The sequence below is a fragment of the Panthera uncia genome, chromosome D2 (genome assembly GCF_023721935.1).
Source record: "Panthera uncia isolate 11264 chromosome D2, Puncia_PCG_1.0, whole genome shotgun sequence".
Classification (NCBI taxonomy): domain Eukaryota; kingdom Metazoa; phylum Chordata; class Mammalia; order Carnivora; family Felidae; genus Panthera; species Panthera uncia.
In genome coordinates this window covers 83,682,882-83,753,268 of record NC_064818.1, presented here as the reverse complement: position 1 = coordinate 83,753,268, position 70,387 = coordinate 83,682,882, and the positions used below count along the sequence as shown (strand labels likewise).

Genomic DNA, 70,387 nt, shown 5'->3' with positions numbered 1-70,387 from the left:
CAGCGGGTGGCGGGAGGACGGTGTGCCAGGGGACCCTGCGCCCCGGGCTCCTCAAGGCCCACCCTCAAGCTCACCCGGGAGGGCCTGACTCTGCAGTCACAGGGCCGCTCGGCTGCCAGTCTTGGAACTGGGGACCGGGCCAAATGTAACAAGACCCCCGAGGGAATGGGGCCCCTGGCTGACATTAGGGCTGCTTGACCACCGCACTGTGTCACCAGGCCCTGTTCTGAGCTGTGTCGGAGCCTCGCCCAGAGGTCTGTCTTCCTCAGAGACCTCGGACCCGAGCACCTTGGGATTTGGACTGCTGGTGGAAACTGGCCCCGTCACAGAGGTGCTGTGGGAGGCCAGGGGCCCCTCCCAAGGGCTCACACCAAGTCCTTGGCTTCCGACCGGTCGCAGGCTGCCCGTGACACAGAGCATCAGGCACACAGTCCCTGTGACCAAACTGGGGCCGGTGGTCACTGTGAAGGGCACTCCAGTCCCGGCGGCCCCACCCAGGCCCTAAGCTCTACTGGGGGCCGATTGGTGTCCCCGTGAGGGTTGACAGCGGAGCACAGATGTTTCTGGTGGTTCCCTAGGATGTCCCTGTCCCTCTTTCTGCCATATCGTGCTCCGTGACACAGATCTCTGCGAGCAGCCGGCTCATTTCTCCTTCCCAGCTGCACCGAGCCAGCCCGGGCTGCTTACACTCGCCCCTTTTGCTGTCAGGCTGACACCTTTGGACCTGAATATAGTGAGCAACAGTGCTACAGACAGGGGAGGCGGGGGCAGGTCAGGGTCTCTGCGAAGCCAAGGCCAAGGTCCTGAGTTGGGGCTGAAGTGCAGGAGATTCTTGAGAGGTGGCCCTTGGGAAGAGACGATGGGAATAGGGTGGGTGTGTCTGCCGGGCCCTAGGAAGCAATCCTGGGGGGGATCTGAGCAGCTCATCTCTAGTCCTAGGTACCCGACCCACCAACCTCCCTGTGAGGCCGTGCGATGGGTCACTGACTCTCACGGCCACGGTGCATCCTGCGACATTCCACCGAGCAGAGGCAGGGGACAGGGTCAGACAGGCTCCTGGGCAGGATCAGCCTGGGCTCTGCCACCCAGCACGTCCTCCTGGGCTCCGGGGACTCACTTCTGCTCCCGCAGCCACCTCACCTCATTTCTGATGCGGGAGAGGGAGGAGGTGAGCGGGGAGCGTGGTCCCCCCCCACCCGGTGCTACCCACAGGTCCCGTGTGGCCCCTCCATGCCTCCATCCAGGCTCAGAGGTGGCAGAGGGACTTCCCACCACTCGGACTTCTGTGCCCTTTGCGTTCTTGCGGCAACAGAGTGACAGCGCGGGCCTCCAGGTGACCAGACCCCACATCTCTGTGCCGGTGCCTGGAGGAAACCCACACATGCCCTTGGGGAAGATCTTTCCTTTCTAAATCAACATTCACCCACACCTATGTATTTCTTGGTTTTTTGGATCATTTGAAGTTTCTTTCTCTCTTTTCTTTTTTTTTTTTCCTTTAAAGTAGCCTCCACGTGGAGACCCAACGTGGGTCTCAAACTCATGACCCTGAGATCAAGACCTGAGCTGAGATCAAGAGTCAGGTGCCCAACTGACTGAGCCACCCAGGTGCCTCTAAATCAGGTGTTCAAAATATTTTTTAAAGTGCTTATTTATTTTTTGAGAGAGAGAGCAAGCAGGGGAGGGGCAGAGAGAGAGGGAGACACAGAATCCAGAGCAGGGTCCAGGCTCCCAGCTGTCAGTACAGAGCCAAACGTGGGGCTTGAACTCATGGACCGCGAGATCATGACCTGAGCCAAAGTCGGAGACTTAACCCACTGAGCCACCCAGTCGCCCCCTAAATCAGGTATTTAAAAGTGGGAAAATACTTGCCCGATTTAAGTTGTTTTTTTTTTTAAGAAATAATTCACAGATGGGTATAACTGTATTTCAAAAATAAAAACGTTCATCTCATGATATTCCACAATATGTTTTTTTTTTCTCTAAATTATAAAAATTAAGGCAGCTCCAAAGCAGTTTAGCACTCTCACGTCAGCGAAAGGATCAGAACTGAAGGCACATTGTTCAGAATATCTTGTAATTTTCCTTTACTGGGAGCCGATTTGAATTTAAATTATGCGCAATAAATGTCAAATCTTCCCCCATTTATCTTAGTAACTTAGGGATTCTGTACATTGAAAAAAGATCTTTGTGCTTCAAAGCCTCCTTGACAGTGTGAGTCTCTTACCTCCTGTGGGAGGAGGTGTCAGCTTGATTGATCCGATGACTTTTAGATGCTGCGGTGACAGGAAGGAAGGGCCCCCCACCCCAGCCTCACTCAGAACGTGCGCCTTTGTCTTTTGTCCTTCTGTCGTCGTCAGCTCATGTCTGTTCTGACGAGCCCTTTGTTGTGAGCACCCTGGGCCTACGGAGGGTCAGTGGCAGACAAGCCACCGGACCGTGCCAAACGGAGCGGATCATAGCAGGGGCGTGTTATGGGTCTCACGTCGAAAAAGTCAAACACATGGAGTGTTCCAGAGTCAACGCAAACGCAAAATGCAAGAAGGTGCCCGTCCCCCCGACCCAAGACTGACCCCTGCTAGTTCACGGGAGGGGGTTCAGGTCCGAGCTGTAAAAACACGTCCCAGTGTGTGGTCGTGCACGTGGGTGGGGGGGCAGACGTGTTACGGCAGCTCCTGGGGTCACACAGTTGGGGTGAACGCGTGCCCCAGGCGGTCCCTGTTTTGGGAGCTTGGTGGCCAGAGGGCTCTGTGCAAGCAGGTGCACTCAGACCCCCGTCACAAGGTTCCAAATCCCCCCTCTGCTCCCCCAGCCTCAGGACTGCACCCGGTTCCCAGCCTGAGTTTGTCTCTTCATCCCTGAGATAGGAGCCACCATCCCAGCTCTGCCTGCCACCAGGGGTTAGGAGGACACTAGAGGGACGAAAGCTCTGTGTTGTCACATGTGTCTACATGTATGTGACCTGTTTTTATCACTGAGCTTTGGAGAGCTGGGAAATCACGTTCTGGGCCAGCCCTCCCCGTCAGGGTGGGAGTCTGAATGGAAGACCAAGGAGGATGGGCTAGGGTGTCACGGGGGCCAGCTGTCCTGGCGGTAGCTGTCACCGGCGAGCCGGGGCGGGCCGGCGTTCCCTCGCAGCTGCTGCCCTCTGCTGGCAAAGCTGGGACAAGCAGGAGGGCGCTGCGGGAACCAGCCAGGGGGGCTCCAGGGAGGTGGTTGTCACTCTGGAAATGGGAAGCCCTTCGCAGTTCATGCCCCGAGCTCCCAGCACCGGGCAGACGTGTGTGTTTATGGGGACCCCCGGGACCCTTGGGGCGGTGAGCACCTGGGTGGGGCACCATCCAACGCAGAGCCCTTTGTCTCCGCCTCGGAGCTGGAGGAGAGACGACCAGCAGATGAGTGCAAACCAGAGTTGTTCTAGAATCCTTGGACCTTGGCCCTGGTGGAGGTGAGGACAGGTCACCTGTGCATCTCTGAGAGCTTCTCTGTGCCCCCACCATCAGCTCCTCCTTCGTCATGGGTCTCTGTGGACAGGGCTTGTGGCTGGCCTTTTGGGAGACATAGCTCGTCCTCTGGCCACTGGTTTCAAGGGTGTGGCTCTTGAAATACAGCCTCTGCTCAGAGACCTCTGGCTGGCCCCGTGGCCAATGTCTGGTAAAGTGTTTGTCATTTGATGTTTTGATAAATGTGATCCACATTCTCAAAGGAAAGGCCTTTCAAGAGGAAAGACACCCTTTATTCTTACTTGAATTTTAAAAATCAAGCCTAGACTCCAAGAGGAGAAGGCACGAGCTGTCTTGCCCGGTCTGAAGCCTGGGGCTGAGGCTGAGAAGGTGGGAACTGAACCGGGCCCTGTTCCGAGACAGGCGGCATTGTCTGCCCGGACACCCGGTCTGGCCCAGGCCACCAGGGCAAACCACGGGCAGGGAATGTCTTCCTCGAGGGCCAGTGGGGATGGTCTGCCCCAACCCCCCAGAAGCCAGTAGTGCTGGCTGGCCCCTTCCCATGTGGCTGGGACACCAGCCCTGCTCCTGACCCCCCTGCAGGGAGAACAGCGGGAACTCAGCCCCTCCCCACGGGACAAAGCAAATGAGCCATTTGGGGGTGATGATAACAATGGAGGTTTTCGATATGAGAGATATAAATATAAACCAAAGAAGTTAAATGGAATCCTGTAAGTCAAACTATATCATTAAGCCTGTGGTCTTACACACACACACACACACACACACACACACACATTCCCTGGCTCTGTCCACAGAATGACCCGGAAGCAAAGACTCCTGAATGGCATCTCTGTGCCTGAATTTTGGTTTCTAAATAATAGTCCCCAGTAAAAGGGAGAAGGACTCCTCTAAATCTGGGGTGGAGAAAATATGAGGGGAGGCCATAAAACAATGAAGACAGAGGCCAAGTGTCCGAGGACCCCAGATCCCCTGCCAGAGACATAGGCTGGTGCCAACCTGCCATCTGCATGAATGCCAGCCACACCGGAAGGAAGCAGGTCAGGGGAATCTGGGATGGGGGTGTTCTGGGGACCCCAAAGAGCTACGGGGGCTGCCAGGAGGCCCACCGTCCATTGCCTCCCGAGACCCCTGGTGGGCGTGGGGCTCCCTTAGGGCAGAGCTGGCCCTGAGTCCTGGCCGGACACAGGTCCTTAGCTGTAGTTGAAGGGGCCCCCAAAATAGCATAAGCCTAGTGAAGTATTACAATGCCTAGCAGATAGTACAGAACTTATTTAAAAAAATCTACTTTTAAAAGGCAGTGTTTCCTTTAAATAAAAGATGGTTTGAGTAAATCCAAATTGTTTCCTCAATGGCCTGGTGACTTTTCCAGATGAAAGGAAAGGCTCAAGCGGCAGAGGGGACTGGAGTCGGGGCACTGGGGGTGCACGGGTGCGGGGGTGAGGGGGGATGGGGGGTGGAGGAGCACCGAGGTTTGGGGGCAGTGATCACGGCATTGGCGAGGGACCTGGGTGGATGGAGTGGCCTAGGAGGGTCCTCTAAGGCCAGAGCTGTGGGGCCTGCCTGGAGTGAGGCAAGTCTGGAGCAGATTGATAGGAAAGGGGGCATCTTCAGGGCACGAGCTGGGGAGCGATGCTTGCTGAAGATTGTTCCACCACTAACTCTGGAAAATAACTTTTAAATCAGTTTAAAAGACAAGGACTTTTAGTATAACAGTAAATGTGTAATAAGTGGAACTTCCCAGCTTGATAAAGGACATCTGCGTGACAACAATTGTGAGAAACTTGATGCTTTCCCCAGGTCAGGAAGAAGCAAGGACGTCCCCCCTCACCACCCCCTTTTGACATGATACTGGGAGTCTTTGAGGTTGCAGTAAGCCAAGAAAAGGAGACAAAGGCATACAGTTTGGGAAGGAAGAAACACAATTGTCTTTGTTCACAGATGGCAAGATTGTCTATGTAGAGAATCCAAAATAATTGACACAAAACTCATGGAACTAATAAGACATTTTGGGAACGTTGCAGGATACAAGGTTAAGTACAAAAGTCCATTGTTGTCCATTCAGTGAGCAAGTAGTATTTGAGATTAAAGACGTACACTATTTACATTAGCACAAAAAAAGGAAGGAAGAAAGAAAGAAAGAAAGAAAGAAAAGAAAAAAGAAAAGAAGCACTTAGGTACGAATCTAACAAAATATGTACAAGATCTATATGAGGAAAATAACAAAACTGATGAGTCAACTCAAACAAGAACTAAAGGGATGGAGAGGAATCCCATGTTCATGGATGGGAAGGCTCAATGTCATCAAGATGGCGGTTCTTCCCAAGTTGGTGAAGACATTCAGCAGAATCCCAATCAAAATCCCAGCAAGTGATTTTGTGGATATCGACAACCTGCTGCTAACGTTTACATGGAGAGGAGACAAAGGCCGAGAATCGCCCACACAACACTGAAGGAGAACAAGGTTGCAGGACTGATACTACCCGACCTGAAGACTCACGGTAAAGTTACAGTAATCAAGATGGCGAGGGGTTGGCGGAACGGTAGACGGATGGGTCGGTGGATCAGAGGGAGACCCACATAAGTGCAGTCGACTGACATCTGACAAAGGAGCGAAGGTAACACAGCGGAGCAGAGATGGTGTTGGAACCGCTGGGCGTCCACGTGCAAAATAGCGAATCTAGACCCAGACCTTACGCCTCCCCGAAAGTGAACCGAAAGTGGGTCACAGAACTAAATGTAAAATGCAAAACTGTAAAACTTGTAGAAAATGACATAGAAAATGTGGGTGACCTTGGGTTGGCGGGGAGTTTTTTATTTTTATACTCAATGTGGGGCTTGAACTCACAACCCCACCAAGAGTCACATGCGCCACTGACTGGGCCAGCCAGGTACCCCCACGGGTGAGGTTTTAGATGCAGCACCAAAGGCACAATCTGGGAAGGAAAAATGTGTACGTTGGATTTCATAACAATTAAAAAACCAGTGCTCTGTGAAAAACGCCTTGGGAGAAGAAAAAGATAAGTCACAGACTGCTAGAAAATACGTGCAAAAGAAACATTTGAGAAGGGACTTGCATCCAAAAACATACAAAGAAGCAGAAAAAGCAGATGGGTTTGTGCATTGCTGTCCTGTGGCTCCTCTAATAATTAATTACGCAAACTTGGAGGCTTAAAGCAACAGAAATGGAATCGCCCAGAGTTCTGGAGGCCAGAAGTGTACAGACAGTGTCACGGGGCGAGCGCCAGCCCTGTGGCTGGCCTGCAGGTGTGCCCTGGCCAGCACCGTCCGTGCGCAAGGCTCCCTGCCAGCGGGCCGGGAAAGGAGTTGCTGACGGTCTCACGGGGCCAAAGCACGGAAGCAGGGCTGGCTGGGCCCGGGGTGCCGACTCCCGTGCTGAGCTGGTCTCCAGGGACGATGGGGGGGCACCCCTGCGTGGTGTCCACTTGTGACATTTCACACCCTCCATCTGGCCTCAGCAGGGGGCATTGGGATGGTGGGAGGGTGTGGAGGACCGGGGAGGGGCATCGCCACCCTCCGAGGCGGCTGGGAGTGGAGGGCCTCCAGCTTCCTGGACAGTTTTCCCAGCGGAGTGCTAGCCCCACTTGCGGCCACCCCTCTGTCCCTCAGGGCTGCTCACATCCATGTCCTCGTGGGCTGTCCTTCCAGCCGAGGCTTCTCCTCGCCCCAGAGGGGTCCACTGGGCAGAACAGACATGGGGCCGTCCCTGGGGGCTCTGTGACTCCCTTGTGAGCGAGCGATGGTGGGATTCGGAGCTCAAACACCAGCTCTGTGCCTGTGTGCTTGGAGCCCAGCTCTGCCCTGGAGACCCCTCCCCTGGGAAGAGTCCTCTGCCCTCCAGGAGTCCCCGGAGCAGTGGGGAAGGTGGGGAGGGACACGCTGCAGGGACGCCCTGGGGGGGGCATGTTGTTGACTTCCTTGACTTCCTTGGAAATCAAGCTCCAGGCCCAGTGGCCCGTGAAGCCAGTGTGGTGGCCTGGGGGTCCTGGCCAGGATTCGGTCTCAGCCTAACATCAAGGTCAGGCTGTTTATTAAGGACGCAGCCACACATGCAAGTTCAGCAAAATAAATGCTTGCATATCAAACCGCATGTGACCTAAAACCACCAAGCGTAATGTTAAAAATTAAACATACCTAGTCTAGATCATTCTAGAGTTCTACATCTGGGCCACATGTGTATCTCATTTCCTTTCAAACAAACTTTTTTAGGAGGACTCCTGCGATCCCCTCATAGGTGAAGTGATGGCACCAGGCGGGGTAGGAAGTGTCTTTCCCAACATCATCACAGGGAAAACGGGATGCTGATGAGACCTGCCGGCCCCCTTCCCTGCTCCAGGCTGAACCCCGCCCCCCTCCAGGGGAGGGCGGGTCAGTGGGGAGGCAGGAAGTGGGGGGTCTGCTGGCCCCTCCTTCTCCAGCCTCAGGGACCACAAAGAAGAAAGAGGGGAGCAGGGAGCACCAGGCCTCCCCGCCACAGGCAGGGGACCCGCTTCTAGCTCCCTCAGCGCCACCCTCAGGGGCGGGGCCAGGACCCCAGCCCAGAGCCCGGCACGAGGGGGCCCCGCACCCCTGCTCCTGGACAGCAGCCCCTCTCTGAAGGTTTTGCCACCTCCTTTCCTGAGTCAGCAAAGTCACCCCGGGGGGGTGGGGGGGTGGGGAATCACCTGTCACTGAGCCTAGGGCTGGGCGGGGAGGGGACAGTGCCATGAACCGAGGGCCCAGGTGGAACCAGCCACAGAACCTCTGCAGACGGCCAGACGGCCCAGTGCTGCAGGACGAAGCAGCCGCCGGATGTGGGAGGCGGCCGTGCAGGTCTGGAGGACCGGGGTCGGGGTCAAGCCAACAGCCCAGGATGAGAGACAAAGCCTCACATCTGTCATCGAGGCTGGGGCTGCCCCCCAGAGAGAGAAAACATGCTGTGCCCCCAGGTTTGCAGCATTGCCACAGGGGCCCGGCCACATCCCTGTGAACGAGGAGCTCTGGGCGGGGTGGTCCTGGGGGCCATCCAAACACCATTTTCTAGGAAAAATTGCATTCGGTTGGAGTTTCAGTTAGATTTGCAGCCCTGGAGGGAACGAAGCCCCTTTCCAGGACAGAGGAGACCCTGAAGGAACAGACAGGGGTAGCCGGTGAGGAATGTCCTTCTGGGGAGGCAGGTGGTTGGGGGGTCGGGCCTCGTGCTGCATCTGCATTCACCTGGAGGGGGTTCAGAGCCTCCCTGCCGCCAAACTGGGCCCAGCCTTGGGCTCCTCGTTCTTACCCTCGGCCCAGGTCTTCCTGGACAGAGATGGGGTCAGGGAGCAGTTGGGAGGGATGGTCAGTGATCGGGGGGAGTGGTCCAGGTAGCAGGAGGGGGAGGGGGTCAGGGAGCAGGAGGGGAGAGGGTCCTGGGGTAAAGCGGGGGATGGGAGGTGGGCAGGGGGCAGGAGAGGAGGTGGGCAGAGGGTTATGGTTGGGACAGACCCTCAGGACCTCTTCTCAGAGCAGCCAGGGGCCCAGGCCCGAGGGCATCACTGGAACCACTAGGGGCCAAGCCCTGCTTTCCAACCAGTTTCTAGGGCTGTCTGTCACCATGTCCTGCCGCGCCTGGGCCATCCTTTGCTCAGGATAAAGGTCCCCTGCAGGGATGGCCCACCATCTAAGCTCCTGAGACTGGACCCGCGTAATCCTCTGTGTGGGCTGGCGGGCTTCTTGTCGGTGAGCTGCATGAGGGACTGGTGGCCTGTTCACCTCCTTCCTGGTTGATGGGATTTGGTGCCACACTCTGGGAAGGGCCCCATAACCCGCCCTTGAAGTCACATAAATGGAGCAAGGTGGGAGGTCCCACCCCCACCCCCACCCCCCCCCACCAGACTGGGCAGGCCACCTCCCCGGATCCCGTGGCAGCAAAGCCACCCGAGCATGAAGGTTGGGAGCCTTTTGGGAGGACAGGGGTCAGGCTCTGGACCCCTTCCCGCGTGAGGCCAAGCACCGGGGAGCCTCTCTGATGGACTGGGGGGTCCCCATTTACATGGCCAGGCAGGAAGGACTGAGGGCATCGGGTAGCAGAGGCACGGGGAGCCTGGTGTCTGGCTGGGGGACCTGCTGATCAGGGCACCGGGTGTCCTGACCGAATGGCTGACGGTCGGTGGGCTGGGAAAGCCAGGGCCGGGGCTCCCCCAAACCCACCGGGCCCCGGGCTTCTCACGGCCAGGGCCACGGCAGTCCGCACGAAGGGCTGGAGAAGACCTGGGGGGCTCACGTCCACAGATGAGGGACACGGCCTCTGAGGCTCCCCAGGGGTCAGCTTGAGGGTGGGGGTCAGGGGGCCCCAGGTGGAGACGCTAGGCTTCGGGGAAGACGTTTGGACAACTAGAAGCATTGTACCCCAACACGAGGCACACGGTCTTGTTTTCCTCCAGACCGTGAACAACCTGAGGGCCGGGCTGGGTCCGTGCTTCCCCCTTCCACTGTGGTCAGTGTGGGAGACCCCCTAAGTAAGCCCCTGCCTGCGAACCCTGGGGCCCCCAAGTGTCCCCGGTGCAGGGCGCACAGGAGGTGTCGGGACGCCGTGCCGGGCGGGAACAGTCCCTGCGCGCACCCTGCCCCCTGCTCCCTGCGAGCTGCTCTCCGGCCGGCCCACCCGGCTCCCTAGTTTGCATGTGGCAGGTGAGGAGTGGTGAGCCTGTGGCTGCAGGACTGAACCTCCGGTGCCACGGACACGCGAGGCTCGAGAGCACTCCGTGCCGCCGGCGGGGTTCCTGGGGAGACCGCGAAGTGACGATTCATTCATTTTCACTACTTTCTCTGACATCTCCCAATTATCCGATACGCTGAATACGTGGATTTCAAATAGGTTTCCCGGAAAACGTTGTTAGGCCTGAAGATTCATTTCTCTTGAATTTGGGGAGGGCTTTGCAGGTAGTGGCCTCACGTGTTTATCATCATAAATCAAATATGCTTATTTTGGACAGAAGGCAAATGTTCATCAGCTCTGACTTTTAAAATATTTGTTAACTTGGTAGCAGTTCAATTTCTTCCCTTGGAGAGAGTCAGAGCCAGTGTTGATTTATTTAGTCTGCTCGACAAAATTGCACGGTTGGGTCTTAAATATAGCTTATTAACACTTTTAACAGAACGCAAAAAGAAAATTTTCAACGGAGATAACGTTCTGGCACAGTAACGAAAGCTGTGAGGAGGTTTTAGGAGGTGTAAAGTCGACCCCACGCCCTAAATGGGTGATGCTGTGCCTTTAATTGGTAAACGTGGACTTGTGGCTCTGAGGTGCTCCCCGGCAGGGCCACAACGCCACTCTCCTGAGCCACCTGCCCTCCATTTTCCGGGGACACCAGCGTGGCTGTGGCTCCATCGGCCGCTTAGGCCTTGGCAGATATTCCAGAAACACCCACTGGGCATGTGGCAGGAAGGGGAGTCCTCTTGAGTTCCTCCTCCTGCTTCAGGACTTGCTCGCTGCTTCAGGGCCACTGACTGGGTGTGAAACAGTTGATCCTCTGGGTGGCCTCACCACCCAGACTGGGGGAGCGCAGCCCCGAGGTCAGAATCGGAGTTTTACCCCTAAGGGGACTCTGTGAACAGAACGTCCCCCCAAGATGGAATGTTCGAGGTTTGCAGTCTCCGATATGGTGGCCATTAGCCACATGGTGCTATGAAACCTTTGAAATGTGGCTGGTGTGGCTGAAGAACCGAATTTAAAGTTTTACCTGACCTGAACCAGTTTGAATTTAGATATAATATCTGCACGTGGCTATAGTTTTGTGTGGCACGCTCTGTCAGCAGGCCTAGGGCTCGCCCCGTCTTTGCAGAAAAGTAAGGAGCCTCTGTGGCAATTGGCCTGTATATCCACCTCCAGGGAGGGTACAGCCTATGCTGTGTATGCTGGGAGAGTCCCAGGAGAGAGGGCAGGCCACCGCTGTGCATGCTGGGAGAGTCCCAGGAGAGGGGGCAGGCCATCGCTGTGCATGCTGGGAGAGTCCCAGGAGAGAGGGCAGGCCACCGCTGTGCATGCTGGGAGAGTCCCAGGAGAGAGGGCAGCCATCGCTGTGCATGCTGGGAGAGTCCCAGCATGTGGGGGCAGGCCTCTGCTGTGCATGCTGGGAGAGTCCCAGGATGTGGGGGCACAGGTCACTGCTGTGCATGCTGGGAGAATCCCAGGATAGGGGGACAGGTCACCACTGTGCATGCTGGGAGAATCTCACGATGGAGAGGACGGGCCACTGCTGTGCATGCTGGGAGAATCCCAAGAGATGGGGCAGGCCACCGCTGTGCATGGTGGGAGAGTCCAGGGATGTGGGGGACAGGTCACTGCTGTGCATGCTGGGAGAGTCCCAGGATGTGGGGGCAGGCCATAGCTGTGCATGCTGGGAGAGCTGGGCTACCTTGAAGGGCCAGCCAGAGGTCAGATGGCCACAGCATGACCACTGCCTTCCTGTTGGCAAGTTCATCCTTTCTCCAATGTCCTCCCCTGCTCCCCTTAAGTCTTTTCATGTCCACGAATGTAGGTTTAGGACAAAACTCAGTGCAATTATCATGTGGATGTGTGTGACTGATATCCCCGTTTGTCCTCAGCTTCCCAAGAAACCTTGAGTCATTTCTCCCCCTCGCCTCACTGTGGCAGTGGCTTTGCTCCTCGGCCAAGTACCGGGAAGTCGACCTGCCTGCCAGGACTCAGAACCCAAAGGCCGCCCAGAAGGCTATTTGCTGGTATCAGTCTATTCTTTTTTTTGAAAAAGTTTAATGTTTATTTATTTTTGAGAGAGACAGAGTGTGAGTGGGGAAGGGTCAGAGAGAGAGACACACACGCACCGAATCTGAAGCAGGCTCTGGGCTCCGAGCTATCAACACAGAGCCTGACGCGGGGCTCGAACTCGTGAACTGTGAGATCGTGACCTGGACCGAAGTTGGAGGCCTAACCCACTGAGTCCCCCAGGCGCCCCTCAGTCTATTCGTTACATTGTTTGTGATAAACGTTCTTAGTTCAGGAGTCCAAGTGGGGTTGTGATAAGCGTTCTTAGTTCAGGAGTCCAAGTGGGGTCCCCCTTAGTTCCCAGGCTGGGTGTAGAAGCTCCTCCCCGGAAGGAAGGGGACCACGAAACATGCACCCCCTCTTGTGTAAAGGGGCGGAGCAGGCCCGGCCTGAGGTTCGGGGCTCCGGGTCTGCTCTGCAGCATGAAGGGACACAAAATCTGTCAGTCCATTTGGCTGCGATCTCAAAATGTCTTGGGATCATAAACATGGGGCAGTTTCAATATAATCAACTTAAAATTTTAGTTTATTATTGTTCGAACGTAAAGCAATATTCATTCTTGCCTCTAGTCAGCTTATAAAGTACTTTCAGGGCTTAGAGAGTTCGGGCAGAGATGGCCATGACGGGTGCCCCCAGGCTGCCTCTCCCCCGACTGTGTGGGCAGTGGTGGGGGCGGAGGGGGCGGGTGCCCCCCATGGTTCCCGAGCCCATACATTTACCTCATCTGACTAGTCCTGCTGTGTTCTGTCCAGGGGTGACCAAGGGACCTGCCTTGACCTTTTTTTTTTTTTTTTGGTATATTTTATTTTTACTTTACTTTTTGCTTATTATACGTATTTTTATTTAAAATATACATAATGTGAAATCTGCATGTTATCGCCCCGCGGGCAGCCACCCCCACCCTCCATCCCCAGAACTCTCCCATCCTGGAAGGTCTGTCCCCATCAGACACCAGGTCCCCGTCCCCTCCCCTGCCCCGTCTGTCTGCCTGCCCTCTGTGAACGTGACGGCTCCGGGGACCTCGCGAGGGTGGGGTCACACCGGGCCTGTCCTTTTGCGTCCAGCTTCTGTCACCGGGCATCGCGACCCCGGGGCTCCTCCGCGCGTGGCAGGCGTCTCCCTCCCGCGAGGCTGGGGGACGTCGTGCCGTGTGGACGGACCGCTGCGTTCACCCGCTCGTCCCCGGTGGACACTCGGGTCCCTTCCACCTGCGGGCTCCTGTGAATCTGCTGCCGTGGACACGGGGGTGTCTGTCTGAGGCCCCGCTTTCAGTTTGGGGGGGCGCCCACAAGTGGGATCGCCTGATGGTGCGGTGATTCTGTGTTTAATCTTGAGGACCCGCCACACCGCTGTCCACACGGCTGCACCGTTTGACGTTCCCACGTCAGTGGGCAAGGTTCCAATCTCTCTGCATCCTCACCAACACGTGTTTTCTGGTTGTCGTTGTTTTAATAATCGTCAACTTAGGGGCGCCCGCCCGGCTCAGTCGGAGGGACCAGTGACGCTTCATCCCTGGGTTGTGAGTTCCAGCCCTGTTTGGGGTGTAGAGAGGACTTAAATAAACAAGACTTAAAAAGGTAATAGGCCACCTAAGGAACGTGCTGGGTCTCAGCGTGGCTTTGGTCTGCCGGTTCCCTGAGGATCAGTGACACTGGGCATCTTTTCCCGTGCTTATTGGCCATTTGCCTGTCAACGTGGGAGAGATGTCTGTCTGAGTCCTTTGTTTGAGGTGGTTTGCTTATTTTTTTGCTCTTGACCCACCTGGAACTCCGAAGCCACTTCCAAGCCCTGCAAGGCAGTACTCGCCCCGCAAGGAATCAAGTCCCGCGTTCCCAGCACGAGCCAGTAAGTAGTTGAGGGGCGCTGTGGGCGGGGGGCTGTGTGGGGGCCGATGCTGGTGTCAGAGGCTCCTTTGGATGCTCGCCCACAGGCCGACGAGGTGGCCTCCACCCAGATCAAAAGAAGGCACCGGCAGGGGGGCCTCCTGTCTGCTGTCAGAAAGAATGGCTCCTTCTCCTCCCTCAAACTTCAAGACAGGAATCTGGCAGATAGAATGGGAATCATTACTGTCCTTTCCCTGCAGGGAAGATCAAATCCCCGCCTAATTATTTGTAAGAGTGAATCTCCCCCCTCCCCCGAAAAGCGCAAGCTTTCAATCATTGGTGTGAGAGGCACACTCCGTGCGCACTAATGGGGGTGACTGAGCGAGGCCTGGCTCGTCAGCAGGCGACGGCACCAAACGCAGACGCCTCCAAAGTGGGGGTGCCTCGGGCCGCTGGTGTAATGAAAATGGGAACCACTGACGGGAGTGATCCTGGGTCATTATTTAATCAGGGGAGAGGCTGGGGAGCTAATAACGGCTCCAGGAATAGGATTTAATGAGAGAAAAGGCAAGAATTAGTGCGAAGGTCAGCAAAATGGAGTGGAATCGCTTGGCGTTTTTAACGAGCGCCGGTGTCCTGACGTGCCCTGCTCAGAGGCGCTTTGCGGTCACGAACACGGGTGATGTGATGAGGGATAATCATCGTCCTAATAACCCCAACGTTTATTTACTTTTGGCAGGTTACAAAGTCCTTGTCCACGTGTTCTGGTGGATCCTTCCCGACGCCCAGGGCAGGTGCCCAGGACTGGGGCCTGGGGTGGGGGTCCGTCCGGCCTCAGCGCTGCGTCCTCACTCTCTCCCTGGTGCCCCTCCCCGGCGTGACGTGCCGGCGGCCGGGTCCAGCGTGGCCACCCCTGGAGCGAGGGGGCAGAGCTGTGGGTTCTTCTCAGGGCTCCCCCCAGCACCTGTGTCCCTGGGCCACCTGCCGGGGACCGGTCGGGTCCGCTGGACCGTGTTTTCATGTCCTTTTCAGGCCAGGGCTGGCCGTGGGCCCCCACTCGGGGTCTGGGGACAGCAACGTTGTCTGTTCGTCAGAGCCTCAGCCTCAGGTGACAGCCCAGTAGGCGGGCCTGAGGTCCAGTGTGAGCTCCCAGCTATGACCACAGCCAGGGCTGGGTGCTCGTGTCACCTCAGCCAGGAAGCATCTGCTGACGCGAGCTGTTCACAAAGGAGGTCCACGCTCTTAGCTGGGGGCAGACACCAGCCGGGAAGGTCCCGGAAAGGCAGGCGGAGGGCCAGGAGCTCAGGCAGCTGGAGGTGACCCCTACACACAGCATCCCCCTCTCCGGCTGCCTGGGTCCGGGCGTTCTGATGCCGGGCCAGCCGTGGGTCTCCAGTCCCTTGCCTAGAACACCCCCCACCCTAGCTCGGCCGGGGTGTGGAGTGCCTCGAGGTGGCCTTGGCCATCCTGTTGCCTTCGTTCCAACCGTTGGGACAGCTCCACACGGCCCAAGAAGAGGCCAGACTGATTCCTTAATTTTCCATCTCATCTCCCCTGCACAGGCTTGTCTCTCTCCGCTCTTGGGGAACAGTTGACATCGATCCACAAACTCGACCTCCAGTTTAGGGGTCTGCCCTCTCCCCAGCTGGAACCAGCGGAGGTCTCCCTGAGTTGGTCAAACACGTGTTGTTGGGACGCGTGGTCACGCAGAGATGGCCCGGGGCCAGCGCCCCGGAGTCCGCCCCCAGTCAAAGCAACTTAGAAATAGCGTCTAGAACATCTTCAGCGTAAGACTCCAGCTGCTTTTACAGAAGGACACACACTTCCAGATGCCGACCCCACATCTGAGACAGCCCGCGTGCCGGCCGGTAAAGCCTGGCGTGGGCGGCTGGGTGTGGGAGGAGGCCAGGCGGAGCTCACACACAGTGTGGGGGCAGACCTGGGGTCCCCAGGTCCCAGAGGTTGTGATGACACTCGAAGAACCGCAAGAGCCACTCCGCGCAGCAGGGACCAGGCAGAAGGGTGCCGTCCCCTCCCAGGCCAGCAAATGCCAGAGGCACAGCGATACCCTCGGAGGACAAGCAGGCTTGGAAGTTTCCAGACGGGGCACGAGGGGCCCTTTCCTCGAGACCTTGCAGGGCCGGGTGGGGGCGGTGCCGGGCCGGGAGGAGACACAGGCCCCGGGGGTGGGAGCAAACAGACTCTCCACAGGGACACGGCTCCAGGCGGCCTCCCTTGTGTACCGGGCGTCCTTCCCACTCCACCACCCTCCCTCGGGAGGCGCCGCCCGGTGTGCCCAGGCTGGAAGGGCCTACTGCTGGATCCCCTTGCACCGGGAGAATGCCAGGTTCTCGGGATGGAACTTCCTGTCAGAACTGCTTTCCCCTGGATCACGGTGCCTCCTTCTGTCAACTCAGGTCCCGCTCTGTGTGCGCACGGTCTGCGGAAGGTTCTTTTCCACCCAGAGACGAGTCTCCCTGTCTCGTCCTCCTTCCGGGGGGTGGGGGGGCTGAACGTACCCAGCAGTCCCTCTCAGGTTCTGGGGAAACGTTTGCTCTCCTGGGCATTCACGTGGCTCTTTGCTCTGGGGCACTGTCTCTCAAGGCCTGTGCCATGGTTATTGTCACGTGTCAATTTGTCTGGGCCACGGCACCCACGCATTTGGTCAGATGTTATTCTAGATGTCGCCGCGGAGGTGTTTCTTGGAAGAGATGAACATCTACGTGAGTGGGCTTTGGGTAAAGCAGATTCCCCTCCACCATGTGGTGGGCCTCACCCCATCAGTTGAAGGCCTGAAGAAAAAGTCTGGTCTCCTCTTTGGAAGGGGGAGTTCTGCCAGCGGGGGGCCTTGGAGCTCAAGCCACAACGGCAACCCTTCCCGGCCGTCTGCTGTGTGGAGTTTGGACGTGGCGGCCTCCGGTACTTGATGAGTCGATCCCTTAAAATCTCTCTCCCTCTGCAGATATCCGTGCACACGCCCATACACGTCCCCGTGGCCCTGCTTCTGGTTCTGTTTCTCTGGAGAGTCCTGAGGAGCACAGCCGGGGTCTCGATGCCGGAAGGAAGCTGGCGGTTTAGTGCCCACCGCTCCGCTCTCCCGCCCGGCGGCCGCCCCGCCCCGCCCCGCAGTCAGCCAGCACACGGTGTTTTCCGTCTGCAGCCGGGATTTCTCCCTCACCCGTCCCTCCTGGAGCAGCACGGGGGTCCCGCGGAGACGCTGGCGGTTCTGCACGCGCTAGACGCACCGTTAGGGCCGCGGCCTCCCCTGGTCACTCGCTGCTCGTTGCACGGCGCGGACCCACTTCAGAAGCGTCCTCGTAAGAAATTCGCACACGTAGAGACTGGTCCTTATTCCTGGGACTCGCACGGCCACAGTAAAGCCCTCTGAGCTTTGTAGCTGCCCTCTGCTTGATTCTTTGGAGTTAGGCGGTCTCGGGGGAGGGGAGCTGGGCTCAGCAACTTCTCCCGTCACGCAGTTGACCTACGTCATGACAGCCCCTCCCCTGGGTGCTGCCACTGAGCCGACCACGTCAGGACGCCAGGCTGGCCCTCGCCCAGGTCCCGGGGCCCGGGATTGTCTGCGCCCGCTGCCTCCCTCGTGCGCAGTACGCTGTGAACCATTTCCAACACTAACGGTGCCGGCCGGGGGCCAGGCGTGCCCACTGGGTGGGCGTCCTATTTACACAGTCGTGTGGATCGCCCAGAAAAGATCCGACGCTGACCCCTCGGGGCCTCTGACTCCTCTCCTCTCTGGGTCCACATCCTGCCCGCGAGTGCACCCAGGGGGCGCCTCACATCTGTTCCTGCCCCCCCAAACCAGACTGGAGACTGGCGCCGGGCGAGGTGGAAAGAGGGTCCCCACCCCGACCCCCGGGGCCCGGGACTGTTAGTTTCCTCGGCGGGGGGAGGGGGAGTTACGTTGCTGAGCAGCTGACCTGAACGCAGGACACTGCTCCTGGCCGTCCACGTGGGGGTCCCCCCAATGTCACGGACACCTCTGACCGAGGGCCCGACGCACGACAACGCAGCTGGGGGCTCCCTGCCCAGAAGCCTGCGGAATTATTTCCACCCGGATTAAAACCAGAGCCTTTTCCTCCCGGGCAGTGAGGGTGAAGGGAGCCCCCTCGAGTGGCTGTTGGAGCCGCCGCCCAGGGCGGCCCCCACAAAAGGGGTGCATTAGCTGCCCGGACTTCAGAACGCTTTTTCCAGCAGGCCGTTTATTTTTTGAGAAGACTGGATCCCGTCAGCCACTTCTGGTAACTCTTGAGCAAGGAAGAAGACGCATCAACGTTTTTAGTGGATTCAGAGAGACCGATGACGACGGTGATTCTCGTCCTTCTCATATCCTCCCGCGTGGGTCCCGTTTGCAGGCGGGTCCCTCCAGACGTGGCTGGGGCTCCTGCCGCCCAGGGCTTCCCCCTGCTCTGGGTCCTTGCACCTGGCAGGTGACCTGGGGCGCAGGGGCTGGAGGGGCACGACCCCCTCCCTGCCCGCCCGGGGTCCCAGGCAGCGTGCCCGAGCTTCGAGCTCCCCCGGTGTCCTGCCAGTGGCCCAGATCTGACTACGTGTGCCTTCCTGACCCCCATCCACAGGGCTGGGGTGTGGCCCCCTGGTCCTTTTCAGCCGCGGGACACAAGAGTCACCGTGGCTGTCCTGTGTGTTGTGTTGGGTGACAACCACTTTCAACGACTCAGGGCAGCTCAGTCTCTTGGGGACACTGAGGACTGTCCCTCCGCCCTCCCTGGAATGAGTGAGGTTCGGGCTTGTAGCGAGAGGCTCGGTCCAGGCTGTGACCTTCCTGGGGCCACATGTCTTGAGTATCGATTTCTCGCCCCGTTACGTGTCTGTGCTCACAGCTTCCTACGGTGGCTGGGAGACCCGAGGGAAGCTCCGCCGTCCCACCTCCCTGAAATAATCAGGTCAGCTCGTTTTCACATGTAGTTTTCATATATGTTGATTAAATTGTAGATACAGCTTGATATCCTGCTTACCCCGAAGTTAAAAATCTTTTGTATCATTATTTTCTTTTTACTTTTTAAGTGTTTATTCTTTGAGAGAGAGAACGAGCAGGGGAGGGGCAGAGAGAGAGGGAGACACAGAATCCAAAGCGGGCTCCGGGCTCTGAGCCGTCTGCATGGGGGGCTTTGCTTCCCACCCTCAGCTGGCCCACGCACTCACTCACTCGTGCATTCTGCACTCACGGAGGCCTGCGGGGAACCATCCATGGGCCCCTGCCTTTGGGGGAGGCCAGCGTGGGAGCTGAGCCAGGAGACGAGGGGGAGGCGGGGCCTGTCTGGGAAAAGGCGCCAAGGTCACGGGCCTGCCTCACGCAGGTGGGAGTGGGCTCCCGAGGGCCCGCTGTGCAGGCGGGTGGGTTGTGGGGACAGCAGCGCCGTTCGCTCCGTGGGCAGCAGAGGGCAGTGTCCCAACGTGGATGGTAGGAGTTCCCGCAGATCAGGCGGTGGCTTTAAGTTGTCAGCAGCAGGGATCAGAGCCGGGCGGGGGTCCTCTGGTGTCCTCCCTGAACATCCGTTACCTAAGTCAAAAGGCTGATGTGCCACGGAAACAATGGTTTCGTGTGTGAAATTAATACAGGTTTTTCCCTGGTTATTGCCTTCATATCTTCTTCCAACAAGCTCTCCAATTTAGCTTTAGTATTTTATTTTATTGTATTTTTTTATTTTTTAGAGAGAGAGAGAGAGAGAGAGAGCACAAGCGGGAGGAGGGGAGGACAGAGACAGAGAGGGAGAGGGAGAATCCCAAGCAGGCTCTGCACTGTCAGCACAGAGCTCAACGTGGGGCTTGATCCTGCAACCCTGGGATCATGACCTGAGCCCAAATCAAGAGTTGGACGCTCAACCGACTGAGCCATCCCGGCGTCCCTCCAATTTAATTTTAAATACCCATAAGAAAAATTAAAAGGGGTTCCTGGGTGGTTCAGTCGGTTGAGCGTCTGACTTCGGCTCAGGTCATGATCTCATGGTTTGTGGGTTTGAGCCCCTCATGGGGCTGTGTGCTGACCGCTCAGAGCCTGGAACCTGCTTCGGATTCTGTGTCTCCCTCTCTCTCTGCCCCTCCCCTGCTCATGCTGTCTGTTTCTCTCTCTAAAAAAATAAATAAATATTAAAAAAACTTAAAAAATAAAATTAAAAAAAATTTCCGGTCAAAAGCAGGAGGAAATCTTTGTGACGCTGAGTTTGGTGAAGGTTTCTTAGGTATGATACCAAAATCACAAACCATAAAAGAAGTGAATTGCACCAAAAGGAAACACTCCTCTGTGAAAGGCGCTGTTGAGGAGAGGAAAGGCCAAGCCACAAAGGGGGTGGGGGGAGTCTTGGCAAATCACATTCCCGTGAAGACCTGTCTTCGGGATATATAAACAAATCCAAGCCCGTAATGAGAAACCATGCCATTGCGTGCCATTTGTGTACAACAGAGCCCAGTGACCCCGTCCTAGAGAGGCACCCCTGGGAAACAGGAAGGTAGTTCACCTACGAACCGGCCCATGCGCGATGGTGGAGGCTTTATTTGGCCTCGTCCAGACCAGGAAACAGCCCAGACGCCTTCAGCTGGGAGGGGTGAGCCGGCCATCTGCCCGTCCGCGCTGGGGACCCCCCGGCGGCAGGAAGGAGTGAGCTGGTGGCACCTGCCGTGCAGGTTCGCAGGCGCCTCGTGCCTCGGGAGAGAACCCCTGAAAATGCCCGGCGCTGTCGTGATGCCCCAGAAATGGTGGGGTTAGAAGAGCCGGGTTGCCCGGCTCTGACCACACTGGCCAGCGGCTGACGGTGGGGAGGGGTCGGTAGGGAATTTCTGGTGCCCCAGAATTTCATTGCTCCCTCCCGCCGCTCCCAAAAAGCCAGTGCCCCGGAGCACCGAGGACCCGAGATACCAGGGCCCTCCTGGGAAGACGACTCTCCTGGGCAGTGTGGGACTCTTTTCTAGAACGTTCTTGGGAGAGGTCCGTGGGGTCCTGGGCCACTTTGGGAGCAACGTGCTGCCGGCCACCTTCGGGGAAGACTGAGGTGACACTTGTGAGCAACAGGTTCTGACCTGCCCTCAGCGGGGAAGAGGCTTGCAACTCGAGGCTCTGAGCTATCGTTGGTCACCTGCCCGGGACCAGACCAACTCCCCCGCTGGCCGTGCGGGGGGTTAGCTGCCATAGGGAGCCCGTGGGGGGCCTTCCTCGGGGACCCTTCTCCAGTAGGTTCATGGAACACAGTCTCCAAAATAGCTGTTGGTTGTACAATGCCTATATTTTAATTGCAATAAACTTGAGAACGTAGGAAAGTATCAAGGAAGAGGTAAATTCACCTGGAGTTTGAGCCCAGAGATCATCTCTTACCCTACTCCATCCTATGTCCTTCCAGATTTTCTTTAAAAAATTTTTTTTTTAACATTTGTTTATTGTTGACAGAGAGAGAGACAGAGCACGAGCAGGGGAGGGTCAGAGAGAGAGGGAGACACAGAATCGGAAGCAGGCTCCAGGCTCCGAGCTGTCAGCACAGAGCCCAACACGGGGCTCGAACTCACAAACTGTGAGATCATGACCTGAGCGGAAGTCGGACGCTTAACCGTCTGAGCCACCCAGGAGCTCTTTTTTTTTTTTTTTTTCTGTTTCCAATTCCTGGAACCAGAAACTTGATTTCCTGAACAGATCTAATTCATGTATCATTTCTGTTCCGCCTTCTGTAGTCTCGTCTTTTCGTCCTACCCTCCAGGAGGGCTCTGGTGACTCTTTGCCCACCACCCTGGCTCTCATGTTTACATGTTCAAGACTTTTCTTGGTCTCTAAATGGGAAAAATAGCATCCTGGTTCTTTTCCATAGGTGCCACATCGCTTCTTGTCAAAATCAGGTGATTAAAAATTATAGTTTTTAAAAAGTGCCTCCCGGTGTCCCGCATTTTCTGAGGCAGAAGTGACAAGAGGGCAGAAACGGTATGGCTGGTGGTGGGCCCCCCGGGGGGGGTGCAGGCGGGTGGCTGGCCCCTTGCGGGGGTCTCCTGCCCGGGGTGCGAGGCCCGCTGAGCCCTCCAGGGTGCGGGGTGCGGGGTCTGTACACGTCCCCGGGACGCCCTGTCCTCCGCGGGCCCAGCTGTGTGAGTCTGTGGGGTCTGTGGGGTCTGCGGCTGCCCCAGCCACCTTAGTGTCACCTGAGCCTCCACTTGCGGGGGACTGGGGCTCCGGTTCTGACGTCTGGGGGTCTCCCCATGGTGGCCTCTCATGGGCCTCTGTCCTTACATGGGGTCCAGCTTTCCTCAACCTCTCTGGGTTTCAGTGGGTTCTGGGACAGGGTGGCCGTCGTGCCTTTGTTTACTGGACGCGTCTCAGCCCCCCCTTAGTGCTTCAAGATGACGTCTCAGAAGTGGGATGGTCCTGGTAGATGCATGAACGCTTTCTGGGGACGGCCTCCTGTCCCCCTGCCCCCTGCCCTGGGGACGGCCTCCTGTCCCCCTGCCTTGGGTTAGGCTGTTATCAGGGGCTGGCCCGTTTCCTCCACAGGCTTCTGGGAAGTAGCTTGTTTCACTGCGGTGGGTGTAGGGTTCCTGCGTTCTGGGGGGCACACTAGTTGAGGGTCGTGGCAGGAGGCTAGGAAACCCTGGCGGGACCCCGTGGAGCCCTTCGTTCTGTGGGCAGGTGGGTTGAGCTAAGCAAAGCCAGATGGGCCAGATTCATGGGGGTGAGTGGCCAGGACTTCACGAGGTGTCTGTGGGACCCGAGGGCCTGAGGCCCAGCCCCTGCCTGTGTGGGAACGTCCCTTAGAGAAGGTGGCTCTGGGGGCCTGGGGGGGCGGGGCCCACGGTGGGCCAGGCCTGGAGGCCCGGTCAGCACTGTGCTCGCTCACGGGACTCGGCGTCTCGGGACAGTGTCAGCAGACAGGGGGCGCTCCGTGACTGCCAGCCACTGCCTCCCCAGCACACACGTGCGGGGTGCGTCCTGGCCACGTGCTCCGTGTCACAAAAGCATCTCAGTGGGCGGAATAAAGGCCTTGTCGTGGGGCGTTTGGCCTGCAGCACGCGTCTTCCTGAGGTCTGTTTGCTTCTGTTTCTTGGGGTAAGACCGAGCTCACGCTTTCTTGGAAGGTAGCCCCTCTTTCACAGAAGTGGAGGGTCGACGAGCGTTTATTTTCTCCTGTGGCCTGGCCTTTCCGGGCCGTCTCAGACCCACAACCTGCTCGGACCACTAACTGGGGACCTGCTCTCCAGCTGCCTGGGGGGCCCGAAATCCTGCTCCAGACTCCGTGGGGCCTCAGGGGCGTCTGGGGGCAGCAGCCGGGCTCTCGGGAGCTGGCTGGGGCTGCTCGTGGGGCTTCAGTGGGTGGTTCTCTGGTGAGTGGGCTCCCCGAGGCCTCCCTGGATGGTTCCCGTGAGCACCTGCGTTGGGGCAGCGCCAGGGTCGAGGCACCGCCAGGCACCGCGAGTGTCTGATGAGGCCGAAAACCCCATTTCTTCTCTGTTCATTTTCACTGGGGAGCTCACGGAACCGTGGGCCCGTTTCACTTCCAAGGAAGATGTCTCCCCCCAGCTTCTGCTGGGCACGGCCGCCACGCGGGCCCGTGGGCACAGATGTGGGTCAGTCTCAGGCTGGCCAGAGGCCTCCGGCTCAGTGTCCGAAGACCAGCTGGTCACCCAGACCGTCCAGATCTCGTGGCTTCCGTTGGAGACAAATAGAAGTACCAGTCACTCAGCCGGGGGCTCTGGGAGGAAATTTCCATTTCTGGATGGAAATGAGACTGAAAGCTTGGAGAAGGCGGGGCGGGGACCGTGAGGCACGTGGGCAGCTCTCGGGAGGAGCAAGGGTGCCTGGGCCCCTGCCGTGGGGTCCCCGAGGCCACCTGCCTCCAGAACCGCCCCGCTCTGGATCTGTGGTCCCCATCAGCGGACCTTGGCCTTGCACTTGAGCTGGTCTGAGCTGGCCTCTCCTGTCACTGCGGGAGAGTCAGGCAAACGGCAGGAATAGCCCCTGGCTCTGCATGCTCCCTCAGACCCGCCTGCAGGCCCAGTTCTGGCGCCCTACCCCCCCCCCCTGCACCCTGCAGCCTGACCCCATGGGGAGCCACAGCACCTCCAGGCCCAGGCAGGGTGACAGCTGGGCTCGGCGTCCTGCCTCCTCCCGGTCCCTGCATCACTCACCCTGGAACGAGAGCCACACCTGCCCCCCCCCACCCCGTTTTCTCAGGGCCAGACATGTTGCCAAGCGTCCTCCCCTGTGGGTTTGTGCATTTGGGGGTAGCACATGCCTCTGAGGCTGGGGCTTGTGTCTCCTGCTTTAAATAGGCCTGCCTTCCAAAGCTTCCCGGGGAACCTGCCACTTCTCGGGCACCAGATGGGGAAGGAAGGTGCCGGCTGCCCTAGACGGGGGTCCACGTGCTCCTGCCAGAGACAGGCCGGCTGGAGACAGCCACAGAGACTCCGTGCCAACCTCAGTGCTGAGGGAAGGTGGCCTGTCTCCCGCCACCTGGGCCCCACTGTCTCCGTGAAGCAAGACAGACTTCCTCTGCCCACGGTTAGGACCCAGCGCCCGATGCCGGATGTCAGCTCCACAGCCCGGTTGCCAGCGTGCACCCCACTCCTCAAAGCGGGGGAAGGGGTGGCAGGAACAATTCACTGGCCCCTGGGGCCTCTGAGAATGTGCTTTGGAAGCAAATGACTTACGTCCTTTTGTACCTAAGGGATCACCGGCTTCTAAGTGATGAGGCTCAAGGGTTCCATCCTGGAAAATCTCAGGGAGCAGGTAGTTGTGGAGAGAGAGGCCTTGGACTAGGGTGGGGCTCAGCATAGGTCCACGGGCAGTTTTGGGGTGCTGGTGTTAGGAATGTTTTAGGGAGGAGAGAGGGGCCTAATGGGGTCAGGCGGGCTTGGGGGCTCGGCTCCCTGCTTCTGCTGTGGGGCCTAGGGAAGCCTCTCGGGAGTGTCCCCGGACCCCGCCCTGGCCGACGGGCAGAGGGGGCGGCGGCCGGATCACGTCCTGCTGGGGCAGAGCTGGTTCTCGGGTCGGGGGCCCCCGCCCTCTCCCGGCTTCCCCGTCCCGCTTTCTCCACCTGCTTCCGTGCACATCTCGGGGAGAGGTTGGTGCTGCCCTGGGAGAGCCTGGGAGGTGGGGTAGACAGAAGCTGGGCTTTCCCGGCCCCGTCGCCCGGTCGTCCCCGGATCTGCTGAAATGTATTTGGATTGATGCTCACACCCACCATCTCAAGACGCAGCCTCTTCACGGGCGGCTTTGGCATCACGTGTGGGCATTAATTATTTAGTCCCACCATTTTACCTCACGTAGGCTTTGTTGCGGTGGGAATAAAATGAGTTACAAAATAAGGGAAAGCCATTTATTTTGTCTCATGATCTCAAATTCAAACTAAATGCCACCTTTGGCGTTTTCCTGCGTTGGGGGAACCGGTGACCTGGAGGGAATAAATATTTCGCACCGGCTTCCCCGCCTTCACACTCTCGATTTCAGTTTGGAATCACTCTATTTTCATGATGCTACCGAACATCTAGAGAACTCCTGGAAGACGTGAATGAAACTCCTCTTCGGACAGGATTAGGTAATGCCTTACACTCGACGGAAGGCAAACCCTTAAAAAACCAGGCAACACGCGTGTCAGTCTTGGGAAAGGGATTAGCGGGACTTGTTTTAGTGGCTGGGTGTCTGCCCAGAGGTGGGCAGAGGGGAGCCCGGGGCAGGTCACGGGGCGGGGGCACACGCCTGCCGTGCGGGCTGTGATGTGGCCGCTCCCCTCGGCCACCCTGGGCTGTTTACCAGGGCACAGGCAGTGGGGAGGCCCCGGGCCCCCGGCCAGATTGGGAGGAGGCTTCTGGACGCTGCCTTCGCCTGGCCCTTCTGCGGTTTAGACACCACCAAAATTGCGCAGGGTTTAAAATAATTTATGCATTTTCTATTTCGCATTTCCTATTCATGCCCCTAATGAGCAGCTTAGCCTGCCCTGTTAATAAGTGCTGTGAATTGGCTGCTGGTTAGTGTGCTGCCCCAATTACCTGGGGTCTGCATTAAGACCAGGCTTTCCCCTAGTGGCCTAAATCATGAAGATTTCTCTATCATTTGTTGCTTAGCTGCTTCTCCGGGGGTTTTGGAGGATTACGTGTGGCTGTAAATAACCCCAAACCGCTCTCGGACTTGAAGCCATAAGGAATCAGGGGCAGGACTCAGAGGTGGGGCGACGTTGCCCCCGGCACCGTGTCTGCTGTGACCTTTGTTCTCAGCCTCTGCGCTGTCCCAACGTACCGTCTCTCTGTTGACGTGGCCAGATTTAAAGTCAGTGCAGCACTTAGATGTGGGCACGTGAGGTCTTGATCGGAATGAGTCTGCAGGGAGGTGGGACCGAGGAGGCGCTGTGCTCACCGGCCTGGGCGGCCAGCTGCACTGGGAGGAACCTCGGCCTTCCCCCGCTGCCAGCGCGCTCCATGATGGCAACTGGCCGTGCTGGGAATATGCCGGCATCCCTGGGGAACCTGTCACTTCTGGATGAATACCCATGTCCTGCTGGGGTCTGGCCTGGCCCTTCTCGGTGCTGGCCTCTCCTTTCTGAGCCCCAGCTACCCCGGGCTGCCTCGGTTCAGTCCCCCCATGTGCTGGTTTTTCCCAGCTGGAGACTTTGGAGGAATGGTCTGTCCCTTCCTTTGTCCCCTCTCGGGATGCCTGCCTCCAGCCTGGGCGGCCTGTTCCTCCTCCTCCCTTCAGGGGTCATCATTGTCCCCTCCCAGCTCCAAGTCCATGACAGATGTGTCCGTGTCTGACCCCCCTAAAGGCCAGGGTCTGGCCCAGAGTGTCTGTCACGCAAGTAGGTGGTGCAGTGCGGGGTCCCCCCGGGGGAAGGCGGCCGGCCCAGCTGCAGGCACCACTCTGGAAGCCATCAGGTGGTAATCGTGGGTGAGGTCAGGTTCACGACGGCCAGATGGAGCCTTCCCAGCAGGGGCTGTTTGTCCCTCAAGGCTGGGAGAGCCAGTCTGGTGTCGAACCCGCACGGCTGGCTCCCCCTGCGGAGGGAATGACACGTGGCAGGAGCCGGAAGGGGAGGCTGTCCGGCAGCTCGGCTGGTGCTCACACACATACTCAGGTTCTGTATAACGGAGGGGACAGTTACCTGTCAGAACGGTTGACTTTGTCACTCCTCCCGGCACGGAGAATTCGTGTTGATTGAGTTGCGTTCGGGCCTGGGCCACGTGTCCCGGGTGAACCGGTAATTTCACCGGGAGTCTGCCTCATGCAAGGAAAACCCACGAGTCCAGCAGCGCTCGTGTTCCAGAACACAGATTGGAGCCTCGTTCATGGAGGCAAAGCCCCGGGAGCACCTTGCGTGTCCAGGGCCGAGGACGCCGCGGATGCGGAGGGGGAGCCGACGGACACCAAGAGGGCAACGTGTGCGTCATTTTCTTGATTCTGTAGAAAAAACAAAGCAGAAGCCCCTGTAAACGAATCTTTGCCTGAATGGCTGTACATTTATGTCTGTATGAGTGGAGAGAAAAATACTAATGCGTTCGTATACACTCCTATAACTCAGTTCCCGGAAGCAGGTGGAGAGCAGAGTGAGGCGGGCGGAGGAAGAAGCGGTCACAGGCAAGAGCGAACAGAAAAGCGGGAAGGGAACAGCCTGGGCCCTACACACAGTCTGCACGGTGCAAATGCACGTGCAACTTTGTTAGGCTGTGTGTCCGCGCACACGTGTATAAAGTGCGCAGAAAACCGTGTTCCGTTAGATTTTCATGTCCTGACGGGCTGAGGAAACGTTCGTCCTTGGGTCTCCCTGGGGCCCTGGAGACTGTCCATCGGGTCGTGGCCTTGGGCGCTCAGACGCAGCCAAAGGAGTCACATCTGGGGTGAGACGCCGGTGGTGGTGGGTAGGACTCTGTAGGCCCGGCCAGGTCTCCCGGGGCCACGTCGTGCACCGATCTTGGCCAACAGTGGCTCGGAGCAGAGAGGCTCAGACAGAAAGTTGGCTCCCGCTCCCAGATGCTTAAATGAAAACTTATGAAATCATAAGCCACACAACATAAAACAAAACATCTCCCATTTGCTAGTAATTAAATGCTTAAACATTTAAATTATCCATATCTTATGCTTATCAAATTGCTGGTAGCCTTAAGGCTATAAAAACACACGCTTCTCAAGTTCCCCAGATGTTCTGTCGCCTCGCTGTGGTGAATCTCAAGTTGTCAATTAAACCTCTCTCACAACGGAATGGGGCTTCAAAAGCGAACATTAACCACAGTGCGCAACAAAACCCGCCAATATCAAGATTCCCATTATCAAGGAAGTAAATCTCCTTCCAGAATAAAGACATAAATACCGTGTTTTTGCTGGAAAAATGATGTGGGAAGATGGCCTCCAGAGATCGTCTGTCAAACACCCTCGAAGAAACGTATCTTGTGTTTATTGCGACAAACATCCTCTAAATTGAACGCCAGCTGAAGCTCGGTTAAACGCTGCTGGCACCCTCCTCCTTCACGCGCTGAATTGAGGCACAACGTTCAGGAGCAGGCCTGGGCTTGTTGTTAGAGAACCGGCCGAGGCTCCCGCAGAACAGAAAGATGGAAACGGGCAGGGGGGCGAGGAAGCCCACAGAAGGGTCTTTGTGGTTGCCCAGCCGCCTGTGACTAATCCGCGTCCAGAACAGCCTTCACCTGAGATGGTTACCCGGGCCACTCCCCTGCCCGTCTAGCAGGGTGGGCAAGGGAGAGTAAGTACGTGAGCCTGGAAGATGCCATCGCGTTTCCCTTGCAATTGGGAAGAGGAAAGCCATGGACCACCGGGCATAGACTGAGAAAGTATTTCCTCATTAGCACAAGAAGACAAAGCATGTTTTTTTTTTTTTTTTTTTTTTTTCAGGATCACTTTTCCGGACTTCTCAGTCTTGCCCAGGGTTTTGGATCTCTTGTGTAGAGTGGAGAAGTAAAAGGAGCTGTCACGGGCAGCATCTCAGGCACTGCGGTGGGGGTACAAATTGCCCCGGAGCCTGGCGGTCATCTTGTTACGCTCAGTGACGCAGAAGGTCAGGGGTTGGACAGCGAGCACTGGGGTTGGCTGGTCTCTGCCCCACGATGTCCGTCCGAGACCTCAGCTGGGAAGACTGGGAGGCTAGGGGTGGTCTGACAGCGGGGCGCTGGAATCACCCAGAGGTGTGGTCACCCACTCTCGGAGCCTGGCCTGGGAGGACTAGGAACCGGGGCCACTCTGGCCTGGCTTCTGCTCAGCACGGCGGCCTGAGGTGGCTCCAAGCTAAGCGTGAGCGTTCCAGTGAGCAAGACAGAACGACGTATCTTTTGTGACACGGCTTCAGAAGTCACCTGTGTCACTTCAGCCTTCCATGACTTGCACACATTTGTCCCGTGGCCAGATCTGATCTGGAGCCACACAGGGAGGGGACTTCTGGGAAATGCAGTTCCAACCCCCTTGGGGTGGGGTGGGGGTGTTTCTGTTCTCAGGTTCTGTCTTGCTAATGTAGACATTTTCTGAGCCCTGTTGGGCACATGTACGATTTAGGTCTCCTGTCTGCTGCAAATTGTCTGCAGGCCATGGGGCCACAGTGGGCTGGGGGCCTGGGCATCCTGGGGGAGTGGGGGGGTGCTGCATCTGGACGGGAGTGTGGGGTATGGGCTCCCCTGGCGGTGCCTCTTACCTCAGCTGTGAGTGCAGGCAAAAAAGCCCTCGCGTGAAGTCGGGAGAGTTAGGAGTTCGGACAGCCAGTGTCCTTCAACGAGGGAACCGTGTTTTACAAACCTGGCCTTCCCACAGACACACTTTACCAAAGCTCATAAATCCGGGTTGTCTGAGAAAAGGCCAAGGAAGAAAATGCCATTTCAGTCATTTAAGTGAGTCTGCTTGGCTCGCGTGACCGGCCGTAGATCTTCCCCTTAATGAGAGCTGCCGGGGGCTTTGTGACCAGCACCGACGTGCTGAGATGGATGCTGGGGTGGCGGGGCACTGGTGTGGGCACCCACAGACCGCACGGCTGCCCGTGAGGCCTCCAGATGGCAGTGTCCAGTCAGAGAGCAAGAAAAACCATCACTGCCCATCTGCTTGTCATTTATATCTTCTTCGGCAAAGCATCTGTTCAAATCTTTTGGCATTTAAAAACCTGGATTTGTAGCTTTCTTGTGGTTGACTTAGACATTTACGCATGCTTGACACAAGTCCTCGATCAGCTCTATGATTTGAAATCTTTCCTCCCAGTCTGCAACTCATCTTAACAGTATCTTAAAAAAAAATTTTTTTTAATGTTTATTTATTTTTAACAGAGAGAGAGCAAACCAGAGTGCAAGCTGGGGAGGGGCAGAGAGAGGGGGGGAGACACAGAATCAGAAGCAGGTTCCAGGCTCCGAGCTGTCAGCACAGAGCCCAACTCAGGGCTCGAACCCACAAACTGCGAGACCATGATCTGAGCCAAAGTGGGACGCCCAACCAACTGAGCCACCCAGGAGCTCCTTAACAGTATCTTTTTTAATGTTTATTTATTTTTGAGAGAGAGAGAGAGAGAGAGAGGGAGAGAGAGAGAGATGGGGGAGGGGCAGAGAGAGAGGGAGACCCAGAATCTGAAGCAGGCTCCAGGCTCTGAATTATCAGCACAGAGCCCAATGCAGGTCTCGAACTCATGAACCATATCATGACCTGAGACAAAGTCAGACGTTCACCCGACCGAGCCACCCAGGCCCCCTTAACAGTGTCTTTCAAAGAGTAGATGCTCTTAATTTTGATGAAGTCCAGTTTACCAACCGTTTCTTATGGATCGTGCTTTTGGTGTTCCGTTCAAGAACTCTTTGCCTGATCCAAAGAATTATATTCTCTCCTGTGTTTTCTTTTAGGAGTATTATAATTTTTCATGTTACATTTGAGCCTATGCTCTATTTTGAGTTAATTGTTGCATAATGTATAAAGTATAGGTTGAGCTCAATTTTTTTTTTTTTTTTTTGCAGATGGAGGTCCAATTGCTCCAGAAATATTTGTTGAAAAGATAACCCCTCCCCCATTGAATTGCCTTTGTACTTTTGTCAAAGATCAATTGGCATATTTGTGTGGGTCTTTTCTGGACTCTCGATTGTGTCCCATGGATAGATGTGTCTATTCTGTCACCAACATGATACTATCTTTATCACTGTAGCTTCAGAGTAAGTCAAAATCTGGCAACATGAGTCTTCCAACTTTGTTCTTTAAAAAAAATATTTGTCAGGGCACCTGGATGGCTCAGTCAGTTGAGCATCTGACTCTTGATTTTGACTCAGATCATGATCCCAGGGTCATGGGATTGAGTCCCACTTCAAGCTCCATGGAGCCTGTGCATGGACCCTGCTTAAGATCTCTTTCTCTCTCTCTTTCTCTCTCTATCCCTCTCTCCCTCTCTCTCTCTCCCTCCCTCTGCCCCTCTCCCCCACTTGCATATGCTGTCTTCAAAATAAAAAAATTATTATGGTTCCTTTGTCTTTCCATATAAATTTTAGAATAAGCATCTGCATGTCTATAAAAAAATCCTGCTGTGAATTTATCTGGGATTGTGTCAAATGGATAGATCATATCGGGGAAAACTGACACTCTAACTAAATTGAATGTTGTAATCCATGAACATGGTTTGTCTTTGCATTTATTCATCCCTTCTTTGATTCTTTCCAACATTTGGTAGTTTTCAGTCTATAGCTCTTTCACTTATTTTGTTAGATTTATGGCTACATATTTCAATTTTTGGAGCTAAAGTAAATGGAATTATTTTTAAAATTTTCTTTTCTAATCCTTCATTGCTAATATATAGAAAAACATTTGATTTTTGTATGTTAACCATATGTTTTATGAGGACATTTGTAATTCATGTATTGGTTCTAGGGCCTTTTCTTTTTGGTAGATTCCTTGGGATTTCTTAAATCATATCATTTAAGTATAGGGACACTTTTGTTTCCTCCTCTCTCATCTGTATGTCCTTTTATTTCATTTACTTGTCTTATTGCATTGGCTATGACTAGTACAATGTTGAATAGGGATGGCAAAAGAAAGGGAAGATATCCTTGCTCTTTACCAATGTTATGGCAATAGCATTTAGTCTTTCATCATTCAATAACATGCTATTCATAGATTTTTTGGATCAATGTGTTTTATTAAGATAAGTAAGGTCTTTTCTGTCCTTTCTGAGAATGAAAAGGTGTTGAATTTTGTCAAAAAATTTTTTCTGTTTTAATCTATGGGATTATGTGATTTTTATTTTTTAGTCTGTTAATGTTGGTGGATTCCAGGAATTAATTTAGTGTTGCATCAACTTTCCATTCCCACTACAATCTCCAGTTGATTGTGATGTTTATTCTTTTTTTTATTTATTGAGAGAAAGAGAGGCGGGTGGAGGGGCAGAGAGAGGGAGACACAGAATCCAAAGCAGGCTCCAGGCTCTGAGCTGTCAGCACAGAGCCCGACACAGGGCTCAAACCCACAAACCATGAGATCATGACCTGAGATGAAATCAGATGCTCTACAAGCTGAGCCACCCAGGCGCCCCATGATGTATATTCTTTTAATATATTACTGGATCCAGTTTGCCAATATTATGTTGAACATTTTGTATTTGTGTTTGTGAGTAATATTGGTATGTAGTTTTCTTGTACTGTTTTGTTTGGTTCTGATATCAAGGTAATGCTGGCCTCGCAAAATAGGTTGGGAAGGGCTAACTATGTTTCTGTTTTCTAGAAAGATTGTGGATTGTAGTATTACTTCTTCCTTAAGTGTTTGGTAGAATTCATCACTGAAGTCATATGGTCCTGGAGTTTACTTTTTGGACCCCCTTCCCCATTTCTTTCTCTCTTTCTTATAAACAAATTCCTTTAATAGGATGATTCAGATGATCTATTTCTCCTTGAGTCAGATTTGGTAATTTGTGTTTTTGAAGGAATTGGTCCATGTCTTGTAAGTTGTTGAATTTGTGTGCATGAAGTTGTGTTAAGTGTTACCTTATGATTCTATAATTTAATGCCTGTTTGGTCCACAGCAATATTCCCTCATCATTCTTAATAATGGTAAATTGTATCTGGGTTCTTTTTTCTCTTGGTCAGACTGGCTAGAAGTTGATCGATTTTACTGAACTCTTTCCACACAAGCAGCTTTTGGTTTCACTGATTTTTAGTATTGTTTTTCCGTTTTCAAGATAACTGATTTCTGCTCTTATCTGTATTTTTTCCTTATGTCTGCTTGTTTTGTGTTTATTTTGTTCTTTATTTCTCTGGTTTCTAAAGGTGGAAACTCAGATAATTGACTTGAATGCTTTCTTCTTTTCTAATATATGCATCTAGTGGCACAGGTCTCCTTTAAGCTTTGCTTCAGCTCCATCCCATAAATTTTAATATATTTTAATTTTCATTTAACTATAATGCTTTCTTTTATCTTTAAAATTTTTTTATTTTATTTTAATTTTTAGAGAGAGAGAGAGAGAGAGAGAGAGAGCATGAGTTGGGGAAAGGGGCAGGGAGCGAGAGGAGTGAGGGAGAGGGGCAGAAGGAGAGAGAATCTTATGCAGAGCACGGAGCCTGATCCCATGAACTGTGAGATCATGACCTGGGCTGAAATCAAGAGTCAGACACTTAACTGACTGAGCCGCCCAGGGGCCTCTAATTATAATGTTTTCTAATGTTTCTCTGAGACTTCCTCTTTGACCCATGGGCTACTTAGAATTATTTTGTGTAACTTCCAATTATATGGAGCTTTTCCAAATACTAATTTCTAGCTTAATTCCATTTCTTTCAAGGAACATTCATTTTATGATTTCTATTATTTTAAAATATATACCAGCTTATTTTATGACCCAGGATATGGATCTGGTTGCCTTGGCAAATGTCCCGTGTGCACTTTAACAGAATGTGTCTCCTGCTGCTTTGGAATGACGTGCTCTGTAAATGTCATTCCAGTCCAGTTGTTTGATGAGCTTAGGCTTTCTATATCTTTGCTGATTTTCTCTATACTTGTTTTTTTATTGGTTGCTGAGAGATAAATGTTGAAATCTCCAGCTGGAATCATCTATTTCTCTTTTCAGTTCAATCAGTTTTCCCTCGTATCTTTTATGGCTCTGTTATTAGGCACATATACATTTATGGTGTTATGTGTTCTTGGTGAGTCGAATCTTTTATGATCACGTGGGATTTCCTGTTCACCTGGTAATTTTTTTTGTTCTGAATTATTTTTTGCCTGATACAAATGTAGCCACTCCAGCCTTTGTTTGATTAGCTTCAGTCATATACGTATATACATATACATATATAGTCCATCCTTTATTTTAATTCATATGTATCATTATACTTAAAGTGGCCTTTCAGACAGTATGTACTCAGATCTTTTTTTAAATCCACTCTGACAATCTCTGCCTTTTAATTTGTATTTTTTGACCATTTGTGTTTAATGTAATTATTAGTATGGTTGGATTTAGCTCTACTACTTTATTATTTGTGCTCTGTTTCTTTTCACTGTTTTTATTTTGTCTGTTTCCATTTTTTGCCTTCTTTTGTGTTATTTGAACATTCATTTATAATTATATTTTAATTTACTTATTTATTTATTTTTACATCATATCTCTGCTGGAGGTCTCATTTCCCACGATACTGAGGCAGGTGGAGTATTCTGGAGATGTGGATGCCTCTCATGGTGACTTTGTCCACACTTCCCTAGATCTGCAGTGGTCTTCCTTCTTCCCCCCTCCTTTTTGAGGGTCAGATCCCACACAGTCTGACAGTTTACTCTACCTCCCCACCTTCATGGCGTTTTTCCTAAGACATTCCTTGCTTAGGGAGCTCTGTCTTGGGGGTCTGCTTCTCAGAGGATCCGGAAGCAGAGAAGACATGGTGTGATCAGCACAAACACAAGCAAAGAATAAGGCTTCCTGGTCGAAAGCCAGTCCTCTGCCGGGTCCATCTGCTGAGGATGTCCCATCACAGATCTAAGGACCAGTCTTGGTCACCGTATATGACAGCGGGGTAGGGGCTCGGGTGCAGAGAGTAGACCCCAGAGCTCGAGGCAAGGCAGCTCTCATGCATTAATTCTTGTGACTTGCCCACTGTTCTCAGAATTGGTCGAGTGGGACCTGGCCTTGGGTGGGAGATGACAAATCCATTGTTTTCCTCATCCATCTGGAGACTTGTAATGGGACAGCCAGACGTCCGGTTTGCATCTACAGATCTGTTTACTGGAAGGTGATTTTGCATCAAAATTCATAAGGCAGCAGAAGCATCCGTAGATTTCGGGGTGGACGTGGGCGATCTGTGTCTACCACCGAGCTTTGTCGGGCATCTGATCTGCATCTAGCAGAGTAATGTGGGCAGCTCTGTTTCCTGGTTCGTAATCTCAGCTGGCTTATGTAATTCCTTAGCTGCAGACTTTTCCCTCTTGCTTATTTCTGTGCTTACAAAGTAGAAATAACTTCCAAGGCGGGGACCTCTGGCTTCCCCTTGTTTACCTTGTTTACCTACCCCTTGTTTAGTTACGGAGAAAACACCTGTTGCTTTGGCCCTGGCTTGTGCCACTGTTGTGGGATGAGAACAAGCCTTTTCAGAACAAGCCCAGCCTGATTTGACCCCCAAGCAGCAGACCCAGGCTCCCTCTGTCTGTAGAAGTGGATTAAGTCCTCTGCTGTGGTGTCAGGACGAACGCGGGAGCAGACTCAGGCTGGAGACTGGCACTCAGCCACCCCGTGGCCAGGCCGGGATCACCTCCATCCCTCTTAGGCACAGATGATCACTTCCGTCCCTCTTAGGGACAGATACATAGTGCTTCCTGTGAGCCCTTCATAAATGTCCATGATGAGGTAGCCATCGTCTCTTTTTTATGGAAGAGGTGATGGAGGTTCAGGGGGACCCGTAACTAGCAGGTGGCAGAACCGGATCCTACTCCATCCGTGTTGCGGAAGGATGCTCCCTCCGCCCCACCAGCTGCCTCATGGGCTCCTCCCTCTTTCGGGAGGACACCCAGTGTGGGAAAGTGGAGGGCTACACGGGTGGCCTGGGGGACCAGTCTTCCCAGACACACCTCTGGTAGCAACGGTGGGCTTGCTGATGGTGACGATACTGACGCTCATCCCTGCTGAGTTGGTCACTCTGGTGTTTGCACAAGTCCAGGGACAGCGTTACCTGGCTGAGTTTCCCACTTGCTCTGGTCCTGGGCCCGCCCCACCTGGTCACCCCTGTGGCTGTGGACTCTTCGTGGGCTGGGGCTGTGGGGGAGGACGGGCAGGTGGAAGTGGCTGTCCGGGGCGGTGCTGGCGTCTGGCCCATCGGAGGCCCCCCGCTGTCCCAGCCGCGAGGCTCCTGCTGGGCGCACACACTTGTCAGCTGGCCTCTGTCGCTCACCTTGTACAAATGGAGAGGAGAGGGGCGTCTCCATGGCTCAATCAGCCTTTCCTGTCACTCAAACGCCATCTGCTCAGGAAAGTGGCTCTGTGACCACTTACTGCAGGAGGCTGAGTCCTTGCAGAGCACCCCTGGGGCGGGTGCTGCTGAGAGGAGGGGGGGCAGGAAGAGAAGTCTCCATCGGGGTGACCTCGGAAGCAGTTAGAGATCACGCTCCTACCACTTCCCCCACTTTTTATCTGAGCTCAGCACGGGGCTGCTCTTTCACCGGGGCTTTGGATTCACAAGATTTTGGAAGGGGTTGAGTGTGGGAAAGACAGCAAGCGGCAGGAGACTGGAGGGACAAAGATGGAGGCACTGAGGTCACCCAAGACCCTGTGTTCCCGCTGGGTAGGGTCACACAGTCCCAGCCCCTCACCCTGCGGGGAGAACGGGCTTGTCGTGCTCATACATTTAAACAGAAGAAATGTTTCCTTAGAGTGACTTACACGACCTTTACCATTTTCGAATCTCCAATGTCAGCCTGAACGGATTTGGGTGCAGTGCTTTGTAGCCGTTGGATGCCTTTCTCCCCTCAGGCAGTTGCGACTTGCGAGCTATTCTCTTTCTGAATATTTGTGTTTGGTTCCCGGTCCCTGAGTCCCGAGTGCCGACCTGGGGCAAGGGCACACGCGTTTCTGCTTTCTTATCTGTCTGTGGGGTGCTGGGCAAGAGCGCCTCGAGGAGAAGTTGGGAGCCCGGAGAGCTTTCAGATGTTGCGTGGGCGTCGGTGTGACGCTAGACCGTCGGGAAAATTCCGCGGGGGGAGCCCAGCGACGCCTGGGCGGCAGTGGAAGATGGGCTGTGCAGTCGGCCTGAAGGCTGTGTTTTGGAGCAAGATAAAAAAGTCTGTGCCAGGGAGACAGGAGACAGGGAATCCAGCAGGATGGGCTGTGTGGGTTTCCAGCGTTGTCTAGAAGAGAAGCCCGGACCTCCGGGCTGGAGGCAGGCTGGGCGCCCCTGAGGACCCAACATCGATCCCTCCAGACACGGCTGTGGGTGGCGGCCCCTGGCTCGCTGCAGCCACCACGTGTCCCCATGGCGTGTTTGCAGAGCTTGGTGGGGCCGGGCACCCTGACGGCGGTTCTGAAGCTGGGGGTTTGTTTCCCTGGAGCAGCCAGTCTGTCCCGAGTCCCCCATCTCGGACACTCGCCCTCCTCGACCGGCCAGCTCTGGGGCAGCACCTGGAGGAGAAGGGGGTGGCCAGCACGGCTCAAGGGGGTAGTCACAGACGCCGGGGGTCCCGGAGATCCTTCCGGGTGGCTCTGGAAGGTAAAAGCCATACTCATAATCACCCCAAGACTCCCTGTGCCGTGGTCATGGTGTTGAGGTTGGACAGAAGTGCGGTGTCTCAGCGGGAATCAGGCAGCGGCCCACGGTGCTGGGGATGTGGTGCTCCTCAACGTCACAGGACGGACCCAGAGCCGGCTCCACTTCGGTGCGGCAAACAGGAAGAGCGAGGGGGCGTCTGGGGGACACGAGGCACCAGGGCCCAAGGACCAGCCCGTGCAGTGGTTTGAGATGCAACTCCAACGCCCTGCTTTTTAAAATTTATTTTATTTTAATGAATCGCCTTTTATACTGACAAACGATAGCTTTCCAGCCTCTAATATCTGACAGGCATTTTCACCAAAGAGCACAGTGAACTTACCACTTTGGGGAAAATGGACGGTATTTGTTGCTAACGAAGTTTGGGCAAAACTAGGATTTCGGATAACTGTTGTCTGTTACTGTGACCCTGACGGCTTCCCAATATTTAACAACTTTTCCAGTGGGATTAGCCGTGATTTGAACAAATGTGACCTTTTGGTATCGGGCTATGAAATGTGTCCACATGACTTGTTGAACCAGTGTTTCCAAATGGCCCGGGCAGGTTGTTGTAAATTCACACACACAAGCAAAAGATCCATCGATGTGCCCGACGGTTCGGTGGGCCTTAATGCACAGAGGATGAAGGTCGCCGGTTTGGGCTCAGATGCTGCAACTTGACCTTGACAAACCCCGCTTTTCTGTCCACATATTGGTAGTGAGGTTGCATTTTCTTTTCTTTCTTTAAAAAATTTTTAAAGTTTTTATTTATTTATTTGAGAGAGAGAGGGGGGGGGGGAACGATCAGAGGAGGGGCAGAGGGCGAAGGGGACAGAGGATCCAAAGCAGGCTCTGTGCTAACAGTAGAACCCAATGTGGGGCTTGAAACCACCAACTGCGAGATCGTGACCTGAGCTGAAGTCGGACGCTCAACCCACTGAGCCACCCAGCGTCCTCTGGCCCCATTTTCTTAAAAATTATAAACAAGATACGGTGTAAGATTGAATGCACAGCAGATATGAGACTCTGTCTTCTATTAGCCAGATAGTGGACACACACACATATATATTAAAACATTGATCTCACTATTTTTTTCAATTTGGAAAGTCTAGTTTTTTTCATTAAAATGCTATTTATGTTAACATATAATGGGTTTATGACTGCTATTTTTACATGAATCCATCGGTAAATATTTACAATTTGCTCTGCTTTAATCCATACTGCAGTACAAAAGCTCCGTTGCGTCCCCCATAGTTTTTCACCCCTTTGTTGTCAAGTTTGAGCCCCGCGAGGCAGACAGAGGGGAGGCCCCCTGCGGGACGAGTGATCGTGGCCGTGGCTCCCTGATGCCGCAGAGGGAGCGGGCGAGCACTCCTGTGCACCGTAGCGTTGACTGCAGATTTCGCACCCACTGGAGCAAACTTCCCTCCTGCTCTTTGCTCCCAGAAGCAAAGGTACCAGCCGTGGACCGCCAGTCAGTGGTCAGCCTCGGGGTGTGGCTCTCATGGGCAGCTGTCAGCTACCTGTCCTGCCTGGCCTTACCGCAGTCGAAGCTTTCCTTGAAGTGGTCTCCATCTGTGGCCACATGCTTTTGTACTGGGGGGCAATTGATACACACAGCTTCCGCTGAAGCCCGAATTTTGAATGATGCCCAGTTTAGGCAGCAAGGGCTGGTTAGCAACTAAACCACGGAAGCACGAATAAATAAAACATGTCTACATTTTCTCGCTGTGAGTTAGTAGCTCTGAAAGCAGAGGACTGTTATTTCTTGCTACTGTGAACCCACTGAATAATAAGGAAGCTCTCCCTGTAAGTTCGTCATAACATTCACTATTAGATGGATTTCTTTGACTAATGTTGAAATTGATTTCCCGCAGCCATCATCTGCCTGCTTTAGAGCTTTATTTTTTGTTTGATGGACACGTGTAAATAGCGCACCGTAGTCTGCAAACAGCTGAATGATCTATGTGTGCTGCAGAGTGGAATCGATCCACCCACCCGTGAAGCGAAGCCCGGAGGCAGAGGGGGCTCTGTGCGGCCCCGTGGGACGGACGTGCAGCAGCGGGATTGGTGGAATCCCCGGAGTCTCCCGGACCCGACTTTCCCGGTGACGTGGAAGGCTGACCCAATCCCAAGCGACGGCCACAGGTCTCTTCCCCCGAGACGCCGCAGTTTAAGCCACACCAGAGGCCGACAGCCTGTCAGTCTCCTCCCCGCTGTTCACACTGCGATCCCCCTGGCGCTGGGGCTCGGCGTGTGTGCGGAGTGAGCTTGGATCTTGCCGGGGACCAGCAGCCCCCACCAGCCGGGAGCGACGAGGAGGCATCGCACGGGTGCCCGAAGCTGGGGCTCCCAAGCGCCGGGCCAGTTGGCTTCCCGGGCACACGCATGCGGGGCTCGCCTGGATGGCCACGTTCCCTGCTCTGGGGTCCTGAGGGCTGCAGGGCGTGGCCCCCGACTCCACTCCGGAGCTAAAGGTGCCCACCTTTTCAAGAGGGAGGGCGCTGGCCGGAAGGGGGCGTCCGAGAGGCCCTGACTCTGGCCGGAAGGGGGCGTACTTGAACCGTTCTTCCTAGTGGTGCTCCGCCAGCCAGTGCTGTGGGTTCACACGCGTGACCTGCTACGGATTTGAAAACACCTGCCGCGACATGACTCTTGTTCTCAAGGAGCCTGTAGTCCGGAGGAGAGATGCGCCTGCACCAAGAGTGGCAGGCGCTGTTGAGCCTAAGCTGGTGAGGCAGGCCCAGAGCGCAGGAGGCGAAGGGCTCGGCCGCTAGAGCAGACAGTACAGGGGCAGTGGGTCCTCAAGGGGAGCTCGTGAGGACGCTCCACAGGGCGGGTGTGGCCTAGAAGGCTTTGAGGATGGGAGAGGAGTCTGGTAGATAGACATGGGGGTGGCCCTTGAACACACGCAGGCACTTGGCAGGGAGACACCTTGGCAGGGAGGCCAGGGTGTATACAGGTGGGTGCCCATTGCGGGAGTAGAGGGGACACGGCCAGTGGGGACGAGGACCCTCGGAAGATCGTCAGTGTCAGAACGGCTTGGCGGTGACGCCAACGGGCACGTTGGCTTTGTTTCTCCCGTGGACGTGTTTGGACAAGTGCTGTCTCCTCTGTCGACGCTTAGGGACCTTCTCCAGGTCCCTGCGATGTGTGCAGTTGTGAACTTTGTCGTGTTTATCTTGCTTGGAGTTGGTCTGGCTCTGAGCCTGTGGATCAGTCCCACGTTGCTTCTGGAATTCGCATCCCTTAACCGTCGAGTGTCACCGCTGCCCCGTTCCCCGGCTCCTCTCCTTCCCGAGCTTCATTCCGAGTCTGTCCCGCGGTGGCCGCGTTCCCGCCGGCAGGACGTGAGGCTTCTGGCTGCCGTGCAGCCTCACGGATTGGCTACGGTTAGTCGTCCTTGTTCCAGTTGTTCCGACGCAGACTGGTCGGTACCTTGTTGTGGCTTCAGTTTCTTTCCTCATGATTCACGTCTGCATCTTTCATGTGCTTATTTGCCACCAGTGTATTTCTTTCGTGAATTATCTGTTCGGGTTTTTTGCCCTTTAAAAAACCCCAACTGTTTGTCTTCTTAATATTGAGCTGTAAGCGTTCTTTAAGTATTTTGGATACAAGTCCTTTATTAATGTATGTCTCAAAAATATTTACCTAGGTTTCTTTTAATTGTTTGTTTTCCTTTTTAGAATACGTGTTTATTTGTTTATTTTGAGAGAGAGAGAGAGAGAGAGAGAGAGAACACCCATGGGGGGGACAGGGGCAGAGAGGGAGGGAAAGAGAGAATCCCAAGCAGAGCCCAACTCGGGGCTCAAACCCACGACCCTGGGATCACAACCTGAGCTAAAATCAAGAGTCTTTCACTCAACCGACTGAGCCACCCAGGCACCCCAGTGTTTGTTTTCTTAGGAGTGTCTTTCAAAGAGCAAAAGTTTTTTGTTTGATGAGGTACACTTTATCAGTTTTTAAATGGTTTCTGCTTTTTACATCTTTTCTCGGAAATTGTTGGTTAGTCCAAGATCATGAGAAGTTTTTCCTGTGGTTTTTTTTCGAGAAGCTTTATGTTTTATGGTTTCCGTGCTGAGAGGTGAGTTTGGAGATGGCGTGTGATGGGGGCAAGGACCGTATTTTCTGTGTATGGCTGTCCAATGGCTCCAGTGCCATTTGTTGTGAATGTATTTCCCTCCCCGCGTGACTCTGGTTTTTTGTTGACACTGAATTGCGCATATGTGGGTGGGTCTGTTTCTGGAATCTGTTCTGCTCCGTTGATGTATGTGCCCACCTGTATGCCAGCATCACTCCACCTACATCGTGTGCTGGGGTGCATCCTGACGGGGGAAAGTGGACGCCTCCAATACATCCAATTTTCAGAATTGTTTTGGCCAGTAGGTCCTTTGCCCTGCCGTAGATTTTATTTTATTTTTTTAAATTTTATTATCATTTTTTAAATGTTTTTATTTATTTTTGAGCAGAGAGAGAGCATGGACGGGGGAGGGTCAGAGAGAGAGGGAGACACAGAATCCGAAGCAGGCTCTGGGCTCCGAGCTGTCAGCACAGAGCCCGACGTGGGGCTCGAACTCACAGAGTTCGTGAGATCATGACCTGAGCTGAAGTCAGATGCTTAACCGACTGAACCACCCAGGTGCCCCATGCCCTCCCGTAGATTTTACAGTCAGCCTGCTCTTCGGGCCCTCGGCATCTTTAACCCGGACCACTGCAGTGGCCTGACCTCCCCCAATCGTCAGGTCCGTGTCCCCAGCGCCTGCTGCCTTCCAGATCAATCCCCTTATAAGATGGGTTCTTTTCCCGTGGATGCTCTAGGATTATTCAGTTGCTAAAATATTCTGGTTATTAAAATGGGCAAAATGTTTTCATTTTCCCTCATGCTTGGGTCATAATATTATGCATGTAATTGTTTTCTCCTAAATCCAATTTTGGTTTCTTATGAGGGCTGAACGGAGCCATCACACCGTTTTCCCTGAGATTCGTGTTTCTGCTAAAATTGTAGATCATTAAATCTTGACCGCTAGGGTTGATCTGGGCCGCCAGGCAGGTTAATGACGACAAAAATGTCCAGAGGGCGCGAAGCCCCTCTCGCTCCTGCCTGCGGACCGTGTGCGGCTGACCCGCACGACCTCGTTAATCCTGCCTGCCGCCCCCACGGCCCGCGCTCCTCTGTTCGACACACGAGAAAGGTCTTTATCCAGCATGTGACAGGCTCCGTCTGGACCCAGGTGGCCTCTGGTCGGGACGAGCTCGCCGCAAAGCTTGTCAGTGGCCTCGGGGTCCCGGCAGATGCGAATTTTCTGAGCGCGGGCTCCGCTCGCCATTTCCCGGAGGGCCTTCTGTGCGAACCTGTGAGCTGCCCCTGCAGATGATTCGGCGCATAACTGGGAAATGCGCAAATCCCCTCACATGCCCCCCCCCCCCCCCCCCCGCACTTGAACATCCTCGCGGGGGCTGCAGCTGGAGTCCCCGACCATTCTGGGCTTAGTGCGAGGATCCCGCCTCCCTGGAAGCTCCTCAGCCTCAGGCCACCCGGGGCCGTGGGTCCCCCCGACAGCCCACAGCCCCGGTCAGTGCCTTTTTCTGTTTTCCTTCCAACAAGCCGTTATGTGATCAATGGGGTATTTCACAACACACGGAGTCCCCAGAACCCGGGAACTGGATCCAGTTCCCCTCTGGGAGATCACAATGTCCAGTGAAGGCCCTGAGGGATTGCGAATCACTTCGTCACCTCACCTGAGCGTAGAGTGTGGCACCTGCAGAGACACGGGTCCCAGGACGCCACCCCGAGAAAGGCTGCTCGTGACAGGACATCACACGCAGAGCCCCAGGAGGGCAGAAATGCGCCTCCTGCCGGACGGAGCCTTACGCAGGTACCGCTGCCCTTTGGGGGAGAGAAGGTCCCTCGCCACAGAAAGCAGGTAGTGAGAGGAAGGGAAATTTGCTTTATAAATTAGAAGCAAACACAGATCTGAGTGAATTGCTCTGGCTCCCTGGGGAGGTGGCCGTCTGCATTCATTCATTTAACGCACATTTGTGAGAGCCCACCGCGTGACGAGCTTGTGCCTGGCACCACCAGGCTCTTGGCCTTATGGAGCCTACAGTCGACAAGCAAGCAGATACATCGAATTATTTCAGAATGTGACAAGTGCCAGAGAGGCAAAGAGGATGTCTTACTCTACAAGAGAAAGAGGTGGGAAGAGTTTTCCAGGAGGGGAGGTTTAAGCCAGGACCTGAAGGGTGAGAGGCCACCGGCGGGGGCCAGGGACATAGTGGTGGCAGGAAGCGTCCTCAGGCAGAGGGGATTGCTTGTGCAAAGGCCCCGAGGCAGCAGAGGCGGGTGCTCGCAAAGGCCTGAGTGAAACAGCAGTTGGAGGTCAGAAAGCGACTGTCTGCATGGGAAGCGGGTTTAAGACTCGATCTGAATTATGTTTCTGGACAATCGCTTGTGCTGCCCTGTGGAGAGGGGACTGCGAGGTGGGAGAGGCTGGCCTGTGCCCAGCCGCGAGGTGTTGGGGCCCCTGGAGGAGTGGAGGGAGGTGAGGGGGTTCTGTGTGGAGTTTGGGGGGTGCCTGCAGCACAGATGGGACCGGAGAGACCTCCCGCACTTGTGGCAGGGGTTTAGGGAGCACAAGGTGCCAGGCACCCCGGGGCAGTCGGGGAGAGGGCTGGAGCCCCGTTCTCGGAGTTGCTGAGGACGGGGGCGCGTGGACTGGTTTGGATTCTTCCGTCCGGACCTTAGGCGTGCTGGTTGCCGTCTCGGACGCTGGGGCTCCTGACTCCTGCGCCTCCATGTGCTGGCTGGGTGGGCCTGAGAGGGGCATGCAGGGGTCACCCCGGGCCCCCAGGCAGGATAGCGTGGTTCATGGCGAGGAGTCTGGCCCACGGTCCCCTGTGTTAATCCTTCCTCCCGCGGGAGGCCAGACGACACCTGGTGGCAGGTTGGCCCTGGCCCGTGGTGACTTTGTGTGGCTGTGGCTGTGGCTGTTAGAAACGCCAAAGGTACAGGCTTGATAAATGTGAATTTAAAGGATAGCATCAAATAAACCATCACTGTTGTCAAATTATATTTGAATATGCTCTGTTTATAAAACCAATTGTACTCTACACAAAGCAAATAATGTCCTGAGTGGGCAAAGTGAAAAGTAATCACCCAATCAATTATTAACAACAATTTTCCGAGTAAAGTTTCTCTAAATGTGGCTGTTCGGTACTAACGATGAGGTCTCAGGTTTATAAAGCACGGTACGTGTCTGTGTGTGGGTGCATTTGGTATGGGGGAGGAGGGGACAAGCCCTGACCATAACTCTCCTCACTCTGCGGGCAGGCTTTCGGAGCTGCCCCATGCCTCTGGGACCGGGCCTCGCATCTGTCCATGCGTGATCCCCTCTGGCAGCCGTCAGGACCAGGTGCAAGAGGTCGTCCTTCCTACCCCATGGAGCACGAGACCCTTCCAGAGTTTTTCTGAGATGGGATGTATTTACCTGTCACGATAACTTCTGGGACATGGAGAGTGTGGAGTTTTCAAAGCTATTGTTTACTGAGCACTTGCTTTGAGTACTCCCGGGTGCTAAGCGTTTGCACACCATGTATCATTCGGGCACAATGGCCCCTCTAAGAGCAAAGGCTGTTTCGTGGAGGGAGGAGAGTTTTGATGAACGATGCTGGACAACTGCATACCCCGGATGCACAGAAGAACAAAAGACTCAACTCAATCTGTATGCACTGGTGAACATTAACTCAAATACACCCCAGACCTAGGGTGAAGCCAAAGCAAGAGAGCTTCCAGAGGAATGCGGGAGGGAATTTCCATGAACTTGGGTTAGGCAAGAGTTCTTAGATAAAAGAAGAGCCATAAAGATTAATAAAGGAAGTTTCATCAAAATTAAAATTTTTGCATCGATACTACCCAAAGCAATCTACATACTCAATGCAATCGCTATCAAAATAACACCAGCATTCTTCCCAAAGCTAGAACAAACAATCCTAAGATTTGTATGGAACCAGAAAACACCCCGAATGGCCAAAGCAATCCTGAAAAAGAAGTCCAAAGCTGGAGGCATCACAATCCTGGGCTTCGGGCTGTAATTACAAAGCTGTAATCATCAAGGCAGTATGGTACTGGCACAAGAACAGACACTTAGATCAGTGGAATAGAATAGAGAACCCAGAAATGGACCCATAAACGTATGGCCAACTAATCTGTGACAAAGCAGGAAAGGATATCCGATGGAAAAAAAAAAGTCTCTTCAGCAAATGGTGTTGGGAAAACTGGACAGCGACATGCAGAAGAATGAACCTGGACCACTTTCTTACACCAGACACAAAAATAAACTCAAAATGGAGGAAAGACCTAAATGTAAGATGGGAAGCCATCAAAATCCTCGAGAAGAAAGCAGGCAAAAACCTCTTTGATCTTGGCCGCAACAACTTCTTACTCAAAACGTCTCCAGAGGAAAGGGAAACAAAAGCAAAAATGAACTCCTGGGACCTTATCAAAATTAAAAGCTTCTGCAGAGCGAAGGAAACAATCAGCAAAACTAAAAGGCAACCGACGGAATGGGAGAAGATATGTGCAAACGACATAGCAGATAAAGGGTTAGTATCCAAAATCTATAAAGAACTTCTCAAACTCAACACCCAAAAACCAAATAATCCAGTGAAGAAATGGGCAAAAGACATGAATAGACACTTCTCCAAAGAAGACATCCAGATGGCCAACCGACACATGAAAAGATGCTCAACATCACTCTTCATCAGGAAAATACAAATCAAAACCACAAGGAGATACCACCTCACACCTGTCAGAATGGCTAACGTTAACGACTCAGGCAACAACAGATGTTGGCGAGGATGCAGAGAAAGAGGATCTCTTTTACACTGTTGGTGGCAATGCAAGCTGGTGCAGCTGCTCTGGAAAACAGTATGGAGGTTCCTCAAAAAATTGAAAATAGGACTACCCTTTGACCTAGCAATTGCACTACTAGGCATTTATCCAAGGGATACAGGTGTGCTGTTTCGAAGAGACACGTGCGCCCCAATGTTTATAGCAGCACTATCCACAATAGCCAAAGTATGGAAAGAGCCCAGATGTCCATTGAGGGATGAATGGATAAAGAAGATGTATATACATACAATGGAGTATTACTCAGCAATCAAAAAGAATGAAATCGTTTGCAATAATGTGGATGGAACTAGAAAATATTACACTAAGTGAAATAGGTCAGTCAGAGAAAGACAAATATCCTATGACTTCTTTTATATGTGGACTTTAAGATACAAAACAGATGAACATAGGGGAAGGGAAGCAAAAATAATATAAAAGCAGAGAGGGAGACAAACCATAAGAGACTCTTAAATATAAAAAACAAACTGGGGGTTGCTGGAGGGGAGGTCGATGGGGGATGGGCTAAATGGGTGATGGTGTGAAGGAGGACATTTGTGGGATGAGCACTGGGTGTCATATGTAAGTGATGAATCACTAAATTCTATCTCTGAAATCATTGTTATACTATAGGTTAATGAACTTGGATTTAAATTAAAAAAAATAAATAAAAAATAAATTATTTTCCAAGTTACTCAGGTAGTTTTTTTACTTCCAACAAAATTGAAGGAAGAATCGAATCCAGTTTTCCACTGATTTTTTTAAATGTTTTTAAGAAGAAATCGTTGAGTACTTTATTTTTTGCATACAATTCAGAAGGAGTTAAAAAAATTAAGTGACATTGTCATAACATTATTCTTTCTTTAAAAAGTTTATTTATTTTGAGAGAGAGCATGAGTGGGGAGGGGCAGAGAGAGAGGGGAGAGAGAGAATCCCAAGCAGGCTCCACAAAGTCAGCAGGGCTTGAACTCACGAATCTTGAGATCATGACCTGAGCCAACATCAGGACTCGGATACTTAACCAACTGGGCCGTCCAGGCCCACTAGCAATATTCTTAAATTTTATTTTTTTAATGTTTATTTTTGAGACAGAGGGAGACAGAGCGTGAGTGGGGGAGGGGCAGAGAGAGAGGGAGACACAGAATCTGAAACAGGCTCCAGGCTCTGTGCTGACAGAGCTCGAACCCACAGACCATGAGACGGTGACCTGAGCTGAAGTAGGACGCTTAACCGACTGAGCCACCCAGGTGCCCCACAATATTCTTTATAATAGCAATCTCGTTATTTATACGAACACGATTAGCATTTACATCTATAAAACTGACAATGGGGCATTACTGGTGTTGGACCCCATTCCATTTTATCGTTAAGTATCACACGTTAAAGGATACTAAGCTAACTGGCCTTTTTAAAGCTCCGTACATCTCATTAGAAAATTCATTTCCAGTAAAATAATATTTTAAGATTCACGAATTATCAAAATTTGTAATATATTTATGTCAACTTCACACTAATAGGACTTTTAACGGTAATTCAATGGGGGGGGGGAGGAGGATTTTAATTTGGAGCCTTTGGAAACATTTTAAAATGTTACATTTCCATTCACAGCTATTTTCTTGTTGCAGAGAAATATGATGACATAATCAATAAACCTAAATTTCTGTGAGAGAAACAGAATGGAAGTCAGAGTTCAAGGAAGCCAAGGAAAAATTGGAAATTTCCAACTGTTAAAAGAGGGCTCATTCATCTGTTTCTTAAATGGATAATGGTAGATAGGAATCAAAGCCCACAGTCTTTGTTTCATTGGAATCATGTCATAATTTATTTGCTTTATGTAAAAAAATCAATATTTGTAATATGTAGAAAATTAGAGTATTTGAAGCTATTATTTAAACTTATGTGAAGACACTTTAGATATCAACTTTAAAGCGTGCCACGTGAAAGTTTTCAAAATTATGTTCAAGCGTATAAGGGAGAAAGTTTGGAGACCACTTGGCTCTCCATCTGCCTGCATCAAAGCCGTAAATACCCGGACTCCGCCCCCGGGGAAATGAAGTCCGAGTCTCTGGTCGCGTCCTCCCCACCATGCCTACCCTCATGACAGTCGCTTGGGCCAGTGTTGAGAACCACCGTCATGGGGTGAATTAGAGGAACTCCTCCGGGACAGAAAGGGTCTGGAAAAGCACGCCGAGCAGGTACAGAACAAGGAAAGGAGAGAATTGAAAGAGGAGAGAGAAACAGAGGGAAAAAAAGCAGGAAACAAACCGTTGATAAGCCACCTCACCCCACCCCATCCCGATTATGGCCGCTAATCAATAATGATTGCGTTATTACCGGTGACTCTTGGAGAGTACATTTGTCTTTTTTATTTTTTGTGTTACTGTAATATTTGACAACGTGCATTAAAAGTCATTTGGATGAAAAACAATTAAAAATTTTGCTCTTCCAGACAGATTGCTAAGAGAAAGAAAAATGTTTTAAAATGTTTATTTAAGAGAGAGAGAGAGAGCGTGTGTGAGCGGGGGAGGGGGAGAGAGGGGGAGGGAGAGAGAGAGAGAGAGAGAGAGAGAAAGAGAGAGAGAGAGAGAGATCCCCTGACCCTGCCTGGGATCACGACCTGAGCAGAGATGAAGAGTTGGACGCTCAACCTACTGAGCCACCTGGGCACCCCTTTCTTCAGTGTTTTGTGGTGACTCTGTGGCCCCGATTCACAGGGTTCTGCCCCTTGAACGTCGGATGGTTCGTGGGTTATGATGTGAGCGACAGGCTTGTAGGGCGAAGACGCAGCATTCGGGGTCGGTGCCCAAGGTCACGGCTGCCCCTGTTTTGACACCATCTCAGGGGTCTAAGGCTGATGAGGTTGGCGCTGCAGGTGCGAGACGCGAGGACCCCGACAGCGAGTCCACTCGGTCCTGGGTCCTGGCTCTGATGAACCGCTCTGGCCCCTAGGCCCCTGGCCCAGTCCTCACGTCAGAAGAGCCCGGGGAGGTCGAGGAGGCCCAGGAGGGCTGGGGGCCGCAGGGCTGGGGCTCGGCCGTGGGAACGATGGGGCGGCGTCTGGGAGTGAGGCCAGATCCCCCTCCGTGCCCGGGCCCCTCGCGGGAGGTGATGTGGCACGTCCGTCCCCTCCTCCGTGGCACTGGTGGGGTTATTTGAATATCTTCTGGTCGTTGCTGCCTGGGAATGACTTCCTCTGAGCAGGGAGACATCAGCGTGTCGGCGAGAGGCCCGCCTCTGGGAAATCGTAGCTGTTGCTCTCGTGTCCCTGTGCAGAGGTGCCTCGGCGGTTCCTGGGGAAATAGAAGCATGTCTGGAGGAGGTGGTCACTGTCCCAGAGGTCCTGGAGGTCCCCGGAAATGCTTCATGACGTTTAATTGAAAGGCCCGGTTCATTCCTGATGGCCTGGTCCGGGTGCCGGGGGAGCCAGGAACAGAGTCACGCAGACAAAGTCCCTCCTTCCCTATGAGGCCGATGGGCTCCATTTCCACACTCACGGTCTTACTGTGTGGGAACTTTGCCGTCAGACGTGTGCATTCCGATTAGGGAAAGGTGGGGCGTACGTTATACAAGACAGCGTTTCCCGGGAGGCCCACGTGGGCAGGAGGGGAGCCCGCCGCCTTCGCCAGGGCACCCGGCCGGCCTTGGCGGGACCCTCCCGTGGCCGCTGTGCAACCTGTCCTTGCCGGCAACCCCCTGCTGCAGCCCGCAGGGCCCCTGAGACCCGATGGTTCACCTGTCCTCGCTGGCATCCACCCTGCTGTGTTGCAGCCCTCAGGGCCCCTGAGACCTGATGTTTCGAGCTCCTTCCTCACAGGTGCTTTCTCCCGCCATGGCGGGCCTTGAAGAATGAGCCGTGGAAACGAGGTGCTCAGGCGGACGGGACATGGCCTGTGTCGGCCAGGCTTGCGTGAAGGAACTGTCTGCCGTTTCAGCCCCATCCTCCTCTCGGCCGGGGCTGAGCGGTCAGTGTGGGAGGGGAGGGAAACGGGGTGCTTCTGGAGGGGGCGGCTGTGGGCACGGGGCTCCACACACCCCAGGTGTCAGATCCCTGCCCCTAGTCCTCTCTCTCAAGGTCCGGCCCTGCCCACTGTCTGCCCGCCAGTCCCCTGGGCCTCCCCCTCCTGTTTCCCCACAGTCGTGTCCTCTGATAAATGTCGTGTCCTGTGATAATCCCGGTTGCTGTCATCTGGAGGGTGATGGGCAGCGGACATGTCTATAGACATCTGAGTAGGGCCTGTGACAAATGCAGAGGACGGGAGGGAGACACAGTGACGGGGGGTGTGTGTAGGAAGCATCCAAGGATAGTGAGGGAGGAGCCCTATAATCTTAGGGGAGGGGGTCTAGGCAGAAGGACCAGCAGGTGCGAGATTGAGAACGGGCCTGGTTGGAGCAGAGGAACAGTGAGGGGCACTGGGGGGTGCAGGGGGGCGGATGGGGGTCCTGCTCTCATGGGGGGCCCATTCCCAGTCATGGGGGTGTAGGGGGCCAGCACGAGGTCCCGTTCTCACCGAGGGTCCATCCCCCAGGCAAGGACTCACGTCATGCTCACCGCAATTTTGATGGCTGGTTTTCGGGCCACAGGAACAATCTCAGAAAGGAGGGGACGGGTGGTTTCTTCCGTGTTCGATGGCACAGAGCCGAGGTGAGTAAATAAAGTAGTTTCTGTCCATGCAATCCCCGCTGTTTTAACTTCTGGCTGTGCAGCAGCGACAGAGCCGTGTCCCGGACGCTCCTGTCTGCACCATGGCTGACCTTTCCCGGCTATCACTTGCCTACGTTTTATTTGTTTTAGAAAAATCAAATTAATATTTTATTTAGGAAAGATGGCCATTCTTAAATCATACATAATTCAAACTTTCCCAAAGGCAAGCTCTTAAATCTTCCAGATGGCTGTTAGTTACTTCTTCCTGGTGAAATTCGTGGGGTGGGGGGGTCAGGGGCGGGGGCCAGCAGAGCCGAGAATCACTCTCTCCTGGAGCACATATGGCCGCAGAGGGCAGGTCTGAGGGGACTGCTGGGCCGAGGAAGGGAGTGTCCTTTCACGTGAACCCCCCGTCTGGGAGTCACCTGCAGGGCTCCGCTCTGGACAGCCTGCTGCCTGGGGGGCAGGAGCGGCTCAGGGGAAGGGGCCCTGTGCGCCCACCTTCCTTCTCCGACTCGGGCTTTACTGAGAGCCTGCGTGAACACAAATGACTGCAGGTCACGAGTGACGGCCGATCGGCCTGGTTCCCACAGCTGGGCTCCCTGATCCCGGGGCCAGGACACAGACGTCACATTTCCGTCTGCCAGTGCAGTGGCTGGGGGTGGGAGGGGTTCACTCCTTCCCCTCACCCTCACCCACACAGCCCAGCCCTGGAGGGCCCCTTCCCCCAAGCAGTCCTGCCGGGACCCTGCCAGGCTGCCGGATCCCAGCCCCTCGGGACCCCTCCTCTGAGTTTCTGGGTCCTGAGGGCCCCCCTCCCCCCCCCCTGCCTTGGGTAAGAAAAGATAAGGCTGTGAATGGAAACCTTTGTGGCTTTATGGCTGCTTGTATCATCAAATTCATGGATGGCGTCTGAAGCCCGGTACCGAAGCTGTGGCTGTGCGTGGGCACCTGGAAACACTGTGGTTACCTGAGCTCAGATCCGACATGACTGTGTTCTTACAAGAAGAAGAGGAGACACCAGGGACATGTGGGGGAGGCCACGAGGACACGGGGAAGGTGGCCCTCGTCATGCCACGGGAGGGAGGCCTCGAGGAAGCCAGCCCCGTGACACCCCAATGGCTGGAGTCCAGCCTCCGGCAGATTCCTTCGTGTAGCCACCCCGACGGGGCGGTTTGTTACGGCAGGTGGCGGGCGCACGGGCAGAGTCCTGGCGAAAACCCGGAAGAGGCTCCCCAAGGAGACCGGGAGCCGCTGACGTGTGCGAGCCGGCCGTGGGGTCCCGAGGGGCGGGGGAGGCGCGGCAGGCCAGCGACTGTAGGTTGGGGAGGGGAGGGGCCCCGGGAGGCGAGGGTGGGACGGGCCGAGGTGGCACAGGTGAGGCTGAGGGCAGAGCGTGGCCCGCAGGACGCGGCTGGACAGGTTGGCTTGTGAAGCTGCGTGAGCAGGAGCGAGGGGAGGGCGAGGGCATCCCTCCTTCACCGTCCCTCCTTCAACACCGAAGTCATTTTTTATGAATCGGAGGTACGGTACGTGCACATGGTACCCGAACTCAACAAAATCAAGGTCGTGGCGGAGGACGAAACCGTCCCCCAACCCGCAGGCCCCGACCTGTCCTTCCTGGAGCCCCCCGAAACACACGCAGGTATGCAGACACCTCCTCTGTTATTTATTGCTATTTATTAGTATGTTACTTACTGTTCTGTTGTTTGCTCTTCTTGTTCGTAAAATATTTAAAGCACGTAGAAAACACAGAAGACATCCCAAATACCCACCTCCCGTGACTCATATCGAGAATTCACACATGAGCAACACGATTGAGGTTCCCCGTGAAGCCCCCCACCCCCACCTCGCTCCCGCCGCAGGGACCCGCTGTTCTGAACTTGGCGATCCTCCCTGGGCACAGCTCTTAATGACACGTATGCGTTCGTAAGCCCCACTTACATCTGTGTGTTCCTGCCGTCCGTGCGCCGGCGACATCGCCTTCCACCTTCCTTCCGCTCGCGCTCGTCTCCCGTTGCCGAGACTCGCGCCCGGGGCTGCGGCTCCGGCCCATCTGTCCCGCGCGGTGCGCGGCGTGCCTGCCTGTCCCCGCTCTCCTGCCGTTGTCACTGGGGTCGGCGCCACGAATTCCACCGCTGGGGGTTCGGGAGGCTCAGGATTCGGTTTCCGGGAGCCACTCCAGGGTCGCCAGAGGCCACCGCGTCTCCCACAGACGGGTCTCTGCAGACACCCGTCCCACCTTTGCGGACTGGCCGTCGCTGTTGGTAAGGACGACACAGACCCGGGACCCGATCCGCGGCGAGAAGAGGCAGCGGCTGAGGGCTGGCGTGGAAGATGCCGGGCGCGTGCCCTGCGGCGTCCCGACGCCAGGGGGCGTGCCCTGCGGCCCCACGACGCGGCCCCATGACGCCGGATGTGCGCTGCGGCCCCACGACGCCGGGGGGCGTGCCCTGCGGCCCCAGGAGGCCATGACGTGCACTGCAGCCCCACGACGCCAGGGGGCGGGCCCTGCGGCCCCACGACGCCGGGGGGCGTGCCCTGCGGGTCCACGAAGCCGACGTACGCTGAGGCACCATGATGGTGAGAGGAGCAGCACCCCCCCCCCCCCATAGGTGCCCGGAAATCGGGTCAGTGGGGACGCCGACCTCGTGCAGGTGGGGACACAGAGGGCCTTGGTGGCCCTGGGCGGAGGGACTCTGCTGAAAGAGGGGTGAGGCGGGAGGGCTGGTCCCTCCAGGGGCCAGAGGTGTGGCCGTGGATGCGGGGAGCCATGGAAGCGTCTCCGGGTCAGAGGGAATGGGGCGGGGATCAGAACCGCACCCCTGGGGGCCGTCCCCTGCCTGGGAGGGCGCTGCCGTCTTGGGCGATTAATCTTCTCCTCACTCACCCTTTATTCTGGGTTGTTCTTTCTAAATATGGCTTTAGAGTTAGAAGTAATGTATGGGGGCACTGGGGGGGGGGGGTGCTCAGTGGGTTGAAAGCCGGACTTCGATTTTGGCTCAGGTCATGGTCTCTTGGTTCCTGGGCTCGAGCCCCGCATCAGGCTCCAGCGTGACAGCACAGAACCCGCTTCGGATCCTCTGCCCCTCCCCTGGTCGTGGCCTCGCTCCCCTTCAACGATAAACAAAACGTTAAAAAAAAGTAACGTATAGTAAAATTATGTGTCTTCTTTAGGTGACAGGTCTGTGATTTGTGACATGGGCGAGGATTCAGCCTGTGTCCTCAGGCCTGACCCTGGGGCCACCACGGACACCTTCCCAATGCTGCGGTTTTGTCTTTCTGAGGATGTTTGCTCCAGGGGGGAGGGTTTGAGGCTGGCTCAGCTCCTTCTCTTGGCGAGTCCTCCCCGCGGTCGCGAGTTGGCAGTTTGTTCCTGCTGTTCTAAGTAGTTACTTCTCCTCGGTGTGGACGGCCGAACCACTCTGCCCCCCCTGCGGTGTGGACGCATGGTCTGCTCTGCCCACCCACTTGCTTGCTGAGGAACTGTGGTTGTTTCTGGTTTGGCCGGTAGGAATACAGCTGCAGTGAGCAGTCTCGGGCAGGGTTGTGTGAACGTGGGTCTTCACAGTTTCAGGGCAAACACCCGGGAGTGGGTTGTGGGGTCGTGTGGTGTCTATTTAACTTTGCGGGAAACCCCAAACCCTTTTCCAGGGGCTGCACCACGATCAGCTGTCACCCGGGTCCAGTCGCCCACGGGCGGAAGCCACTCACCTGCTCCCAGACACCTGCACTTCAGCACCCGGAGAACGCAGATGTGTGTGCGGCCGAGCTAGGGGTGTGGCCCCGGAGGCTGGGTCCCCGTTCTCCTGACATGCCCAGGACTCTGGCTGTGCGGCGGTTCTCGCTCCGCAGTGGGTGCCTTCGGCGTCCCGCTTCAGGGGAAAGCTGGATGGGGTCTCCTGTGCTTCTGTCTGTAGGATGACCCATGGGGGACCCCGATAAGGAGTCACATTGGCCTCCCCCAGCCTGCCGGGGGGATGGGTTGGGAGTCACGTCTGATTTAAAGTAGTGGAAGTCAAGTAGTGTGATGTTCAGGGCCCCCCCCGGTTCGTGGCTCAGAGCCCCAGCTGCATTCACTGTGCAGGGGATCTGATGTCGTCACCGTCCCACCATGTCCCCACCAGGACTCCATGGGAGGCCGTGAGGCTGTAGTGACCTCAGGCTGACTCGGCCTTGGCTTTTCCACGTGTGCTCCCCGCTCTGGCCCTGACTGAGGCCCAGACACAAGCAGGTGCTCCCGTGGTCGGCAGAGCTCAGGTGCAGGTGTGGGGGAGGGTTTTGTAAGTCGTGCAGATGTGACACCAAAGGAAATTTTACCCGTTGGAGGGGTGATGTGCGTCTGCAGAGGCGAGGACTTGGGGGGACGCCCCTGTCTGGGGGGACCTTCCTCTGCCTGCTGCAGCCGAGGGATGGCCGTGGCCCGAGGGCTCATTCGTCTCGCTCGTGGACCGAGTGAGAGGACGCCCTTCCCTTGTAGTGACGGAGCTGAAGGGGTGGGGCGGGGCCAGCTCAGCAGACACAGCCGATGGTGGACACGGCCTTGTCCCTGTGCCCGTTCACGTTTGGTCAGCGTGGCTGGGAAGACCAGACGGGAGTCAGCACCGAGGTGCGCTCAGGGCCGCTGGCTGGAGATGCGTTTGCCGGGCCTCCGGGGAGGGGGTTGCAGCTCATGTCTCCCGGTCCCCCTGGGGGGGGGGGGTGCAGCCTCCAGCCCAAGGTCACTCCCAGTCAGTGGACATGTTCACTTGGGGGCAGCCTGGCGCACGCACTGGCCGTTGGCGGACGTGCAAAGAAACGTCTCTAGGAAGACCGTTGTGCCAGCTCAAGTGGTTTCTGTCCGCTTCAGGACTGGGCCTGTTTTCATTCACTTCGGGGGCTGGTCACTGGATCGAGGATCGGCACGTTGAGCCGACGTGGCTTCCGAAATTGCCCAGAGAGCTCGGCGGCTCGGTGGTGTGGTTCACGTGCTCCTGACAATTGAAGAAAATTCCCTTCCTTGCTGCTTTTACAGACGGAGCCAGAACGTCATTAAACTTGATCACTTCATTATGGGATGCATCGTTTGGTAATTTATCTTAAACAATTTCTGTGACTATTTTCTACTATTTGGACAAGAGAACTTCTTTCAGGAAATACACGTAAACTTTCAACCATTTGGGAAAAAACCATGAGCTTCAAATGATGGACAAGCCGAGGGGATTTGTGGGTCAACGAGACCGTGAAAATTGCCTCCAGCTCTGAGGACGCCAGGACTCTGTCTCGGGAGAGGTGTGTGCACTCAACACTGGCGAATGCGAGACAACGTCCCCTCACCCCTCCAGCCAACGCAGCGGTATGTGGCCGTGCGCTCCGTGGGCCTTGGGGCCATCTTGTCGCCAGACCAGAGGCGACTGTTTGCCCAGAAATGGCCGTCAGAATTTTCCACCAGAGTGTTCTGCCCCAATGGGCCGCACAGCACCCACCTGACCAAGATAGTACATCTAGTGCGAGGTGGAGAACGTAAGTGTTTTCTAATATTTGACAAAAATCCGAACGCCAGATTTTTCTCATTCTCGTCAACCACTCCTTGTTCCCTTCCCCCAAGAAGGTGTTCGGGAACAATTTAAGACGTCAAGGGAAGTGTTACGTGTTAGGTTTGCTCTCCATCAGCCAAATACATTGTCTCATAAGCTGGTCAAGACAGGAAAGGACCACCTGGAATTTGATCTTGGGGGCGTCTGATGGTGGAGGCATCTAGGAAGAGAGGGAGAGAACAAGGAGGGACATGTGGTAAAGGCCCACGTTAAAGGCTCCGAGTTCCGGCACAGTCGGGAGCCTCCCATGGCCGACTGTGCCCGCTGATGAGGTCGCTACCCAAACAGCCCAGTATCGTGTGCCTGTGCTTGCTTATTCCTGTCCTGCGGGTTTCAGGTCCTTACGTGACTGTGGGATTATTCGAATAAGCCCACCACAGCCTCCTGGGGGGGGGGGTGGAGAGCCATAATTCTGGAAGCTGGAAGTCCAAGACCTGGTGCCAGCAGACTGGTGTCCTCGCACCTGGGTGCCAGCAGACAGGTGCCTGGAGAGAGCACGTCCCGGTTCAAGGATGCCACCAGCCCTCTCTGCCCTCATGAGGCAGAAGGGGCGAGGGGGCCCTGTGGGGTCTCTGTTATCAGGGTACTTACTAATCTCCGTCATAGAGGCTCCACCCTCGGGACCTAGTCACCTCCCAAGGCCATCCTTGGGGGTTAGGCACCGTTCATCCTTGGTGAATCTGGGGGGCACCAACCTTCAGTCTGTAGCAGTCCCCCACCCACTGCACCTCTCCCAGCCCGGAGAGGCTGAGCTGTCCGCCGCTGGCCACCGGCAGGCGTCAGAAGGAGGACGGGGAGGGTCACGGGGTCCCCTCCCTCGCTGCTCGGCGGCTCGCTGATCTGGAGTCACAGCCCCGTCGGGGGCCCTCTCCCCGAGCACCTTCCTCCGGCTGGCTGACCGCGCTCTTCGGCCGGCCTGCTGGGCCCCACACCTGCACGCTGGGCCCCTGCACGCTGCTCCGTCACCATCTGTTGACTGTGTTCGCTTTGAGTCAGTCTGACCTGGTTTTCGCTTCCCTACTGGTTTTAAGGAGGTCTGAGCCGCCTTCTCCCTCCGGGAGGTGAAGGTCACGTTTCAAGCAAACCTGGAGAAGGTCTGATCTGCCGTGACTCGGGACTCACTGCTCCGCGTGGGGCGGACTCCACTTCCGGAACACCTGGCGGTGTGCCTGGCGGGAGGCTCAAGCAGTCTGCTTCCCACGGCCCTGACGCACCTTTGCAGTTTCCTGTCCTCTGGGCAGCTGCACCAGCAGGGCCCCCCGACCCTCCCCCTCCTCCTCTTCCCCGGGGGGAGGCCTGCTGGCCTTTCAAGACGGGCCAGGCCTCCCTTGCTTTGGGGAGTGGGGCCTGTCCCTGGCCGGCATCGGAGCGGGTCTGCGGGTCTTCACCCTCGAGGGGGCTGACGGAAGCCTCGCTGAGGCCTGATCGTGGCAGGATGTGCGCGCTCCTGTGCGTGTCACTGTCGTCCCGTCCGTCCCCATCCCAACACGGGAAGTGTCTGACGTGGCACGCGGGCCCACCCGGCCCTTAAAGCCCGGTAGACGTTTTGGGGGTGTGTGGCCGGAGCGTCACGACTTCCAGAGTGAAGAGCGTGACCGTCTAAGTAATTACCGCCAGCCCGCCGCGCACCAAACGGCCAGAGGGCGGAAGTGTTGATTCTTGTTTGAATTTGGAAGCACCTGAGACCCTTGCACGCCCCACCGGCGGGAGACCCGTCAGCCTGGCCGCTGAGGGTGCTGAGGGTCTGGGGCTTCGTGCGGCCGTCCCCTGACCTGCTGCCCGGTGAGCCCGCATGTTTAGCTGCTGGTATTGCTGCCGTGAAATTCCTCTTGGCTTCACGTCTCTGCATAAATAATTTAATTTAAATGACTTTCATCATCAAGACCTGCCTGTTACTGTGCAGTTTACAAAGATTCATCTACCTCCTTAGAATTTAGATCAGCATGGAGCACGGTAGAATGTTCTTTTAGACTAAGCAGGGACCTGATTTTAGCCAGAAAAAAAAAAAAAAAAAAAGAGTGAACTGCGTGTAAGATGGTTTCTGAGAATTCCCGGCTTCTGGCGGCCACTTAAAAAGTGCCAGAAAAAAGGGAACTTTTAAATAAAGGATTACAGGCAGCCTGTGAGCGGCTTCTGCTGCTACAGAATTACCACAGATTCAGCGGCTTAAAGATACAGACGCATCAGCGGACCATCCCGCGGGCGGGAAGCCTGAGCCCTGGGAGCAGGGCTAAGGTCAAGGTGCCGACCGTGCCGCGTCCTCTGTCCTTCCTCTTGGAGCTCTCGGGGAGATCTACCTCCTTGGCTCTACCCCCTCAGCCCCCTGCCTATCCTCCGCCTTCCAAGCCAGTTGTGGACAGTTCCAGCCTCCTCCCACGGGGCTCTGGCCTCCTCCCACGGGGCTGTGACCTCCTCCCACGGGGCTCTGGCCTCCTCCCACGGGGCTGTGGCCTCCTCCCACGGGGCTGTGACCTCCTCCCACGGGGCTCTGGCCTCCGGCCGCCCTGGGAGGCCCCCTGACCTGCCATGAGGTTACTCTTGTGTCCACCTGTGTGAACACAGACAAGCCCAGACAGCTGGGCAGCGTGACGTCGGGGTGCGTCTGTGAGCATCTTCCCGAAAGAGATTCGTGTTGGATTCCGTCACTGAGCAAAGACCAGCCCCCTCCCTGGTGTACGTGGGCCCCATCCACCCTGCGGAGGGGCCGCTGTTGGCTCTTTCCTGCAGGATGCCCGGTTTGTCCTGCCCACGGGCATCGGTCCCCTGGGCCTCAGGCCTTTGGGTTTGGACCGGGACCAGCCCCCAGCTCTCCGGGGTCTCCAGCTTACAGACGGCACACGGTGGGACTTCTCAGCCTCCAAGTCCACGAGGCAATCCTCACGAGAACCGTCTCTCTGTATATCCACGTATGTCCCACTGGCTCTGTGTCTGCGGGACCCCCGGCTACTACACTCGTCCTGCGTCACACCTACCCAGACGGCCCGAGGTCACCTCCCACCTCCAGATCCCCAGTTTAATCACATCCGAAAGGTCCCTTTTGACGTGCAAGGACATGTTCACAGGTTCTGGGCTCAGGACTGGATGCCTTTGGGAGGCCGACATCCTACAGACCACAGACACAGGCTCCAGACCCCCCGGGACCAGCGGGGAACTGAGGCGGACCACGGAGGAGCCTTTCCTGTAGTGGGAACCGAGGTCGGCAGGAGGGAGCGCAGTGAGCAAGCCGGCTCAGGCGCCCCTGGGCTGATGCCCACGCAGCCGGGTTCCTTCGCGAGGGTCATTTCTGCAGAAGCGCCAGCAGGCCTCTGTGACGGTCTCTCTGTCCCTTTGTCTCCATGTCCACGAGGGGAACTTGAAGCCACGGCCTCTTCACGCCGTGGGCTGCGTGGCAGCACCCGGCCTTCAAGGAGGGAGCTGGTCCTGGGAAACACCACGCACAGAGAGTGGGCACTTTACAAGCCACGCACACGTGTGATCCTGGTGCAGGGGAACCCCCGGGCCCCCTGCTCTGGTGGCTGGTGGTGTACTCTCCAGGAAGAAGCTTCCAGAAGGCTGCCTGACAGAGGCATTGGCCGGCCTTGCTCTGGTGCTGCCGTGGCTCCTGGAGACGCGGTCCTGAAGGACGGGGCCGTGTCCCCTGTGCTGGGTGCCCGATGCGCTCCGTCCACACGTGGCAAGTTGGCGCGAGGCTCCCGGTCTTGCGCCGAGGGTGTCGCGTCTTGACAAAGCAGAGCGGGTTTGGGTTCGAGACGTCCGGGCAGCGTTCGGGAGCTGCTGTTTGGGAGCCAGGGCCCCAGCAGTCCTGCGCCTGTGAACGCAGAGTGATGCTGTCCAGCCACGGGTGTCCGGCCGCTGTCTGTCTTACGTCCCTGACCATCAGTCGAGCTACGGGGATCGGCACTTGTCTTGCCAGTCTGTAGCCCAGAGAACTTCGCTGATGCGCCCGTTCGCTTGGTTCTATGTTTCCAGACTGTTTCCCATCAAGCAAAGTTCCTTTCAGGCCCTGGGGCCTCTTACCTGGGAGCCCAGGTGACTCCTCCTCTTCTCTGCCATCGTCAGGGACGGAAGACACCAGGGAGACTGGTCCTTCTGTTTACGTCTAGAGCTCTTCACTGGCTCCACGGGGCTGGGGGACCGTGACAGATGGCGGCGTGAAGACCCGGGGCCTTTCGAGGAAGGTCCTGTTCCCAGATATGGGAGTGTGGACGTCGATGGGCCCTCCGCTCTGGGACCTGCCTAGGCCACGTCCTTTCCGGGTGGGGTGGCCAGTGTGGCCCGGATCCGGATGTCTGCCCGCCACATCGGCTCCTGGGGGCCTGGCCGTGGCCACTGTTTGGGTCACTGTGTCGGCTCCAGTGCCCGAAGTTGTTCCCTCCCTCCCCAAAAACCCCCAACACCGTCCTGCCCCCAGACGCCATCCCAGCCTGCTTCCCGGGGAGCCCGGCCTACAGCAGGTAACAAGTGTCCCTGGGTGGCCGCGGTGCCGGGAACTTGAACCTCCCTCCACCCTGCCACTCGCCATTTTGCACGTCATCCCATCGATTGCACCAACCTGAGGAAATATTACTGTCCTTGTTTTATGATGAGAAGCTGGAGTTCAGGAGCTGGCACAGGCCACACGGAGAGCCATAGGGCGCAGGGGGGACCTTGCCCTCAGGCACCGGTCAGCGGGCCCTCCCCCTGCCTCTCTGTGATGACTTCACTCCCCCGTCTGCCCCTGATTGCACGCCTCCCGCCTTGACCCTTGCCCCTTCTCCCTGGGGACCCACCCACACCCGTGACCTCCGTGGACACCCTGCACTGAGCATTCCCGACCTGGCTGCCGTCCCGACCCCCTTGTGCGCCTCCCTGGCCCGCTCTGTGAGATGATTCCAGATGCAGAAAACCCAGACACCAGCTGCATGCCCCTGTCCTGGCCTTGTGGCCGACCACCGTCCACGTCCCGGCTTCCTCAGTGTGGCTGCTGTGCGCTGCAGTCCCGCATGGAGGCGCGAGGCTTCTGAAGCCGGGAACCGGCAATTTTTGAGCAATCTGTGTCCTTTTCATCATTCTCTGCCTCAGGGTCACTTTTTTAAAAGTCATAATCGTGCTGCTACAATGAAGGGTTTTCTGTTTCCAAACACGGGCCGAGGGCTTAGCTCAGCAGGACATAGCTTATGTCATGTTATCACGTTACGTTATGTTGTTATGTTGCGTTATGTCACGTCATCGTGTTACTTTATTATGTTAGTTATGTTACGCTATGTCACGTCATCGTGTTACATTATCACGTTACATTATGTTGTTATGTCATGTCATCACGTTACATTATGTTGTTATGTTACGTTATGTTAATTTTTAAGGACACAGTTTATTGAAACAGCAGCAGGTGTGCCACACAGATTGGAGAGCTAGGGCCTTTTCGGGGGCTGATCCAGGGAAGGAGCCGGCTGTGGGAAGAGCAGGAGGAGAGCAGCCGCTGGGGGTGGGCAGTGGTCCTGGCGGGATTGGGAGGCCATCGGGCCCGTGGTCTGGAGCCGGCCTCTCCCGCAAGTGAGGGGCTGGGCTGTTCACCTGACTGCCGCCACCAGCGTTGGTTGAGGGCGGCTCTGGGGTTTTCAGCTCTGGCGCGTCTGGTCCCCGGGGCAGAGACGCGGGGACCGCCGGGAGAGCCCGGCCCCTGCTGTGCGTGGCCGGTGCTCACGGTCGCCGCCGCAAGGCCACGGTCTCGCGGAGATCCAAGACATCAAGCTCGCCTTTCCACGTTGGAGATTTAACTCAGGGCAATCATTTCCTTCAAAATTTTAATAGCTTAAGTATGTTGCACCTATGGGTCTTGATGAAGTTGGGAATAATTCTCCATAATTAAGACTCTAATAACCGCTACTTCATGGAAATGATACTTCAAAACAACAAACAAACAGACGTAAAGGTGTGACAGTTACAGTGTAACCGGGAGGCTCACCGGGTTGGCTGTGCTGCATAGACGCCCAGGAGATTTGCGGTGCTGCGCTGTCCCCACCGTCCCAGGCTCGCGGCCTCCCTCTTGCTCTCCGAGGGCAAAGTGCGGACTGTCGCCTGGACACTCGTGATAATGGCTGAGTGGCCACCTCTGTAAGTGACAGCAGTCCATTGCTTGGGTCTGTCTGTCCTGCCTCTCTCACCGCCTGCCTGTGTCCCCCTTGAAACCGTCTGCACCCCAGGCCCTGCCCCCGACCGTGGTTTGGCAGGAGCCCCGCTGAGACAGACCCATCCAGATATGAGTGTGAGGGAGCCTCGCGGGGATGTGGCTCAGCCCTTTCCTCCAGGCGTCTGAGGGGTCTGTCCCCTGGAGCGCCAACCTTATAACCGCCCGGGGGGGCCGCTCTTCCCTCCCAAGCAGGACAGACTGGGGGGTGGGGACGCTGGGCAGGGGTGGGGGGGGGCGGGTTGCATAGCACCTCACCGTCGGGAGAAAACCAGCCGAGGCCGGCGTTACGGGCCACCGTGGCTTTCTTCCTGCCAGAGACCCGTCTTTCTTCAGTGGTTTAGTGCAGATTCCTTACAGAACAGCGAAGATCCAGCCGGTTTGTGCCTCCTGGGCCTGAGAGTGAAACACGGAGCCGAGCCTGCCCCCGACCGTGCGCCCCAACGGCAGAGACGGCCGCGGGCTCTCGGTGAGGGCTGGAGACTGCGCTCGGCTCCCCGGGCTCGGAGACGGTTCGCGATTACAGAACGTGTTCCCAGAGGTCACGAGGCCGGACCTGGTTAGATTGTGACCCGCGACAGCTTGTGGCGGGGAAGATCTTTGTAGAGGAGGGCGAGCAGGTGTGGTGGGCCGGGCTCGCAGAGAACGGTCTGGCAGAGCGGCAGGTGAAGTGACAGGAGACACGCGTGTTGGGCTCTGCCCCAGGCGCTGGCACGGGGCCCCGCGTCCCTCGGAGCCTCCAGGCGCTGTGACGATCCTTCCTCGTGAGGAGGCGGTGGGAGCTGCCAGCTCGCGGCCACGCCTGCACCCCATCCTCCGGGCGGGGTCGGGGGGGGGCTTGGTGAGGACCCAACACGCCCACGAAGCCGCCGTAGAGTCTGGAGCTGTGGGGCTCAGGGCTCTTCCAGGTTCCGGAACCGGGCCCGGGAGCTCCTTCCACGTCTCGCCCCACACGCCCCTTCGTCAGCTGCTCGTCCACGTCCTCCCGCGAAGCCCTGAACGGGTGCACCACGGGGCGTTTCTCTGAGCTCCGCGAGCCACTCTCGGGCCGTCCGCAGCAGGTGGATCGAAAGCACAGGTGCAGTTGGGGTCAGCAGTGGGGGAGGGGCAGCCCCGTGGGACCAAGGCCTTAGCCGTGGGGTCTGATGCCCCCTCCAGGGAGACGGTGTCAGAACTGAGCGGTGGGATGCCCAGCTGGTGTTGCAGGATCGCTCGGTGTGGGTGACGGAGGGAGGGAGAAACAGCCTTTCCCAGGCGGGGTGTGGTCCCCAGGACGCCAACAGGGCTTGCTGGGGACGCAGGGCCCTCTGGGCAGCCTTGAGCTTTCCCAGGCAGGCGCCGCGGGCACCGGGGTCATCCGAGGGTTGGGCCTTGAGCTGTTAGAAACGGTTCACGCCGCTGCAGCGATGCAGGGAGGGCTGGGCCTGTCCGGCTAGCGTCTGGCCGGGGTCTGGTCGGGGAGAATCTTGTCCGTGTGCACGTGGAAATGACCGCCACGAACCAGTCAGCGCGGGCTGGGGACTGGGGTAGCACGTTCACTGCCTAGCCTCGTTCCTGCGGGTGGAGCCGCGCCTCCCACGTGGCGGGGAGCCAAGGAGGCAGGACGCTGGGCTGGCGTGCCATCCAGAGCCGGTTCCAGAACCGACCGCTTGGGACAGGGTGCGCTTTCCTGGAGGTCCCGGCTCAGCCCAGGGCTGCGGGCGCGAGGTACAGCACGCTGCCCAACGCGTCCGGCCCTCAGAAAGAGGCTGTGGCTCCAGGTGGGTGAAGCTGGTCAGCAGGACCCATGTGCCCTGGTGACTCACCGGCCCGGTGACAGACCCGGTTCCTGGGTCCCCGATGCATGGCAGAGTGATGCCCTTCCCGCGGACGTCCGCGCTGCCCCTCTGTGGGGACACCTTCCTCCTTCCTCCCTAGGGAGCTGAGTGCCGCGGGGAGGACGCCTGCTGTTAATGAGTGGGTGTGTGGGGGATGGGCAGGGGGCCCCTCCCTTCAAGGAGGACATTCCAGTGGGGACGGGGAGGCCATAAATTCACGGTCAAGGTGCTGAAGACCGTGCACAGAACCGGGAAACGCAGCCCGGCACCAGCAGCCCGTGTGCTGATGGGTCGTCTGAACTTCTGAAGAGAAGCCTTTCGTGGGAATGGTGCTTCTTGCCTGGCCACGTGGTTGGGGACTCGGGAGTGGGCGATGCTGCTGTCTCCCTGTGTGGGGACACGTGTCCAAGTCCTCAGCCCTGGTGCCTGTGAATGTGACTTATTTATCTCTGATGGATCCAGCTTCCCTGTGTCCCGAGTGCGATTCTCTGGGCCTAAGGAGCCGGGTTTCCAAAGTGTTTTGCGTGTGCACCCAGCTTTTTTTTTTTTTTTTTAGTTTTTTAATGTTTGCTTATTTTTGAGAGAGAGACAGAGCGTGAGCAGGGGAGGAGCAGGGAAAGAGGGAGACCCGGAATCTGAAGCAGGCTCTGGGCTCCGAGCCGCCAGCACAGAGCCCGACGCGGAGCTCGAACTCACAAACCACGAGATCATGACCTGAGCCAAGTCAGACGCTTAACCGACTGAGCCACGCAGGCGCCCCCTGTGCACCCAGTTTTGAAGTTTGGCTGTTATTTTAGGTAGACGAAGGGGCTTAACGGGGGTTTATGTCAAGATTAAGAACTGTGCTTGGGGACAGGACAGACCCCTGTCAAGCGCAGGGCCCTCCGCATCCTGGGGAAGCCGCCAGAAGTGCCGTTGGTGGTCACCTCATTCACGTCTGAAATCTCCGAGGCCCTGTAGGGGGCCAGACCCTGGGAAGGAAGTGGGGAGAGGGCCAATTTCCCGGGAAAACGTGGCCAGGGAGAATCCTGATCTTGACAGATGGAGGCCCATGGGGGGCAGGTGCGGCCTGGTGGGTGACCGGGGTGGGGGACCCTGGTTCTGCAGGTGTCAGGACACGCCGGCCTCAGGAGCTCCCATGGCAGCCGTGTGAGTCTGCTGCCGGGGGCATGGCGCGTGTCGGGGGCCTCCCAGCGAGTGGGTGGGCGCATGACAGAGTGAATCGGTACCGCGATAGGATCTGCTGTGGGGCAGGGGGCGGGGTCCTTGCCGGGGCTGGGGTCACTAGCATCGGCCCTTGCCTGTGGGTGCATGGTCTCGCCTCCCCCCGCCGCTCCCCGCCTCCCCGACCCAGTGCAGGTTTCTGAGGCCACAGGACAGTCCATGAAAGGCCCTGGGCAGGTAGAGGGTTGCACCAGCCCCAGGGGGACAGTAACCAGGACGCAGGACCCTGCCGGACCCGGAAACGCCTCCTCCTCGGTGGCGGGGTGGTGGCGCCCTGACCAGGCGCCTTCCAGTACCTCCGCCCCAGGGCCCCCATCCCCGGAGTTCGGGCCACATCCTTGGCCGTCTGGGCTCCGTGATTGCGGGACATGAACACACCTGGCCCCTCCATGGCCTTGAGGTGGGGGAACGCTCCGGGAGCTTCTTTTCCTACAGTTTCCTTTTCTCCCCTGGATGTGCCCGTCTTCCCGAGCCGGTGGGAGGGTGGCCCGTGGCTCCGTGTCTTCACTCCCGTGACCCAGTCGTGTCCTGCCGTACTTCCCCCGAGCACATGGAGTAGGAATACAAACAGTAGAAATTGCACACTGATTGCACGATCACATTTTGATTTTTGATTTTTCAGACAATTCTGTATGTTGCTATCGCTGACGGGACGCCAGGGCTCCGACAGCACAGCTGTGAGCCAGGATCCGCGGCCCAGCCACGCGCCCTCACGTGTAGGGGCCTCGAGGGAGCAGCTCTACAAGTCCTGATGAGGCCTAACCCCGGCCCAGGACACGGTGAGCATCCGCTGCCAACGGGGTGCAGCCGCGTGGCCCTGAGCCTGCAGACTGCCCTCCTCCTGCCCCACGGCTCCCCGAGGTGGGTGACAGGGTGTCCTTGTCTGCCCTGGGCTCTCGGGAGATCACTGCGTCGTTGTCCTCTGGCCTCATGGCTGGCCAAGCACCTGACTCGTGCTCTGTCACTCGGGGTTAGTGAAGAGGCTGCATCGTGTGACCCAGTGCGGACTCAGGGTCAGTCTGATGCGGCCGAGGCGCGGGGCGAACGCTGGCTCTTTGGTCGGAACAGTTACTACTGAGGTGAAGGCATCGCCGTCACCAAGATGAGTCACTTGACCCGGGCCTGACACTGCACCAGGTCCCTGCCGGGGGACATGGAAATCCTGGTCCCTGCCTCAGGGCTTCTGGTCAGCCCTCTGCCTGCAGGAGGCCTTGCCCTGTGAGGTCAGGGCACCAGCTTGGAGGGAACGGGCCTGGGAGCAAGTGGGGAGGGGAGGCAGAGAGGGGGCGCACGCCTGTACCTCCCCATGCAGCGACCCAGTTTTCTCTGTAGAACTAAATATACAGTGGAGTGTGAATTTGGGATATTTTTCTGGAAGGAGCAGCTGGGGGAGAGGGATGGGGGAGATCAGGGGGTGGGGAAGGCTGGGGTTCTGGGGTGCAGCTGGCGGGAAGGCTGGGGCCCTGAGACCACAGAGGTGTGACCGCCGATGTCCCACCGAGGGAAGGTTTGCTCCCGTGCAGCCCTGGGTCGGGGGTCCTTGGGGACACAGATGTCTGCACGCTGAGTCAGTCCAACAGAGGAGGCCCTGGGATTGGCCGGGGACCCCAGGGGCTGAGAGGGCTCAGCTGTCTCCACAGCGTGGCTGCTGGTCCCTTGGCTCATCGGGCCAGACGGACCGAGCGGGCCTCCCCTGTGGGTGTGTGAGGGTTCACGGCACCGGCAGACCAGTAGCCTCTCGCCCGTGGGGGTGGGGGGCTGGGGTGCACAGGGGTGGGTGCGGGAGGGCCTAGGGGGTCGACCTTTGAAGGTCCTCCTGACCTCCAGTCATCCTCCTCCTCCTCCTGTCCCGGGCCTGGAGCAAAGCTGAGGGCAGGTTTGGGGAGCACGGAGGAGGAGGCCGGTGCTGTGAGCCAGTGGAGGAAAGCGAGGGCAGGGCAAACCCTAATGGTACGTGTCCCCTGAGCCACACCCCATGTGAGTGCTGCACCCCCAGAGGTGTGGGCTGAACGGACATTCGCACGGACACGGACATGGCCTCAAAACCCAGGTGCATTCAAAGCCTTTTATGTATTATTTATTTATTTGTTTGAGGTGTTTCAGGAGCTTTTCCTCTTTAGATGTTTGGTCAAATGTGGACATCGGTTTAACATTTATTCTAGGAAACTCCTGCACTGTAGTTTAGTATGATAATCCTTTAAAATAGAACATTCTCTCAGTACTCATTAAATACACGTCCTTTCATATGAAATAATTGCTCCTTCTCATCTCGATTGCACGAAGAGACTGTATTAGGTTAGACTTTGAAGGTGCAGCTTACCTTAAATCGGAAGATCAAATTAGACCCTGAAACCCAATGCCATTGTGCACTAAAGCCTTCCGCCCACCCTTGACGCCCTCTTTGGAGAAGGAAGGAAGCTTTGTTATTCAGAGATGGCTGGAGAGAAAGAAACGAATTTCCATGAAAGTCCAGGTGATTTGATGAATATTCATATGGACAATTTAATCAGCGACTGTTGATTATCTGCATTTCCATGTGAAGCAGGTTCCTAGAATATAAATAAAGATCACAGAGCGATTGTTTTGACTTTCATTCCAGTCTGTGATGCTCAGGTCTCTGCCCCAGGACCGGCTTCCTGTGTGGCTGGAGAGAGGCCGTGTCAGGACCAGGACCGCAGGGGTGGACCCGCTGGCATCCAGCTGCCCCTGCCGGGTACCTGGCACCCACCTGCGAAAGGGCAGGCGGCTTCCCAGAAGGAAGGCTCACTAAGGATTCTTAGTGCTGACCATAGTACAGATCTAAGGTGTCAGCTCGACCCCCAGGGTGTGGGTGCCAGGGGCTGGAGGTGACCGCGTCAGGGGAGAGGGCAGTTTGGGGGAACCCCCGCTGCAGCCGGTGGCCGTGGTAACCGTTGTTCCTGGTTGTCTGAGAGGGTGGGGGCTGAGGTCCCGGGAGGGCGTGGCTGACAGACGGCAGATGCGCTGCAGGTAAATTGAGGCTGAGGATGGCTGTGGGTTCGCCTTCCTCCGGCGGTTCTTGGACCTTCTCCAGTCCTGCATTCGTGATAGAGCGTTGACCTCAGCCGTGATGCATAAGTAAATGGGAATAAAGTGACAGCACTTTCACCTGCAGCAGTGACAACATGACAGAACATGAATTCGGGGGCCGGTAACATGCGGGGAACATGCCGTGGGGTGCAAGCCTCTGGGGGCCTCGCGCTCTACAAAGGTGCAAACCCTGTGATCCTGAAGGTTTACTTCCAGAAGTCAGTCCTGGAGAAATTATTAGGTGTGATTTTGCAGGGGATGCTAATTAAGAGACAATAATAATGAAAAATTAGAAGTAATTTAAATGTTTAAAAAAATTTTTTTAATGTTTGTTTATTTTTGACAGAGAGAGAGAGAGAGAGACAGAGTGTGAGCAGGGGAGGGGCAGAGAGAGGGAGACACAGCATGGGAAGCAGGCTCCAGGCTCCGAGCTGTCCGCACAGAGCCCGACGCAGAGCTCGAACTCACGAGCTGTGAGATTGTGACCTGAGCCAAAGTCGGATGCATAACCGGCTGAGCCACCCAGATGCCCCCTAAATTGCCCCCTCAACGTTGAATAATCAGAAATCAGTGAGCAATATTATGGGATATCAGTAGATCAGCGGACTATTTGGGCAGGAAGAATCATGCTGAGACTTTCTTCAGGCAGCAGAGGTCAAGCATCAGCAGAGGGCCAGGTTGGACCCGGGAGTTCTGATTTCAGGATGCGTCCGACAGCTGCCGGGAGAGCTGGCACGGCCCTATCACACTGTCTCTTCCAACTTTGGGAGCGGGAATATGCCATCTCCCATTGTCTGAACCGGCCTCTCCTGGAATGCTTTAAGAAAGATGAACTCCTCTCCGAGCCCTGCGTTGGGATTATAAAAGAGAAATGATTCGAGGACTTAAAGATTTAGCAGCAGTTGTTACAGTCCTAGAGCAGAAAGATTAATGAGCTACCAGCTTAACATATGTCTCAGAAAAAGAACAGCCATTTAATTTCTAACTTTGTAGGACGTGGACCAGCTCCTGTGTTGCAAGAATAACTATTTTGCAACATGATATTTTGCTCTCAAATTAGCTGATTAAAATAAACCAAGGAAGTCACCCAGGGATAAAGAAGGTGGCTCAGGGACGGCGTTCGGGTTCACGCATGGCCAGGAAAGGCCATAAATAGGACGCACCGTTTCGGCCTCTGGAGCTGGGATGGTGGTGGCTGGGACACGGGGCTCCTCCCCAGGCCTCCGGTTGACATCTTCCTCCCTGTGGGGTCAAGTGCAGGGAAAGTCTGGCAATTTAGGAATATGCCCACGCGGGGTGCCTGGCTGGCTCCGTCGGAGCACGT

General features: G+C 55.7%; 1 long non-coding RNA gene across 1 annotated transcript; it reads right to left on the bottom strand.

The window, feature by feature from the left end:
• Positions 1 to 49,130: 49,130 nt before the first annotated feature.
• On the bottom strand, positions 49,131 to 52,454 carry LOC125933055 (uncharacterized). The gene is made up of 3 exons (XR_007460861.1): positions 52,098 to 52,454; positions 51,140 to 51,765; positions 49,131 to 50,824 (listed from the first exon to the last, which is right to left on the bottom strand). It is a non-coding gene; the product is annotated as an uncharacterized LOC125933055 (long non-coding RNA).
• Between the last annotated feature and the right edge of the window lie 17,933 nt (positions 52,455 to 70,387).